This window comes from Mustela nivalis (assembly GCF_964662115.1).
Source record: "Mustela nivalis genome assembly, chromosome: 13".
NCBI lineage: Eukaryota > Metazoa > Chordata > Mammalia > Carnivora > Mustelidae > Mustela > Mustela nivalis.
Window position 1 is genome coordinate 57,396,911 of NC_139032.1, and position 61,580 is coordinate 57,458,490.

The 61,580-nt window shown below is 53.1% G+C and overlaps 3 protein-coding genes across 6 annotated transcripts in view; 1 reads left to right on the forward strand and 2 right to left on the reverse strand.

Annotated features, from left to right (window-relative positions):
* Positions 1–200, forward strand: part of DNAI1 (dynein axonemal intermediate chain 1) — a 58,781-nt gene extending 58,581 nt beyond the window's left edge. The window contains exon 20 of the mRNA XM_082694611.1: positions 1–200. This exon is cut by the window's left edge and continues 130 nt beyond it. The gene's annotated coding sequence lies outside the window, so the exon portion shown is untranslated.
* A 58-nt stretch (positions 201–258) lies between these two features.
* On the reverse strand, positions 259–2,479 carry ENHO (energy homeostasis associated). Of its 2 annotated transcripts, none has more exons than XM_082694641.1 (2): positions 2,053–2,479; positions 259–1,061 (listed from the first exon to the last, which is right to left on the reverse strand). In XM_082694641.1, the coding sequence occupies exons 1-2, from the start codon at positions 2,462–2,464 to the stop codon at positions 919–921; spliced, it is 555 nt and encodes a 184-aa protein (XP_082550767.1). In that variant the 5' UTR covers positions 2,465–2,479; the 3' UTR covers positions 259–918. The 2 variants fall into 2 exon arrangements, with proteins under 2 accessions (XP_082550767.1, XP_082550768.1); XM_082694642.1 differs by having other exon boundaries at positions 2,053–2,263.
* Positions 2,480–22,263: 19,784 nt separating this feature from the next.
* On the reverse strand, positions 22,264–60,666 carry CNTFR (ciliary neurotrophic factor receptor). 3 transcript variants are annotated; one of them, XM_082694621.1, is made up of 10 exons: positions 60,587–60,666; positions 52,094–52,203; positions 40,256–40,337; positions 35,825–36,058; positions 28,774–28,891; positions 28,433–28,599; positions 27,056–27,219; positions 23,588–23,768; positions 23,002–23,170; positions 22,264–22,909 (listed from the first exon to the last, which is right to left on the reverse strand). In XM_082694621.1, coding segments are annotated over exons 3-10 (1,116 nt in total). In that variant the 5' UTR covers positions 52,094–52,203; positions 60,587–60,666; the 3' UTR covers positions 22,264–22,908. The 3 variants fall into 3 exon arrangements, with proteins under 3 accessions (XP_082550747.1, XP_082550746.1, XP_082550748.1); XM_082694620.1 differs by lacking the exon at positions 60,587–60,666 and adding an exon at positions 60,172–60,364; XM_082694622.1 differs by lacking the exons at positions 52,094–52,203; positions 60,587–60,666 and adding an exon at positions 60,172–60,348.
* Positions 60,667–61,580: the final 914 nt, after the last annotated feature.

Genomic DNA, 61,580 nt, shown 5'->3' on the forward strand with positions numbered 1-61,580 from the left:
TGAACCTGTTACTTGTAACCCCTGACCCTGCACCCAAGCCCAGCCTTAGTACTCGGTATGTGACCCCACCCCTAACCAGGTCCCAGCATCTACCATCAGCACTCTACATTGGCCCTGATCCCAGCACCTCACCCCAGGACTTGGCCCTCAACCATTATCCTGTCCCACTTCGCACAAATAAACCTGTGTCTGGAAGCTCACCCTACACCTTTAATGTTGCTACCGCAGGGCCCTCAGGAAGAGGAGGAAATCTCAGGGTAGAGCCATAGTTCCATTTATTATCCAGCAAACAGTGGGAGGACCTGAGGAGGGGCCCAGCCTGGACACCCTCCCATTATTGCCATGGATTCCAGTTTGCTTCCCCAACCTCAAGGGCCTGGAGGCAATTGGCCTAGGGAGAGGTGGTCCCAGTCCCTGGCCCTCAGAATGGAGCACAGTCGAGATGGCCCTGGCCCTAGCACCAACTCAGGAATCCCCACCCCAGGCCTGTCTACCAAGGGCCACCAGAGCTCCTCGTGGAGCCAGACTGGCTCGACTCTGGGCTGCTAGGTCCAGCTCCAGACAGGCTGGACTCTGGGTTCTGGACCCCAGGCTGGCTAGACCCTGGGATTCCGATTCCAGGCTCTGGGTGGGGCAGACTTAGGCCCCAGACTCCAGGTGAGGTGAGGGGCCTTCAGGGCTGCAGCAGGTAGCTGCCTTCATGGCTGGGCTTCTGGGGCGGGGGTGCCTTCTCAGGACAGGGGCCAGGGCTGGAGTTGGGACTGGATTCGGAGAGAGAGTCGATGTCCGCAGAGCGGGAATGGCAGGCCCAGCAGAGAATGACCCAGAGCAGCAGCAGCAAGAAGCCTACGAGGCCGTTGCAGACGATGGCAATGAGGGCCCCCTGGGAGATGGCTGCCCCCATGACAGGCAGCACCCTCAGACCAGCATAGACCACGGGGCTGGCTTGATGGCAAGGCCCATGCCGAGGCAGAACTCCAGTACAGCTGGCCTTCCAAAGAGGCTGTCCTGTCCACACTCAGTGAATCCTGGGCAGTGGGTATCCACCTGCAGTCCTGAGCCTGTGGCAGGTAGAGAGCAGAGGAAAGGGTGGTGAGGAGGAAGGGGTAGGGTGAGGCCTAGGAAGGTCTAGAAGAGAGTCCTTTCCCACATCTCTGGCTTGCCCAGCAGAGGAATCTGGGTCCCAACAGATCTAAGTACTCCACAGAGCCAACACCCCCATCCTCAGGCCTGGTTCTGGGCACCTTGACAGGGGTGCAGCCACAGTGGCGAAGCTGGAGTGGACATCCTGTATCTCATTCTCCTGAGAACCGGTGGGCATGGCCTGGCCCTGCCCACCAAGCTTCCAGCTCTCAAAAGCACTGGATGAGTGGATGAGACCCAGGAAGCCCGAGGCCTTAGAGGATGGGGACTGTGACCAGCGCTGGTGTGGCCTGGGCACCTCCCCCTTCTCAGCACTCCAGCCAGCCAGCCCAGGAGACCTCCAGAGGTGCCAGCTCAGACAGAGGGAACTTTGTGGAGGCCCTGGCACGCATGTGTGGGTCTCTGTATCCAAGGCTGTGTACCTAGGTGTGCCTCTCTGTGAGACTGTCTCTCCAGGTCAGTTGTGTGTGTCTGTGTGTTTGGCTCTTCACCTTTCGGTTCCCTTGCCTAGATGTGTGCCTCTGCCTGGCATACCCACCTCTATGTTTGGGCAGCTGGCTTCTAAGTGCCTCTCTTTCTGTCTGTCTCTACGCGTCCCCATCTCTGAGTGTCTGAGTGTCTCTTCTTTCCCCGTCTATCTCTGTGTATCTCTGTATCGGTCTCTGTGTGTATGGGTCTCTTGTGTCTCTCGGTCTCTCTTTTCTGCCCTGCTGTATGTCACTCTGTCCCCATGGACGTGTGTCTCTCCCCTTCTCCGTGGGGTCTGTCTCTGTAGTTCTGGGAGTCTCGTGTGTCTCTTTGTGTCTCTTTCTCCCCGGCTATGCCTCTGTGTCCCCAGGTGGGTCTGGGTCTCTTTACCTCTGTCTCTGGTTCTCGGCCCCCGTGCCCATGGGGGGAGGGCCCCCTTACCTGAGTTGAGCCCGGTGCGCGCCCGCAGGGAGGGTCCGGGGCAGCGGGATGCTGGGCGCCGACTGAGACTCGGGAGCCTGCGGGCGCGGGGCGGGGGAGGGGGGGGCGGGAGGAGGCGGGCAGGGGCGATGTCCCCTCCCCCGGCCCTCCCCCTCGGCCGCGCAGCCTCCGCCGGCCGCTCCCGCCGCCGCGCGACCGGGCGGCCTCTGCCGCGGGCGGTCTGCGGCGAGCCGGCACCTCCTCCCCCTGGGGCGGTGCCTCCTCCGCGGCCGCGGCTGCTCGCTAGCTCGTTCGGCGGCGTTCGGGCGGCGGCTGCGGCCGGGGCGCGGTGTTCGGCTAGGCTCGGCTGCGCTCGGCTGCGCTCGGCTACGTTCGGCTGGGCTCGGCTGAGCTCGGCAGGCAGCAAAAACATCGGAGGACCTCGCTTCCCGGGAGGCCGGCGGCGGCCGGCGGCCAGTGGGCGGGTGGAGCCATCTCCGCGCCGCTGCCATCATTCAATTGGCTAGCTGCGCCAGCCTCTCGGGCGATTGGTCGCGCGCTGGGGTGGGACTGGATCGCCCCTGGTGCAGGCGTGGGGCGGGGGCGAGAGGAAGAGTCTAGGGGCTATGAGGTCTTGATCCCTCTGGGGGAAAGGGGTGGGAACAAGGCTCACCTACTCGCAGGGATTTCTTGCACCTTCAACACCTGGGAGAGCTGCACTTCCAACATTTGAGAAAGGCTTCTGGACCCTCATGCGTGAGGAGACTGCCCGTCCATATCTGCCTCTGCCCGCCTCACCCAAGGGGAAAGGCCTTGGGTCCCCACATCTAGGAGGAGACTGAACGTCCTCATCTTGGAAGCCCCCCTAGACTTCTGCACAGTTACTGCCGGTTTCCCCACTTTAGAGGGTCTATGGGTGGCTCTACATTCCCTGGCCCCAGGAAGTGTGAGCAGCTCTGCCAACACAAGTACTTCGGGCATATTTATTGAGTTCCTACTTGGTATTGGTCACGGGTTCGTGCTTTGCTGCGCTGTGGGGGAGCCTAGGATAGAGAGTACCGGGGTATTCAAGAGATCGGTCCGCCATGGCTGGGACAGGACAGGCACGACTCCTAGAAGCTCCTGACTCTCTCCAACCTAGAATCTCTCCTAAGAAGATGATCAGTTTGGGCAGAAGCTGTCAGGTAGGCCTTCCTGCCCTATTTCATAGGTCAGTGACTCCTAAGTGTTCTGAACGGGATCCTTTTCTCATCCTACTCTACATAGTCTCCATGGATGCGCACATCTCTGAAGCTATGTCATGAAGACCCTCTGTGCTTCCCAAATCCAGCCTTACTTTATCTCTGGAATTCTAACCATAGATCCAAATGTCTTCCAGAATCAGGGCGTGTGTTGATTCCTGGTTCTGCCATTTAACTAACTTTATGGCCTTGGGCAAATTACTCACCCTCTTTTAGCCTCAGCTTCTTCATCTGTAAAGTTGTTTAAGTAATAGCTACCGAAGGTACCTATTATTAGTAATAGTAATTAGTAATAGCTATTCAAGGTAGCTACAACCTCTCAAGGTTGTAATTCACCAATTCATTTATACCTAACCCATTGTGTCTCAGCACATGCCAACTGACACAACCCCAAGGACCATATGGCTAAGGGGTCCCTTCCCTCAGTGCCATGAAATTCACATGAAAGCCCGATAAATCCAAATGCTATCTTGAAAACAAGAAAGGGAAGGGTAAGATAATCTGAAAGACTGAGTCATACTTACAGGCTGTCTAAAATAAAATTTTGGACCCTACTGAGTTTACCAGATGGATTAATTTTAGTTCCCCTGCCCCTGTTACCCAGCAGGGGGGGGGCATTGTGAGCAAGATCAAACCAGTTCTAGGAAAGAGAAGAGACTTACATTGTTGCACATCTGAGTGTAATATGAGTGAATTTGTGACCCAGCTGCAGGAGTTCAGATTTTATCCTGGAAACAGTGGGGAGCCACTGAAGAATTTTGAGCATAAGAGTAAATAGGATCATATCCAGAAATTAGAGGGATGATTTGGGTGGAAGGGGAGGGAGATTGAAGGCATGTGAGTAATGACAAAGGACTGAAATGGTGTACGGGAAGAGGACTGGAGAGAACAAAAGAACACTGAGGATATTTGGGAATTACAATTGGCAGAACTTAGACACTTAGACCTACAGGATATGGGGAGTAAGAGGGAGGGAAAAGTCTGGGATAACTTCCAGGTTGGTGACTAGGGATACTGTGATTCCCTTTACTGAGTAAACAGGAGAGAAGGGGTGTTTCAGCAGGGGTCTGGGGTGGTGTGTGGGGGAGGTGGAGGATGATAAAATCCATTTTAGATATGCTAGATTTGACAACTCAAGTTGAGATGTCCCATAGACAGTTGGATAAGTATGTCTGAGATTCAGGCTGAAGACAACATTTCGTGAGTTATCGATAAATGAGTAATAGTCAAATCAGGAAAGTGGGTGAGCAGGTTGCCGTGTGGCTCAGTCAGTTGAGCTTCCAACTCTTGATTTTGTCTCAGGTCATGATCTAGGGTCATGAGATTGAGCCCCACATCAAGCCCCACATAGGGCTCTACGCTGGGTATGGAGCCTGCTTAAGATTCTCTCTTTCCCTCTCACTCTGCCCCATCCCACCACCCCTCTCCCTCTCTTAAAAAACAAAAACAACACGTAATCAGATATTGAAACCCAAAGACAGGGATGCTCCAAGAATAACAGGAACTAATAGACACAAAAGCTATTAGGACTCTATCTCTCGTCTCTGTTACTTCCTACCAGACTCCTTCATTTCCTTCCCCTGCCCTGCCCAGCCCCTACCATCCCCACCACGAGACCAGCTTCTAATATTTTTCTGGCCACAAGGTAAAAAGCATCACTTCAGACAATCACAAAGCTTAAAAATGTTGTCTAGGCATCCAACAAGACACTGGCTTCTCTTTCTTGCTTGCAGTTTGCAAGTTCCTCAGGAAGTGCTCTGATTGGGTCAGCTTAGGTAGATACTTAACTCTGGACCCCATCAACTGTGGCCAAGGGATGGATGAAGCTCAAATTGCCTGACATGGCTCACGTGAAAACCCCATGGACATTGCGGTTGGGCAGGGTGGTGGGGGCAGTGGATCCTAAGAGGAGAGAGTGCAGAATGGCAGGTGTTCGCTATAGACCACCCCTTGTTGCCCAACATACACACACATTATTTTCCTACATATGTAGGATCCCAAAAATGTCCTCACCTACATATTCCAACCATTCCACTAGACATATGCCAATAAATTCTCCTCCTGTCTGGTGGAGGGCAGCTCAATGACACATCTAGCTCCTGCTTCTGGGAATTATATCACAGGACTACTGTTCTTCATACAGAAGTTCTCTGGCTAATGTCCCTCTGTGCTCCACTCAGCTTTCTATAAGGTGTGAATATGGCTTCTAATAATATCATTACCTTTGTTTGAACTGCCTTTGAACTACCTTTAAACCACTACCCCCCTGCCCAGAAATAACCCCCAAACTCCTGGTATCTAGAGATGAAAGAAAGAAAGAACAAAATATAAAGAAGTCACTGTAGATTGGTCAGTAATCCCGAGCTTCATATATTTTTTGGCCATGAATGACAATGAAAATGGTGGGACTAGGAAATCTCAAGGCATCTGTTTGTTGATTCATTTCTTTGGCTACAGAGTTTCTCAGTAGCCAATCTGGCTGCCACAGGTTTTGCCCACAAGGATGTGATACTTTATCCAGTGTTCTGAGAGCATCATTGTGGAGGATTTGTCTGTGGAGCGTTGTACCCATTAGCACTACACTTTCTGGTGGTGTTTTGGGGATTATCCTGGGATTGAGCAATCACAGATCTCTGCATTTATGAGGATTGGGTGTGGTTTTATTTTCCTCCCAGATGATACAATTCTTTTAAAATCATAATCAGCTGTCAGTTTCATCTAGGGGAGAATTCCTTTTGCTAATAAGTTACTCATCCTAAAGCACTCCCCACCTCCCCAAGTTTAAACAACTCTAGGTGTGCCTGGGTGGCTCAGTCAGTTAAGTGTTCACCTTTGGTTCAGGTTATGATTCCAGGGTCCCGGGATCGAGCCCCGCATCCAGCCTGGGGAGCCTGCTTCTCCCTCTCCCTCTGCTGCTCCTCCTGGTTGTACTGCCTCTCTCTCTCTCTCTTTTTCTCTCTCTGGCAAATAAATAAGTAAAATCTTTAAAAAAATAAATAAGCAACTCTGAAATCAGAATACAGTCTTAAAATTAATGGCATGTGATAGTTTTTTAGCCTCTTTTCTCCTACTACTGTTGACCCTGCCTTGTACAATGCCGGGGCTAGGGGCACCAACACCTTGCACGGTAAAAAATGTATAACATTTTAAAAAACATTTTTAAGTTTTTTTTTTTTTTAAGATTTTATTTACTCATTTGACAGAGAGAGATACACCCAGAGAGAGAATGAGCAGAGGGCAAAGCAGGCTCCCCACTGAGCCAGGAGACTGACATGGGGCTCGATCCCAGGATCCCGGGATCATGACCTGAGCTGAAGGCAGACTTTAATCATCTGAACCACCCAGGTGCCCCTAGTTTATTTTTTATAGTAATCTCTACACCCAATGTGGAGCTTGAACTCACGACTCTGAGATCAAGAGTCACGTGCATTTCCCACTGAGCCAGCCAGACGTCTGCCATGTATAACTTTTGACTCCTCCAGAACTTAACTACTGACCAGAAGCCTTCCTGATGACATAAACAGTTGATTAACATATGTTTTGTACATGTATTAGATAATGTATTCTTATAATAAAGCTAGAGAAATAAAATGTTACTTAAAAAATCATAAGAGGAAATACATTTACAGTGCTATAAAAAAAACAACACACACACACACATATAAGGGGACCCATGCAGATCAAACCCGTGTTGAGGGTCAACTGTAGTTTATAAAATAACTTGCCTCTTGTAATTGATGGAACATGAGATTTACTAAATATAGTAATTTCATCAGAGTTCTTTTTCACAAATAATAGAATCCACCCTGGATAATTAAAGCATAAAAGGTATTTGTCAAAAAGATATTATTTAGCTCAGAAATGTTAGGAGGACTGGGGAAATGAATTTGAGGCTCAGTTTCTAGGAACAACACTCAAACCATACCACACAACCTGATGAGGAAACCACAGCCATTGCCTCTCCAAATACTAAGCACCAAGAGTTTAATTCAACTGCCAACTTTACAAGCTCTGCAGCACTTCTGCGGTGAGAACTCAATATTGCAACCACTGGGAAACCACCACTGTTGCCACTACCACCCCCCAAAAATGGACACTTCACACTACCAGTAAGAGCAGAAATTGAAGTCTTTTGTCCAACCTGCTTCCTTCCTGTATCAGTCAGAATTAGGCAGGTAACAATGGTTACAAACGACGCCCAGATCTTACAAAGATGTATTTCTTGCTCGTGCTGCAGTTCGGCATGAGTGAAGTAGGGAGGAGTCTGGTCACTGTGACCACCACTCAGTGATCTAGGCTGATGGAGGTTTAACCATCTTATGATGCCTTCCTTTATTTCTTTCCTTCCTTCCCCCCTCCTTTCTTTTTTCCTTTGTTCCTTTCTTTTTTAAGGATTTTTAAAAAGTAACCCCTATACCCCATATGTGGGGCTTGAACCTACAACCCCAAGATCAAGAGTCATGTGCTTTACAGACCAGGCACCCCTATGCCACTTTCTTTCTTTCTTTCTTTTTTAAGATTTTACTTATTTAGGGGCGCCTGGGTGGCTCAGTGGGTTAGGCCGCTGCCTTCGGCTCGGGTCATGATCTCAGGGTCCTGGGATCAAGGCCCGCATCAGGCTCTCTGCTCAGCAGAGAATAAAATCTTTAAATATTTTATTAAAGATTTTATTTATTTATTTGACAGAGAGAGATCACAAGTAGGCAGAGAGGCAGGCAGAGAGAGAGAGGAGGAAGCAGGCTCCCCGCTGAGCAGAGAGCCCGATGCGGGGCTTGATCCCAGGACCCTGGGATCTTGACCTGAACTGAAGGCAGAGGTTTAACCCACTGAGCCACCCAGGCACCCCCCCCCATGCCACTTTCTTGATAGGAACCTTCAGCATCTGTTGTGATAAAGGGAGGAAAAATGTGCAATGGCTTCTGCTCATATTGCATTGATCAAAACAAATCTCATGGCCAAACCTAACATCAAGAGACAAGAGAAGGGCAACCCTCCTGGTACTCAGAAGGAAAGGAGAACCAGAAATATTGAACTTTATTGATATTTACCTCACTCATATCATAGCTCACTTCCAGATCAAAGTCTCACACGGGAGCATGTAGCGTATGCCTATAAAGAAGCTGCATAGGATGCTGCAAATTTTAGTTCTGACTTTCACACAAAGAAGACTGGATTTTAAAATGTGAATTTTCCCATATAGGAAAACTAGTTAAAAGGTGAAGGACATGTGTGAATACAACATATTTTACTACCATAATCAATACTAGAAATTTGTAGAACCATGCTCTCTGAATCCTCTGGTTTGCCACAAAAATGCAAGAGCTGTGCAAGCACTTGGAGTGATTTCTTTTCTTTTCTTTCTTTTTTTTTTTTAGATTTTATTTATTTATTTGACAAAGAGAGAGAGATCACAAGCAGGCAGAGAGAGAGGGGGAAACAGGCAAACAGGCTCCCTGCCAAGCAGAGACCCCCCGCTGATGTGGGGCTCGATCCCAGGACCCCAACAGAGGCTCAACCCACTGAGCCACCCAGGAGCCCCAGAGTAATTTCTTTTTTAGCGCTATGTTTTTCAGAGTGCTAAAAGGGGCACTTTCAACCTCTCTAACTATGCCTTCTGGCGTCATGGGACATCCTAGGCTGGAGTGACAGGACGAGTAGCCTTTCTTCTTCAGCCTGCTCTGGAATGACACCCTTCCCTCACCGGCATTCCAGTCAACTTGCTTTACTATGAGAAGAACCATCATTTTGCCTGACAGGGTAGGAACATCTAAAACGGGTGGTCGGCAAGCAGTTAGGGGCCAGCAGAGGAAGTATTTTGCTTGGATAAGGAAGTGTGTTTCAGCCTTGACCCCTAACTGCCAGAAGCTAGATGGTCCTGAGTCTTGCTGAATTGTAGAAGCTGAGTTCTTGGCTATTCTCTAATGTTGATGAGGAAACTGAGAGGTTCTAGCAGTTGGGATGGTGGTCCACTGGGAGAATCTGAGAAACTGGGAAACCCTGCTTGTCCCCAACCTGTCTTCCCTCCTTTTTTCCCTCCAGACAAGCTTCCTGTGCTTCTCTAGCCCATATAATAATAAACCCAGCTTCTGACAATTCTCAGCTTTACTGCTTAAATCCAGGTATACCCAGCAAGATGTTGGCTCATCTATTTCAGTTCCAGCTTACCCTTCTCCGTTCCAGTTTCCAAATTCCTAGGGACTTGCTTTTATCAGCCCGGCTTTGGTCAGATGCCAGTCCCTGTATCAGTGATCGACGGCAGGGGAGGGAGGTCATAACACTCTGGCTCCCATGATAACCGTGAATGAAAGGCTGTTCCCACCAGAAGGGAGGGCCATCTGAACAAAACATAAAGGCATCCACAAGACTAACATTAATGGATTCAAGAGAAAAGATGAATCTGCAAAATAAATATGGAAGTAGCTGTCACAGAGGTAGAAAGAAAACCAGGAAGGAACACAGTGTCAGAGAAGCAAAGAAGGGACAGAGGTTTGAGAAAGCGGGAGGGGTCAGCAATCCAGAATGTCATAGGGAGGGGTCAGCAATCCAGAATGTCATAGTAGAGGTCTCGTAGTTATAGAAAAGGGAACCATTGGACTTAAAATAAAGGAGGTTGTTGATTATCTTGGCAAGAAGTTGTTCCAGTGGGCAGTGGACAGTGGGCAATGGAGGTGGGGGGTGTGGTGGCCCCCAGATCTGAGTGGTTTGATGAGTAAGAAGCTGATACAATAGAGGTGACTCAAGATGATTATTGTAAAAAATTGGGGAAGAAGAGACACACAAGGAATGGAACCAGAGGAACTTCATATTCTATTTCTAAAAATTTCTTTTTTAAAAAATATTTTATTTATTTATTTGTCAGAGAGAGAGAGAGCACAAGTAGGGGGAGCGGCAGGCAGAGGGAGAAGCAGGCTCCCATTGAGCAAGGAGCTGGATGCGGGACTCGATTCCAGAATCTCGGGATCAAGACCAGAGCCAAAGGTAGCTATTTAACCGACTAAGCCACCCAAGTGTCCCCTAAAAATCTCTTATGTGTTTCTTGCATGGGTGTGTTTAACTACTGGTGAGAAAGTACCTGGAGAAAGAATATAATTAATAGCTATTTTTATTAATGCTGTCCATCTCCCCTGGGCTGTGCAGATCCAGGCAGGCAGGAACAGGGATGGAAGAAGCAAAAACCTGGCAGAAGACATGAACCACTTCAACTTTTCTTAGGCCATACTAACAAGTAGGGCAGAGCTAGGAGGTGCCTGACCTCAGCACTAGGTGACCCAGGTTCGGCCCCAGGACACGCCCAGGGCCCTGGGATTGTGCTGTGGTCTGTGCTCAGACAGAGAAGCCTTGTGTGAAGAGGAAAGGATCCTAAGGCTGGAGCCAGTCCTCAGAGGGTGGGGGTAGGGAGAATGTGAAGCAGTCATACTCTGGGATAGGCAGCCTTGCCATGACTCTGCTCTGATTTCCTTATCTTGAAACCATGCCTATTGCTACCCCCTGCCCACCCACTCACTCCTCAGCATCCCTGCCAAGCTGTCACCTGCTTCCCCGCCTCCTGTCACTCCTCAGCTGCTGCCCCCACCTTCTGCTCTCATCATCCCTGGAGCTGGCTCGCCAAGGTCAGTTTCACCTCCTTGTCACATCCAGTGAATATTTTTTAGCCTTGTCTTTGTTGACTTCTTGGCAACAGTGAGGCTGTTGATTCCTTTTTGAAACGCCATCTTTCATTGTCTTCCATGAGGCTACCCTCTCTGGGACCATTTATTCCTCCTCTAAAACAATTATTGTATTGTTTGTTTAGTTTTTAGAGAGGGAGGGGGGAGCGGTGGGGCAGAGGGAAAGAGAGAATCTCAAGCAGGCTCCACACCCAGAGCAGAGCCCACATGAAGCTCCATGGATCTCACAGCCCAAGATCGTGACCTGAGGCCAAAGCAAGAGCCAGACCCTGAACCACCTGAGCTGCCCAAGTGCCCCAAAAATAACCACTGTCAATTAATCTGTCAGAGCTTTCCGTTCATCATAGCTATCCCTTGCCTGCGTACAAGACAGGCCCTTGGAACAGATGAAGGAACTGGGACTGAAGGGAATCAAGAGGTTTTCCTGAGGCCCCAGAGCAGCAGTGATAGCGTCTGGACTGAAACCCTGATTTGCATTCTGTCTGTCTCCCTTACCTGTCTGGCCCCTCCTCGGCATTGGGCTGTTGCTCTCTGCAGCCACTCTCTCCTCCTCTCAAGTGATAAGGTCCTCCTCAGCGTTATGGGTTCTGTGACCATTTTATGCTGACGATGCCTTAATGCTAATTCAGACCCCAGTCCCAAGGCCCAGACAGGTTTGTTGTTGCTGCTGCTGTTGTTATTAAGAACTAAGATTTATGGAGTGTTTACAACATGGCAGGCACTGTGCTAATTTCTTTATATACATCATCTCATTAAATCCTTACAAAGACCCTATGAAGTACAACCCTTTCCCATTTTCCACTTAAGGAAACTGAACTGTAGGGAGATTAACCACCTTGTCCAAGGTCAACAGGGGCCCAGGTTTGTCTGACCCGAATCCATTCTCTTATCTACTGACCTAAGACCTTCTACCAAGAAGTCCCAACTAGTGCCTTACACTTGACATGTCCAATTTGAGCCCACGCGTGCCTTACTTGCTGTGTGACCATAAGCAAGTGATTGAATGTGGGAGCCATGATTAATTCCAACTTCCCCAAAGCCTATCCGGCCTCTGTGCTAGCTAGTTCAGTATAACAGTGCTGCCGTCTCCCAGTTGACAGAATTGTGCAAAGCTCTTCCCCCTCCTTGCCTCTTCACTCACGTTCGTCAAGATTTGGTGACTCTGTGCTCTAAAAAGCACTGTTGTCTCTGACCTGGGCTGGGTCCTTCTCTTACCTGCTCTCTTACCTGCCACATCATTCATTCAGATCACCTCTCAGCTATGGCTGCTTTGTTCTCCTCCCTCCTTGCTCTCCTCTGCACGGCCTCCAGACTGGTCTTTCCCAAACACAAAGCTGACCAAGTCTTCCCAGCTCCCAGGGCCTTCTGACTCTCAGTTGAAGCCCCGGAAGCTCAGCCTCACTCCTCTGCAGCCCCCGCTCTCACCTGGCCCACCACTGACCATACAAGGCTCCTCACTATTCCTGCCCTTCCCTCTCATCCTTCCCCTGCCCTTCCCCCGAGGGATAAGGGGTATCCTCTGCCTCTTCATACTGCCCCCCACAACTGGACACTGAGCCCAGAGGTTGGGGTGTTCAGGTGTGTAAAATTGGTAATGTTTCTCTATTTTATAAAAATGAAATCTAGTCGGGTGTGTGGGTGGCTCAGTCGGTTAAGTATCTGCCTTTGGCTCAGGTCATGATCCCAGAGTCCTGGGATCAAGACCCACATTGGGCTCCCTGCTCAGCTGGGAACCTGTTTCTGCCTCTCCCTCTTCTGTTACCCCTGCTTGTGTTCTCTCTAATAAATACATAAAATCTTTGAAAAAAAAAATGAAATCTAGGGGTGCCTGGGTGGCTCAGTCGCTGAAGCATCTGTCTTTGGCTCAGGTCATGATCCTGGGGTCCCGGGACCAAGTCCCACGTCAGGCTTCTTGCTCAATGGGCAGCCTGCTTCTTCCTCTCCCTCTGCCCCACACTCTCACCTCTCTCAAATAAATAAATAAATAAATAAATAAATAAATAAATAGAATTTTAAAAAAATGCTATCTATGGTTGCACAACAATATATAACAGTATAATTAATACCTCGGGTGTCTGGGTAGCTCAGTTGGTTGAGGGTCTAACTCTTTATTTTGGCTCAGGTCACTATCTCGGGGTCCTGGAATTAAGCCCCACATTGGGCGCCACATATTAGGAGAGAGTCTCTCTCTCTCCCTCTCTCTTGGTTCCCCCTGCTTCTGCCCATTTGCATAGGTGTGCTCGCTCTCTGAAGTAAATGGATTGATCTTTTAAAAATATCTATACATAATTAATACCACAAAACTATACACTTATACATGGTTACAATGGTAAAACAAAGCAAAACTGAATGTAACTCCTTTCCCAGGTCTTTGCTCCTGGAGCTAGTAATAAGGTCATATTGGGAGAAACTCCTCACCCCTTCCTCCCCAACTGTGCAAAGGTCCTGAGTGTATTATGTTGTGATTCACATGGCCTCTGCTGAGATATCCAGTTTGGGAGATGTCCAGTTTGGGAGATAACATCCAGGGTCCTGCCTTCCCAAGTTCACCCTGCACTTGTAGGGCATTGTTAGGGAGTGTTTGAGGGTCCCACCTGCTCACGCAAACACAGATCCCCTCTTCATTTGGGAGTACTCTCTGAATACTTTACCCCCTTTCCTCAGCATAATCCCCTGAAGAAGTTTAGGCTTCCAGAAGGCTAGAATCATGAAGAAGTCTGAAGATGACTCAGCTTTGGGCCTACGATGCTCACCCCAAGAGACAGGGAGAAAAAAGACCCAGCCTTCTGCCTGAGATAAGAAAGGGAACAATGTACTGGAACAAAACTCCATTAACATCTCAGTAAGTTATCCCTGCACCCCAATTCCTGCCTCAGGCCATCAGATCATCCCTTGGGGACAGAGATCAGACACACTAATACACACACACACACCACCGACAAAGCAGAGGCACACATAACATACAAGCAAAGATGCACGGGTACAGAAATAACAAACCTGCCCAGGCCACAGGCGTGTGCACGAAAACACACCTCCATACAGAGTTATGCATGTCTTACCTTCACTATACACACACCACATATCCAGGAAATATACACAAAAGAGGTTCACAGGTCTCCATGACACACATGCATGACAGTAAACCTGCTGACAAACTCACAACAGGCATGTGTTTTAAACCAAGGACTAAAGAAGTTAGTCTGAGATAAAGACACAGGTTGGTTTGCTAGAGATTGAAAGAGTATGTGTAGGTGGGGGACAGGCTGGTGGGAGAGACAACCAGGTAGTAATGGGGAAGGGAGAGATCCTAACACCCAGGGAACAGAGTGGTGGTTAGTTATAAGGTATCAACCAATCACCTGGCCCTCATTTATGTATCTGTTAGTTTAATAGTTACCCATCTAGGTCCTCTGCTGGGCTCGGTGGGCACAGAGGGCTAAGCCCTGCTTTCTTGGCACCTATGCCCAGCCTGGGAGGGAGACCTACCCATGAGCAGCCGTAACCCAGAGTGGGGAGTACTGTGAGGGGAGAATGCCTATCCCGTCTCCAGGCAGCAGTGGAAGGTAGGCAAGGCCAGGGAGACTTGAGTTGAATATTGAACAAGTGGGAGCTGGGGGGATGAAAGAGATGGATGGGAAGACCAAGAGAACAGCACATAGGATGGTGTATTAGTTTCCTACAGCTGTTTTAATGAATTCCCATAAATTTAGTGGCTTTGAACAACATGGATTTATTCTCTTACAGTCAGGGTCAGAGGTCTGAAATCAGTTTCACTGAGCTTAAGTCAAGGTGTGGGCAGGGCCAGTTCCTCCTGGAGCTGTGAGAATCGATTGCCTTTTCATCTTCTAGGGGCTACCTGTATTTGTTGGCTTGTAGACCCCTCCTCCATTTTCCAACATCCCTTTCCCTCATCCTATCACCTCATTTCTGACTCTAACTCCTACCTCTTTTCTATTGGGATGGTTGTGATTACATCGGGACCACCTGATAATCCAGGATAATCTTCCCATCTCAAGAGCCTTAACTTAATCACAGCTACACAATCCCTCTGCCATATGAGCGCACTCTCGGGTTCTGGCAATTAGGGTGCAGAAGTATTTGGAGACCATTATTAAGCCCACCACATATTATTGCACACACTTCAAAACATCCCCTAATGGGAATCTTGTTGTCCCCAGATTGAAGATGAGGACTCTGAGGTTCAGAGAGGTTAAGTGATTTATCTAAAAACAAAAGAAATGGATAGATGGTCTTTAAAAAAAAATAGACTGAAAAAAGATACAGGTTTGTTATTTAAAAATTATACGACATACAAAAAAATACAAAGAAAAAGGCAACATCTTCCTGAAAGTCTCACCCCCAGAAACGGTCAGTATTAACACTTGGTGAGCATAACGCTTTGGGGTGGGGGGAAGGAAGTGAGGAGGAAGGTAATGTAAAAAGAGTTAGAGAAGTAGAAAAATTATACAAGAATGGGACATACTACAGAAGCTGTTTTTGTTGTGTGTGTGTGTTTTTTTTAAACACAACATACAAAATATACTTGAATTTAACTGAGGGAAAAGAAACACATGAAAATGAAAGAATGATGAACTGCAGCTAGGTATTTCTTCACCTCAAAAAATATTCACTCCTAAAAGACCCCTCTCAACAACAACAGTTCTGATTAAGAGGCTGGAGTAGGACTTGTATCATTATGTGTCAAGTTTTAGAAGCCATTAGTTGCTTGCAACTATGAAGGCAAATGCTGGGAGCACCTCTGCTCTCCTTCCCACCCCTTCTCTCCAGATCATGTTGCCAGTGTTGTTCTAACTTTATGAGTTTTTATTTACATTCTGTTCTGCATCTGAAATTCCCAGTTTAATCTTAAACTAGAGGGAATTGCCATTTACCAGAGGTCCTTTTACCAGGACTCTCCCTTCCTCAGCTCATTTTGACTAACTCTTGGCTGACTGAATTTTGTTACTGTGTAGTTTTGTTTGTTTGTTTTTTGTTTTTCCAGAAGAGCTCATGGGTTATCTATCCCCAGAGCAGTGACTGAGATCAGCCACTTTGTTGGTTATGCTTTGGGGTAATTCTTATTTACCCTCACAACTTCATAGATAACTGCTTCCTCACTTTGGCTTGTGGCATGTTATGTTGGAGAGCATCTAAGATCAGACTGAATATGACTTGCTCTTTCTGCCTTGGTTCCTGAAGTATTCTTGTTTTATCTTCCAACTTTAGTGACTAAATCAGTCTATCTTTATGCCCATTATTCTGTATCTGCTATTCTGGCATAGGTTGTTCACTTTCCATCTGGATATTTGGTTTTTCCTTATTTTCAGGGAAAGTTTTATTCTATGTAATACCTTAAGTGTCTTTTTCTGTTCCATTTTTGGAACCTCAACGTTAGGGCAGCCAACAATCATGCTTATGGTAGCTTGCCTTTGTTCAATTAACTTCACTCTAGTTGCTTTAATATATTTACCTTTTCTCATCATATTTACTCTCAGGATCTCAAAGCCTTTCCTACAAATTTCTTTGAATTTCAGCCATACCTATTCTGTGTTGTTACTGCTAGTCTGTCGTATCTGCAATGGTATTGTTTGCGTCCTTTGCTATTTTTCCTTAGTTCTGAAATCTCCCTTTTCGTTTCATTCTGTTGTCTTATCATTTTGTCTTTGAGTTCTTGTTTTCTGGGTTTCATACTATTATTAAGGCCTTTGATAACAGGAAGAACTTGCCAGGATTCTTTTATGCCTTTGGTTGTTTTCTTCTAGATTGGGTTCTTCCTTTATTTTTTGCTTCCTGTCTTCCTTGTTCCTTTCCCTTTCCTCCCTCCTTCTCCCCCTCCGGTTTCCCTTTTTACTTCCTTCCTACCTATATTGTGGCTGTGATCCAAATGCCTAAGGGCCATTGCCATTAGCTTTCCACTTAAAACTCTCTAGCATGGCTCACAGTTAGCATACCTCTCTTCACTCTGGAGTGTAGGTCCTTGAGCCCCTTCCCATCTGGACCAATTTATCTGCCCCTGGGAGCTGTGGTTTGAACTTGGATATTGCTTTCAAACTCACCCACCCCATTTCTGTGCCCTGGCGGTGGTTTGGCTGAGGCTATCTGCTGACTTTGATGGGGCCCCGAGGAGCTCTCCTCGGGAGTCCCCCGAGGAGTCTCTCCTCTGCGGCCCTCATAGATACCTTTTTCCAGCTGGGAGGTGGGGCATATCCCATCCTGTAGACTTTGGCTTGTTTCCCCAGCCTTACCCCCATGCTCTGGAGGCTGCCAAGCCATGGCAGCTCTTCTCGCCTCTCCTGAGGTCTCACGGAGGAACACAGGGTCTTCTATTTACAAAGGCTTTCCCCAAGACTTTTCCTAAGGCTACTTACTCACACAAAAATCCATTTTCCTCAGATTACAGGAGGTTAGTGCAAATGGCTGGTATTTTGACTCATCTTTTCTCAATGGTCCTTTTGGGCATGGGTTAGGAGACATACCACTCACTTGTTGCACCATTATCTTCTGTTACTTTCCTTGGCTATCACATTTTAAGGTTTATAAAAAGAATTTGCATGTTTAGTTGGACTTGAGTTTCTAGCAACATTTTTGTTTGGTTTGGGCTTTTTTCCTCTTGTTAGTGGTGGGAGGGGTACGAGGGAGTAAAGTGATTATGTGATACCTTCACTTTGCCTCCTAACCCAGAGATCCCACCCTTGCCTTGTCCATATGTCTCCCCTCAGATCCCTCCTTTGGGGAAGAACCTAGCAGCCCCTAGTACTTTCAGATCCCTGGAATGAAACAGGGGGGCAGTGGACTAGTACAAAGTGGGTGTTCAGTCCATGGCAGAGGAGTGAGCAGGAGGCAGCATCAGAGGGACCTCCAGTGCTTCTCAAGACAGCATCCAGGCAGTGCACAGCACGAATCGAGGCAGGGAAGTAGGACAGACAGGAACGATGACTGGGGAATGGGGGGGTTGGGGTGGGCAGGGGTGATATCCAGCTGGAGGAATGCCAGCTGAAGGGGGCAGGAGGAGAGAAGAGAGTATGGCAGGCAGGCCCTAGGAGTGCGTTCTGGTCTGGGGGCTGCACTGGGGTGTGACCAAAGCACTTAGACTCTTGGGGAATATTACAGAGAGCAACATTAGATACAAGTAGAAAAGCCTAGTTCCTGCCTCTTCTCATCTCAGCCTCTCCGGAGGAAGCGTCTCCGCCTTGTGTCCTTGTGTCCTGAGGGTGCTCTTGCTCCCTTCCCTACAGCCACAGGTAAGGCCTCAGCCACCACCACATGAGACGCCCTCTGCATCACAGGCTACACGCTAACATACCACAGATGTGCCCCTGGTCACCTAATCACACAAAACCACAACTCTGTGGTTGTATACCCTCACCACAAACTTGCAGGTGATGGCCCGTGACACACGATACTGAAGGTCTGAAGGTACACTTTGCGCTCAGCTCCGCACTGTCTGGCTCCCCTCTCTGGGGCCTTTGCCTTTGATTCTCCTGAGAGCTTGCTCTGCCCCCTGGTGGCCACTCCCCTAGCCACTGCTCTTCTGGAAGGATCCTAATTATCCACTCCCTTACAGGCCTGGTTCCTGGCCAAAGAAGCTTCTAGCCCTAGGGGCGCCTGGGTGGCTCAGTGGGTTGGACCTCTGCCTTCGGCTCAGGTCATGATCCCAGGGGCTTGGGATCGAGTCCCGCATGGGGCTCTCTGCTCAGCAGGAAGCCTGCTTCTCCTCATCTCTCTCTCTGTCTGTCTCTCTGCCTATTTTTGATCTCTCTCTCTGTCAAATAAATAAATAAAATCTTAAAAAAAAAAAAAAGAAGCTTCTAGCCCTAAACAGCCTCTCTCCACAGACTGGCACTGTCAAACCAGGCCCCCTCAGATCCACGCGCCCTCAGATCGACTTTCCCATCAGTCCAGCACTGTTAGGCAAGGCCTTCTCAAATAGGTGACCAACAGTCTCAGGATTTCCCAAGACTTGATATATTCAGTGCTAGAACTGAGAGAGTCCTAGGCAAACTAAGACTAGTTGGTGGTCCTGTTCTCAGACCTGTGTGCCTTCAGAGTGGTCTCTCCTCAGACAGGACTCTTTAGCAGCTCTCTTGATTAATCTACCCCCTAAGATTGGCCCTTCCAACAGAGATCTCTACAGCAGCATGTCCCAGACCAGCCTCCTCTCAGACTAATCCTGTCACCCTGGCCCACTTACCTTCAGGTTAGCCCTTCCCCATTGGAGTACCCCTGTCAGAAAAGTTCTCCTCCAGCCTCTCCCAATGCTGGCTCCATCAGACTTGCCTCCTCAGATCTCCTTCCTCTCTGCCCTCCTCTGAGAAGGGAAGGGTGTGAGGATTACACCCAAATCTTTTCTCATCCTTTCCGTGTAAGATGAACTTCTCCGGAGTCCCAGTCTAGGGAGTTAATGAGCTTACCCACTGGCTCTGGGGAGTTCCAGGCCTAGAGGCTGCCCCAGAGGAATTCCTGCCTACTGTCTCCCAACAACCCTCCTCTCCTGGCTGGCTGCCGGAAGGCAGAGGTGGGGTGTGTCAACGATCAGATTAGCCCGCGGGACCCAGAGCAGGAATGAAGGGCAGGCAGGTGGCCGAGAGGGGGCAGCAGAAGCCAGGACAGTCCCCAGCTCAGGCCAAAGAGGCACAGTGGCCACAGGCCGGGGTCTGGACCAGGGCAGGAGCACAAAGAGGGAGGCAAAGAGAGAGAAGGGGCTGACAGAGTCAGGGAAGAGGAACAGAGACACAGAAATGGGGTGGAGATCCATGCAGAGCCAGAGAGACACAAAGAGACTGAGCTGGGGAAAGACACACAGAGACAGAGGAAGACAGAAAAGGCAAGAGTAAGAGACAGGGAGGAGACAGAGACAGACAGGGTTGGAGACAGAGACAGGAGTTAGAGACATACACAGAGAAGGAGACAGGATAGAGATATAGAGAGAAATACAGGATAGGAACCAGGACAAAGACATGGTCGGAGATAGGAATGGGACAAACTGCTGGAAATGCGCAGTAAGAGGATGGGGGCAGCAACAAGTTAGCCTTGTAAGAATGGGGCATAGAGGCAGGTCCCCATCTCCAGTGCCCCTTGGGGGAGCAAAGAGAACTAATGAGCTGAAAAGCTGAGCCAATATACACATTGGGCCTGGGATCCAAGCCACCCCGGCAGCCCCCCTCAGCAGTTTTGTGAGATCTGATTTAGCTTTAAGAATTGATGTCTATACTTACCCCAGCTCCCCAGAACCACCATGGGAAATAATGACATGGAGAGACAATACTTGGAGGCAGCAGCAGACAGCACTCTTTAAGACCAGCCCTCAAAGCGAGCAGCCTCTGTGAGGTTGAGGGTTAAGACTCTCAAAGAGGAACGACCACCTCCCAGCCCAGGCCTGTCAGAGGCAATGACACTGACCCTCCAACCACCTTGGCACTTTGAACAAGGCTGGGTCTCTCTCTTGAGGTTGGGGGCAGGGAGATACCTCAGTCCTCTCTGTTGGCCTCTCAGGCACGAGCAGGCCCCCTTCCTTCTTTCCCCTCCCCAGACCCTACATAATTGCTTTCCCATGTTGCTAATAGAGGCCAGATTGCTGATGCCCAAGCCCTGGGTGGGCGGTGGGTGGGTCAGGGCTGACCAAGTCACTCAAGGCAGGAAGGCAGCACAGGCCGGAGACCTCTGAACTTTAGCTACACTACCATGAGGACAGGGAAGGGGTAGGCTCAGACACACCCCAGGAATACAATGTCTTTCGCAAGAGTTGGTGGCCCCTACTCCCAGGAACCTGGAATACAGGTTCAGGCTCAAGCTACATCTCCCAGAAACCAAATAAACAGGCAAATTAGGGGTGCAGGGCTCAGGGGTGGGTCCACAGCCACTTCTCAGTATGTCCATCCTGGGAGCCTCTTCCTGCAATTAGAGTCATGTATTCCCACAGCTGAGGCTATTCAGCCTGAAAAGCCACAGGCCCCTCTATCCTGACATCAGGCCTTTGTTTTCCACGAGATCTCCCACCTGGAACATACCATCTCCTCCTGTAGTGTCTGGCCTGGAAGAGAGCCAGCCACCTTCACTCTGAGCCCCTTCCCCAGCTCCAAGCCCTATCCAGGGGTAACTCGTCAGTGTGTGAGGCAACACGGATCCCTCCTCCTGGAAGCATGATCCCATGCAGGCCTATGAGACCAGCAAGCAAAGTCCATTTTCTGACCCTGGTCTGAAGTAAAGGGTTTGACTTGGGGTGTGTGTGTGTCTGTGTGTGTGTGCGCACGCGCATGTGTGTGGTCATGGGATGAGTGGCTTACTGCAGGTGTGGCACTCAGCACCTGCTGTGGGGACCGTGCACTGATGTCCGTGTATTCGTGCCTCTGATTCATCTCTCTCGTCCCAGACACCCAGAGCAAGGCCGAGCCTGGCTCCCCAGGTTGGGGCTCTGGTCTAAGCCTTTGCTCCCACCCCCAGGCCAGAGGTATCCACAGCTAAGGAGCTGCAGTGGCCCCCCACCATGGTAGAAGCTGCAGCAGCTTCTACAAGGGGCTGGACCTGAGCAGGAGCAGAAGGGGGCTGGCACAGAGCCACAGGCCCCTCCTCTGAGGAGAAACCGAAGGGGCTTTGGAATCCCATTTTGAGGACTAGAAGGGTGTGGGAAGGGTATAGAGCTAGACCTCAGACTGGGCACCCTGGAAAACCAAAGCCTGCTCCTCTCCCACTCACCTGGAGTCTCAACTGTTATCTAACCCTGGGGTCAATCTTGTATCCCACATTTCCAGTCCTGCAGCACAGGTCCAGTCCCTAGTCGCATTCCAAGTGGCCTTCTTCAGGCAGCCTCCCGCCCCACCCAGGCCCAGTATACTCTGCACCCCAAGCCTCATAGCCTAGCTGAGCCCTAGGCCTGACCTGCTAGAGCCCCTGACAAGTCTGAGCTGCATAACAGGGATGGCCACCCCCCGTACCCCAAGGATGAAGTCCAGCCTTCTCGCCTTCTTGTATCTCTGCCCCCATGGGTAAAGCCAAGGCTTTCTTGGAGGCCAGCTCCGGAGATGACCCTTGACGGGCCTTTTCCTGTCAGGATTCAGCAGCCTCCAGGACTGACTGGACATCCCCACGTGGGACCTGCCTCACTGGGACCCCTCATCCCCCACAACTCTGCCTCTGGCCTCCAGGAAACCCTATCCTCCAAAGCAGCAGAAAGCCCCCACCTCCAGAACACCTGTCTGAGGGCAATACTGCCTGTCCCCATCTCTGTGGAAAGAGTTGTCACTAAGCAGAATTTCTTCCCTCCTCCAGGCCTTAAGAGGGATCCTTGGAAGAAGGATACCCTCCCCAAATGGGTCTGGTTCAAGGACTCATGAAATGGTGACGTTTAATGAGAACCCCCCACCCTCCCACCCCTGTATATACATCTATAAAAAATTCAAATACAGCAAGTTACCATTGAGTCAGACTAGAAGGGACTGACAGGGCATTAAATACTGCGGGGTGGGAGCAGGGAAAGGGGAGGGTCATACAAAACGGGCACAGGTGGGGGAGTGAAAAGTGTGGGTGCTGGGGGGAGGGGGATGGCTGGGCCCCCCCAGCATCAGGAGCTTATAATCTGATGGTGGCAACAGAGACCCTGGGACAAACAGGAGGCTAGGGCAGGAGGAGAAATTATGGATATGAGGGGCTCCCCTCAGACCCCCCCAAGGGCTCCTGGGAGTCGCTGGCATTGGAGGGTCCAGCCCGAGGGGCCAGGGTTGGGGTGGGGGGTCTTTGGTGGGTGGGTTAGCTGCGGGGTCCTCCTCCCCTGAGGGACCAAGGAGGGCCAACATGGTGTGGCAGGGCTAGGGGGTGGCAGGCCCGGGCCTGCCGGGGTCTCTACAAATTATGTTTGAAGAGAATGCAGAAGGTCCTCCTGCCCGTGTGCAAAATAGAAACTGGAGTCTGCGGGCTCAGCTCCGGCCTCCTGCTCCTCTGCAGGTGCGCTGGCATGTCCTCACGGGATGCCGGGCTCTGGGGAGACAGGGCAGGGGGCTGTGAGGGATGAGGGTGGGATGGGGGGTCCCCTCAGGCTCCCCTCTACCACCCAGCCTCACCTGACTTACCAGATCAGAAGACTGTTGGCAGTGGCGGCAGCGGCAGCCAGGGCCAGAGTTACAGGGACACTGATCAAGAAGGGTGCTGAGGGTCCTCCGCCGCTGCCCAGCTCCCCAGGGTCACAAATCTTCGTGGTGGGTGGGGGTGCCAGTGAGCTGGTGGTGCTGGTCGTGGTCTCTGGGGAACATGGAGGGAACTCAGGGCCAGGCCGGGGCTACAGTCCAATCCCAGGTCTGGGGGATTCATGAAGCACACTGTTCCTGCTCCCTGTGTTAGGCAAGTACTGCCTCCCCCATCAGACAGCCCCTGCTTCCTCTCTCAGACGTGTCCTGCCTCACCCACCAGGCAGATCTTGCTTCCCCATGGCTCTCAGATGACCCTTCCACCTGATGGCCCCTACCAAGAATGACCAGACAGCAAGGACCAGGACCAGGGCCAGCTTCGGTAGGACAGACAGACAGGAGTGTGACAGCCCGCAGAGTGCCTGGGGCAGAGGCTCTCAGGCTCTAAGTCCTGGGAGGATTTGGAAGGTGGGAGATAAAGCCAGGCAATAGCACAGGCCCCCTGGGGGAATGAGGGCGAGGGGGTGCTTACCCGGGGCCTGGGCCTCAGTGGTGAGGTGTCGTGGCTCCTCAGTCCAGGGTGTGGCATGAGCGGCCACGCTCCAGTCACTCCATGTCCCAATCTCATTGTCCTTGGCCGCCACCTGGATGATGTACTCCTTCCCAGCATAGGCATCTGTGATGGTGTGCGTTGTGCCATCTGACAGCTCTACCTGCAGCCAGACCACAGGATGGGGGTGGGGAGCCCTGGGGGTCAGGAGAGTGAGGTACCCCCAGAGGAACTGAGAACACTTCTGGGGAGAAAAGAGTGAAAATCCCCCTACTGGAGGAAAAGAGAGCTGCCCCTGGAGGGAGAAAGAGGGTATCGAGAATATTCCCGAAGGCGGGTAAAGAAATCTTGGGGAGGAGACCCCGAGGGAAGGAAGAGGATCCTGAAGGAGAGTAAGAAAATCTTTTAGGAGACCAGGAGCACCCCCGGGGGAAGAGAAGCAGGACTTTGCTCAATGTCTCACCCTGCTGTCATCCCAGCTCCCTCCCAGTGCCCAGCCTGAGCCCTGATCTGTCTCTGCCTGGAGGTGACAAGAGTAACAGGGTAAGAGAGGAGCTGGTGATGTGCTTAGAAGAAAGGTTGTAAATACAGATGGGGAGCTAGGCTGCCTGAGTCCAGGTTTTAGCTCTGTCCCCTCTCAGCCAGGTGACCAAGTAAATTAAGCTCCCCATGCCTTGCTGGCCTGATCTATAAAATGGCATTCCTGACCTACCTCACAGGAGTAGGGTGAGGACTCAGGCGCATGGGAAGCACCTAACACACTTCGGCCAGCTCTGTCGTCATCATGGGTTCTAGCTTAGAGCCTGGCTTCCCAGATGCCCCATACGCCCACCAGCCTGGCCCCAACTAGGCTTCTCCCTCGGGAAGGCCACAGTACGGTAATCACCCTGTCTGAGGCAGAAGGGTGGGGGGGGCAGTTCCCAAGCTGCCGGACAGCAGGACAGCTGCTCCATTTCCTCCTAGAGGCATCACCACCCCACCCCCGCCTGGGCCAGCCCTGTTCTGCTGGTCTCCCCCACCCTTCGGGCTGGCCTGCCTATCCGGCGCCCCTCCCAGTCCCAGGCTGGGTTCTGGTTCATCTCAGCGGCACCCGCTGCCTCATTAAGCCTCCTCGTAAACAGGGGCAGCCGGCAGGGGCGGAGGAGGGGGCTGCTCTGGGCCACGTCTGGCTTCAGGGCTTTCTTGGTCCCTGTTCCAATCTCCCTTCCCGGAACACTGGGGTCTAGGCTACCCACCTGACAGGCTGAGAGTACAAGAATGCATGTGTGTGTGTGTGTGTGTGTATTCACGTGTGTGAAGATGGGTCTAAGGAAGCCCCTCCAATAACCTGACCCCTCCCGCTCCCATCTGTGGCCTAGAGGAGGAGACACTGGTAAAGGTCAGGGTCAGGGTGAAAGTCATTTAGGGCCCAGACCTGGGCTCAGTCAGTCCTACTCCCAGCTCTGGAAGATCGAGGGACCCCACAGACTCTCGCCACCCTGAAGTTGGGTCCCAGTTCTTCCTCTGGTTCCGTATACCATTTAGCCCTCCGAAGATCACCTCTGGCTGAGTAGACACAGAGAGAGCTATGGAGAACAGATCAAATTAGCACCTCATTGGTGGGCTTATGGTGGGCACCATACACTGCTAGAAACGTGGCCCAGGAGTCCAGTGCTTTCCTGGCAGCCATATCCCCTAGCCTCCAGCCCTTCTTGCTAGGTTGTCACTGATCCCTTAATCCACACCCTTAAGAGAATGGCTCCTCACTTGGCAGGAATTCTCTAGTAGCTGGCATCTGCCTCAGAGTCCTCCCTTCAGTCTGCTGTGGCACACGTCACACCCGCCCTCCAGCCTCCCTGCTGAGTCAGGCCAGAGCAGAAGATGCAGGGAACCCATGCTGGGTCCCAGTACTTGCCCCGCCTTGTCCATGCTGAGAAAGCCCCTGCCAGACCTCATGGTACCCATTCCTATTCATCCTGGCCTACAGCTCTCATTTCCCTCTGAAAATCCAGTGATGTTTTCCTCTGCTCTCCTCTCTATACACGCTCCTGATCATACACCTGCTTCTCTCCAACGTAAAGGATCCAGCAGAGTAGATTCTATTCAGAGTGAAAGTCAAGTTCAAAAGAGCCATAAATCGAGCCAACTGTAATGCCAACAAGCTATGGAACAGGGCAAGCACGCCAGCGGCCATACATGCTCTTACCACAGAGTCCTCATACTCTGCGCGGCTCACATCGGTATGGGGGGAAGTCCTTCAGTGTGTGCTCTTGGCATGTTAGTCACATACATGTATGGAGCATGGTTGCTGCTGGGAACCACGTGTACGTGTGCATGTTCCCGTGTGTGTGGTGGGCGGCACGCCAGGTCCACCGCGAGGCGTGTGCGCTGCGATGCGCGGGGCTGCTGCCTGTAGCTCGTTAGCAGGGGAGGGGGGCTTGTGAAACTAGACCCTGGTTATTAGCAATGCATTAGGCGCGGGCAGCTGGCCAGGCAGGAGGGACTCCGGACTCCGTCAGAGAACATGTGAGCAGCCTTTGTGGGGGCCAGGCCTACAACCCGGACAGGCACCCTGGAATCAAATTACGTACTTTAAAGGGTAGCTGGAAGGGGGGCGTGAGGAGATGGACTGGAGCCCAGTGGGTGGGTTGATCCCTGAGTACCAGCTCGGGTTAGCCTACAGAGCACCCTCATAGCCCCACTCCTAGCCAACAGACCTCACGGGCCAGAAAGAGAGCCTGCAGCACTATGGGCCTAGGGCTGCCAAGGAGAGGGAACGCTAAGTCGGCCCCAAATGCCTGGATGCTCCTCAGAACGACTATAGCTTGAGTAACATCCCAGACCACAGGCTGACCCCAGACCGGCCCTCAACCACTGCTCCATTCCTGGCCTGGGATACCTTCCGACCTATAAACTTGAGCGGACCCCTCAGTTACATCTGACTTTGGACCGTGACACTAGTCATGGCCTGAACCCATACCATGGAACAAGTTTGACACCACTGCCTGATTTTGACCCCCTGAACCCTTGAGCCTGTGAATCCTTGAGGACAGAGATGTAATGCCCTTTGTGTCCAGTAGAGGCCCACAGCCTGGGCCAGAGTCTAAGAGGGAGAGGCCTGATCAGGGCTGAGAGCCAGAATTAAGGAAAGGGAAATCCCACCTGTCCTGTCTGCCATCTCCCTTCTGGGATTTCTCCCCATTACCCTGGGAGCCACAAAAACAGATGTGTTCCCATCACACTCTTGGACATCACAGGGAACCCTTTAGGGCTTCAGATCAGGATACCTTCCTGAGTCCCATCCATCCTTCCAGGCCCATCTGTTCCCTTCTCCCCAAGGAAACAAAGTCTCTCTGGCTGCGCCCAGTCTTCACACTGGAACAGCAGCCTGCTGATACTGGTGTATGGACCCCTCCCGTGCCATGCGGCTCTGACTCAGGTGCTTGGGATGTGAGGAGGGCACACACTCACATGCTGCCACTGGTCCAGGATGAGGGGTCGGTAGCGCAGAAAGAACTTGAGAGGAAAGGACTCAGGGTCAGGCCAGGTCGAAGGGGTCTGCCAAGTCACCTCCAGCCGGCGAGGGTTGCTGGGTACTGGTCGGGCTACCACATTTTCTGGAGGGTCAGGCTTCACTGTTAAGGCAACACAGCTTCATTATCTCACTAATTGCTGGGAATTACCCCACTTTGTCAACTCCAGTCGCTATGTCCACCATCTTACATTGCCAACCACCGTCCTAGTTGTCACAGTGGCCACCTCTCTTCTCTGCTGTCAGTTCTGGCAACTACCATTAACAACCATCTCATTATTTCCACCTCTTACATGCCTGTCACCACCAAGGACTGTCACTACAGTCACTGTCACCAGCTCATGATAGCGATATCCCAAATTTCATCCCATCATCCCAACCCCATGCTAATAATGACCAGCATCCCAATTACTGAGTCTATAGGATGGCTCCACCATTACCAGCATTACCTCCATTGTCCCCTGGGTCACCCCCTCCTGCACCAGCATCATACACTCCTCTCAAGCTTGGCTTTTCACCTCAACTCTTCCAGTTCCAAACTGAGATACACTGTTCCCCGGGAAGAGCCTGGGCTCGAAACTGCTCTTGAAGCTGGTCAAGGTTAAGAGATACTCCACAATTGTGGCAGATATGGGTTGGAAGTAGGCTGAGAACATGATGGGAGTCTAAGGGCCCAGCTCATGTAGAAACAGACTGGGGGACCCAGCCATGAGGGTCTGGCTGGGATGGGGCAGCAGCAGGCAAGGGGTCTGGCTGGGATGGGGTAGGGGAAGGGGTCTGGCTGGGTGGGGGGGAGAGCAGGCAAGGGGTCTGGTGGGGATGGAGTAGGGGAAGGCTAGGGATCTGGCTGGGATGGGGCAGCAGCAGGCAAGGGGTCTGGCTGGGATGGGGTAAGAGCAGGCAAGGGGTCTGGTGGGGATGGGGGTGGGGTGAGGGCGGTATCTGTCCCAGTCCTGTCTCCTGTTCTGACACCTCATTCATCACAAGCCGTAAGGAAGCCATTAGCGTGGGGGGGGGGGGAGGCTGCAGCTGCACAAGGGTCTGGCCCAGCCTGCCCCCCTCCCCCTCCTATATGCTCTGGGAGCCAGAGAGATGATGGGAAGAGCTGCTGGAAAGGTCTCTTGGCCCATGCAGGTAAAGGACGTTCACGCCAATGTTCACAGGTCTATACATGCCATGAACATATGTCTGTGTGGGCCACACATACCATGCACACATGTGAACATCCCTCCCGGTGCTCACACACAACTCTGGCACACATCCACTTACACACTCCCACCGGAGTGTGCTTCAGGGACCAACCCCACCCCACGCACCAATGGTGAACTCGTCGAAGGTGATAGCTGTAGCATTGTGGCCCAGGGCATTGCTGACACTTATCGAGACCTTGTACTTGATGGTGGAGAACAGGTGCATGTAGCGGATGTGGCAGCGGTTCTTGAGGGCTGGGTCCTTCTCACAGACCATGATTTTGGAGCCGTGCCTGGGGAAGGGTGAGGCCCAGACACTGTTACCAACATCAGGGGTCAAGTGCAGCAGAGGTTGGGGGAAGGTCAAGCCCAAGGCTGGGCTAGGGTCTGGACTGAGGGCATGGTGGGTGGCTGGAGGAGAGGTGAGAGGTCAGGGGTGGAACAGGGTCACAGGCAAGTCTACTCACAGCACAGTCACATTGAAGGTGTTGGGGATGTAGGTAGGGGTGGGCAGATGCCAGCTGCAGTAGAAGCCCTTGGGGTAAGTGTTGGAACGGCAACTGAGCACGGGCTCCCGCGGCGGCACTGAGGGGTGAGCACAGCATGGTCAGGAACCCCTAGTCCCCTGCACTAGTGTGGGGACAGGTGGGCCCCAGAACTCCAGCTCTCCCCCCTTCAACCCATCAGCAATGCCAGAGGTTGGGGAGGGGTGGCTGTCAGCGAGGGCCTGAGGCTTCCCAGGCCGCAGAGAGCCAGATGTTTAATTAAAGAAAAACAAGGGTTATATGAAGAGGGAGCCCCCCCCACCTGCTCAATGGAGGCGGGAACTGCGGGGAACAGGGGGCTGCGGGCCTCAACTCATCAATCACAGGACGGAGGTGATGTCTGGGGGAATCGGCCCCAGCCCCACATCTCCTGACACGTTGTGTCCATTCACAAAGAAAAACTTTGCAACGGAGGCTGCAGGGTGGGGGGAGGGGGTGTCCTGACTGGGTCCTCTGGTTGCTAGAATAATCAGAGTGCACTCCCCGGAGAAGTCATCCCAGGCTTCCCCCAGTAGAGATTAAGAAGCATGAGGCCAAGCCCGGTGGTTCCCCAGGAACAGCCACATTGGGCGGCTAGGTGTCTACATGCGTGGGTGCATGTGTTACACGTGTCTCTGTGACATCAATAACCCATAACGGAATGTAGATACATACACAGGAGTATCTAGGGCACGGCTCAGACTGTGTGTCCATGTATGACTGACTGCACGTGTGTGCACATGCGTACTGAGAGGAAGCTATTGTTCCCTTGCTGCATACCTCACCCAAGCCCTAGCTCCCAGCTCCGCCATCACAGACCCCTTAGGAAGCCCCTTACTTGGTTAGCAGGGTAGCAGCAGCCTGCAATCTAGAGTGCGGAGTCCCAGAGAGAGATGGAGACCCGCCTGGAGTCACACAGCAAGCCAGGGCTGAGTCTCAACCCTAGGATGGGGCTACCTATCCACCTACATGACCACATGTACACACACTTGGGAAGTCCTTTCTGCTATCCAACCACATTTTTTGCTGCTGTGAGCACTCAGCCCAGCTGTCCCACACTCAGGCATTGGATAAGGCGTGAGGACAGGCGGCTCAGGTTCCTGGAAGGAGGCAGCTTCTGTGATCTGACCCAGGCAAGGAATGTCCGTCAGTGGCTCCAGGGACACTGACACCTCCCTCCTAGGTCCCCCTCCCCCGCCGCCCCACCCTCTGCCTGACAGGTGGACAGGAAATGGGAGGGGGGCAGTTCAATAAGCCAGGGACTGTGAAAGGGGGAGTACATGTCTATGCTTGTCGAGTGGCCATGGTGACACATGGGGAACTGTGGGCTTCCATCCACAGTGTACACGTGACTGTGACTCTGATTGCACGTACATGTCCAGTGTGTGGGAAGTGTATGTGTATCGGGGCTGAACCCCCAGGGCCCAATCTGGCTTTGCAGCAGGAGAGATGAGAGGGTCAGAGAGGCATCCGGGAAGCTTGGGTGTATGTAGCAGCTAGAGTGGGCTACGCTGTGGGCAAAGGTGTGGCTCTATGCCCCAGGCCTGCAGGGATTGCTAGAGCCCAGCTGAGACCCCCACAAGGGGCAACCTGCATTCTATCCATTGCTGTCTGCCTCCCCTGGGGAGCCTTCCTGGCTCTGTGTCCATCTTGTGTCTGTTCCATGTTCATCCTGTGTGCCTCTCATATCCCTTCCCTAACTGCCCAGGGACACAGAGGCATGAGGGTGGGGTGGGGGATGGTCAAGGACACAGGAAGTGCCTTGTGGGGGCCTGCAGGCCAGGCCAGAGTTGGCAGCCACCCCAGGAGAAAAGGACATTCTGAGGTCGGCTGAGAAGCCTCCACTCCCCCTCCTGCCACCACCCCCCCTTACCCCCAGCTTCAAAGGAGAAGGGTGCTGGGGGTGGGGTGGGTACTAAAGGCTGCAGAGTCAGCTCCTTGCTGCCTGGGACTCTCTGCAGGGCAGAGCGGGCCAAGGCACTGGACTCACAGGCCCGCCCCCTCCACCAGCCAGCCTCCCACTGACCAGTCCCCTCCATTCCCCCATGACCATCCTCTCCCATAAGACCAGCTTCCCCCTCAAACCAATTCCTCTCTCTGACTGGGCAGGTCATGGGGGACTAGGGGGCCAGGCAGGGCTCTGTCTCTCATCTGGCTACTCCTGCCTGGCCTTGGGCCCTGAGTAGGGAAGGGCTTGGGTTTCCTGACAGGGACCAGGTTTCTCAGAGGGAAAAGGAGGAAAGAAAAACAAAGAAAGGAAGAAAAGGAGTGACTTGCTGCAGCTGGAGCCCAGCTGAGGGGCCGGGTGGGCGGAGGTAGGGGTGCTGTGAGAGACCAAGTGTGAGGTTGTGGGACAGTGTGCGATCAGGCCTGTTATGAGTGGGCTGCAAGATGGGGAAGAAGCTGCTTTTAAGACATGGCAATTGTGAGGGTGTCTGGTAACTCTGAGAGGCTTCATGCATGTGACTAAAATCCTGGGCAAGCGTGTAACCGTGCGATTGGCTGTGTGTGACTGCAGACTGCATTTGTGTGGGACTCTGGGCGGGCTGTTTGATCTCAGGACCGCCTGGATGGGTCCGGCCGAGGGGCTGAGGCATTCTGAGAATATGTGTAAGTACGCCATCATGTCTGAACACAGGGAACAGCACGACTCCATACCTGAAACACTGTATGTGAGATGAAGCTGAAGCCTGAACATATTTTTCAAACTGTGGGTGTGGGAAAGTGCCTGGAATTCCAAGTGTGTCCACACGTATGAACTGACCACCACATGAGAACATGTTAGAGGCTGTGTGTGAGCAAAAACTCCTACGCATGTCAGGTCATTCTCTGGGCATAGAGACATATTCCTGGATGCCCAGGCATCCCAAGCTGCCCCTTCTGGGGGCTCCTGAAATGCCCAAGTGACTGTGGCAGCCTATGGCAGGACATCCTTGGGTCCCACACGGGGCCATGTGTGCGTGTGTGCGTGTGCCCCCGCTGGCCCAGGGTTTGTTTGTTTTCCTCCTAATTGGCTTGTTTTTCCATGTCCATCCCACCAAACCGCATGTTTTTCCTCTCATCTCGCCAGCCCGCCTGGGCTGGAGCCCCCAGCACGCACAAGGCCTGCCCAGCGGCCCCGAGAGAAGGAGGGGCAGGCTGCCCACACCCCTGGCCAGGCCAGCTCAGGCTGGGTGGGGCAGGGTGACCCTTCCAGCTCCAGCCCTGCCTGGGCCCCACCCACACTCCTCCTGTCTGGCATCAAAGCCTTATACCATGACATCTCTTAAGGCACCCCAACTCCTGGCTTCCCAGATGCCCCTCTCCTGTCTCCCACCTGTCTTTTTTCCCCCAGACATCTTCATCCACAAGCTGCTCTTTCCTTCTCAGCAAACAGGGCTGAGGGGGAAGCAGCGCTGCACCAGGGTTTCTGAAGTTCCTGTCCTGACCAGTCAAATGCAAATATGTAAAAACTGGACAAGGAACTGTCCATGTCAAATCAGTAAATCACTCTGATTTGTTTTAGCTTAAAACCAGAAAGACACTGAATCAGCAGTGTCTAGTAAACCGAAGGATGCTACTAAAGGAAAGCAGGTGATCCTGTTTCCTGATGTGGGCACTCCTCTCACCATCCTGTCTGAGCAGCCACCAGGGGGTGGGAAGGTGGACTGGGAGAAAGCAGTTCAGGGATCAGTCTGGTTAAGGGGACTTTCAATAGGATATTTTTATGATCAGTTTCCCCTGGAAATAGAAACATGAAAATCTTAAATGTTTCAGATAAATATTAAATAATTTGGCTTCAAATAATTTGACTCACAAATCAGGGGTAACTCTGTCCTATTCTCTGAGTGCTGGCTAGAAGAATAATTTGATATTGAATGTTGCCAAACCCAGTCTCTTGTTACTAATATAAAGTGACTGAGACAATCATGATTAACGTCCCTTGTTCCTCTGACCAGCTCTTTAGAAGGAAATAAGGTAATGAGAGATAAGTACCTGTTACTAATGCTACAGCCAATTCATGGCCAGCTCTCCTCTGACGGGCAGAGCCCTGGGAGTGGTCAGCACTGTAAAAGGTCTGGGCTCTGGTCACAACGGGGCAGCTGTGGGCATGTCCTGTGGGTACAGACCACAGACATCACTTCTAGACCCAATTTCCCTACAACGACCTTTCAAAAATCAAGTCATTAGGAATACGGCCTAGGGTCACCAAGCTCTAGCCATTATGGCCAGCCTTGTCCATCCTAAGGACTTCTAGGACTCAAATCGAGAAAAGAGGGGTGTCAAATTGGTCTCATGCTTTTTCCATGGCACTTTTCTGTGTGTAAGGACATGGGGCTAGGCTGAGTGTTCCACTTCCAACAGACGTCGTGGTGGGCCCGGGAGAACTCAGGTAGGTTGGTCCCGTATTTCTCAAGCTGGCCGACAGGGGTCATTCCACCCCTGGCTTGCAACTAAGACACTTGGCTATGATTGCTATCTTTCTAGTTTAAACACAGGAAAGCTCTTCTGTGTGAAAAGGAATATCCCCATTAAAACGTATTTTCAGGGCCCCTGGGTGGCTCAGTTGTTAAGCCTCTGCCTTCAGCTCAGGTCATGGTCTCAGGGTCATGGTCTCAGGGTCGTGGGATCGAGCCCCACATCGGGCTCTCTGCTCAGCAGGGAGCCTGCTTTCCTTCCTCTCTCTCTCTGCCTGCCTCTCTGCCTACTTGTGATCTCTGTCTGTCAAATAAATAAAATCTTTAAAAAAAAAAACAAACTATTTTCACACCTCCTCCAGTGGGTAAGTGTTTTGGGGATGACCATGAGCAGTCCTTCAGTCTAACATTTCTCATGCTGTCCATGCCAGTCTCCTGACAACAGGGAAAGGGCCTGCTCCCAGGTTGCTCATGTATCTCCTTCCCTCAGCAGCTCCCAGGGAATAAGGAAACCACCCTCAGAAAGTGGGGTGCATCCCCCATATGGGGTGAGGCCAGAGAAACATGAATCTTTGGCTCAAGGAAAAAAGAAATGGAACTTTTTTCAGAATATTCTGTTGGTGGGTCCTGTCCAGCTAACCCTCAGCAACACTGAGAAGCTCCTCATTCCAACTTCTCCAAACCTTTCTTCTGAATCACATTCACTCACTTTTCCTTCTATCTTCCTGTTGGCTCCTTCTTATCTCTTTTTGTGGCTCATCTCTCTCCATCAACCCTTTATAAAGTGATGATCTTCAGGGCCCAGATCTGGGTCCTCTTTTCTTCTCATCCCAGAGTTCTTACTCTTGGCCATCTTACTCCCTCCATGTCCTTTCTCATCTCATCCTCAGCCCAGGCCCCAGATCCTCAGATCCACTGACTACAGCCATCAACTCCCACTGCCCCCCGAGGACCCCAACCCAACATATCTACAGCAAATGTTGGCGATGCCCTAGCAGATCCCTGGCCCATACCTACCGCCCTCTTCTGCATTTATGTGCCTAAGAGCTTTCATTGGTCACTAAAATCTGCATTGCCTGCTGAGGCATCAAGCCAAAAGTGTAGGGGAATTAAAGCATCCCCACCCCCACCCCAGGATACTCCTTCAACCAAGGATGAGCAGGAGTTACATGAGCAGTATGTAAACTTCTGATCTCCCTCACTGCTCAGGGGGGAGACCTCCCAGGTCCATGTCCTGCCTGGGCCCTCAGAGTCCCTGCAGGGCAAAGCTGCAGTTGCCCAGAAGATAAATGGATAACTCCATCTTTATTGGTCCCCTTAACTTCCTTTTTCAAGCACTTTCTCATTTCCTTATGGTATTTCTGCCACCTGAAAAATAAACTACTTGCATACACACTCTTCATCTTAGGATCTGATTCTAGGGAAATCCGAAATAAGATGACTTGCATACTACTGTCCAAACAGAACACACTATCTTTTTTTTTTTTTTTTTTTTTAAGTAGACTCCACATCCAATGCAGAGCCCAACACAGGGCCTGAACTCAGGACCCTGAGAGCAAGACCTGAGCTGAGCTGAAAGCAAAGTCAGACGCTTAACTGACTGAGCCACCCAGGTGCCCCCAGAATACACCATCTTTTCCTCCACAGACCCTTCCACCTTTCCTCTGTTGCAGTGATTGGTAGCACCAGCTGTCTTGTTTCCCCTGCTCTCTACGCTCCTGCCCTCTCTACCTCCAACGTACCACCAACTTCTGGCGGTCCAACCAGCCCCTCTCAACTGCCCCGACTCCACGCCCTGGTGCCCAATCCTCATCATCTCCCCTGCATCCAGCAACAGCTTCCTTCCTGCCCTCGCACAGCCACCATCCAACCTGTCTCTCTTCACCACCATGAGAAGGATCTCTTAAGGACATGATGACCCTGCTCGTATCACTCCCTAGCTTCTAGGCTCCTGATTTTCCCCACCCTCTCCTTTAGATACCTTCCACCACCAGTACAAGTGGCCCTTCCATGCCCTCCCAGCCTCTGAGGCCTACAGCTGCACTTAGGTCTCTGTCAGAGGTGTGTCTGTCAGAGGTGACTTTGTCAATGTATCCTCCAAATCTCCCAATCTCCATGCGCCTCCCACTCCAGGAAGTGTTCTTTCTTCCCTGGAGCCTCCCAGAGTACCTGTTCCTCTACCTGCATAGCCAGCCCCTGTAAGAGCGCACAACAGAGTAGGGTCTCTCCAGCTGGGAGCTGTGACCCTACAATTCCTCCTTCCCAGGCCCCAGAAGGATCCGGCCCTGCTAGCCCTCCTCTGCCCATCTTGTCAGAGGGAACAGGATTTCTGGATCTCACAGATCACTGGGGGGTGGTGGGGGAGATACACGTGCAAAATGCCCGGGGGTCTGGATTCTGTGGGCAACAGTGGGCTCAGAGGTCAGAAGAGGTTAGGAAAGGATCAGAGGGCAAGGGTCAGGGTGCTGCAGTATCCCCAGCCCCAAAGGAAGAGGACTGGATCTGGGCCAAGGGTCTAAGCCTCACTGACAAACCTCTTTAGTGTGGGGCGGGGGTGAGGGGAGGCGGTCAGATGAGGGGTTGGGAGCAACACTTACAGCCCACATGTAGGAGGACTTGGTGGCGCAGGTGCCAAGAATCACGGTGGAAGCAGGCATAGAGGCCGCTGTGGCCCAGTTCCAAGCCATGAAGAACAAGCTGAGAGCCGTTGAGCAGGTCGGGGGCCAGGTCTGTCCCATTTACCCTCCAAGTCACTGCTGCATCCCAGTTTGCTGTCCCACATGGCAGAGTCACATCTGAACCTAGGCGCTCGTACTGCACGTGGGGTACTTCTGTTGGGGGCAGGGAGAGCATAGGGCAAGAGTCACAGGTCACAGCCTGGCCCAGCACCACCAAGTGAATGTGAGCAGATGAGAGCCTATGATGAGAAGTCTAGGCCAAGAGGCTTTGTGTCTGATGAGGTGGGTGTCAGGAGATGAGGAGTGTGTAAAATTTCTCCATGGTTGTGAGGGTCTCCAAATTGTGTGTGTGTGTGTGTGCACGCACGCACGCGTGCACGTACGCACATGTCTGGGTATTTTGTGTGTGAAGGGGTGTGATCTTCTGTGTGTAGGTGTGTGGGAGAAAGTGTGTATTGAATGCTGGGAGGGGTTAAATCTCAGTGAAGACCCAGTTCACCTCCAGTCACTAGGTCCTTTAGAAAGTTTTCTTGACCCCCATGACCCTAACCTCTCGCCACCTACAGACCCAGCCCCAATCACTGACATCTGCTACCCAGGCAAGCTGGAGCTGAGGGGCCCTGCTTCTGGACTCCTTTCTCTGTCTCTTGTCCTCATCTTTGTCTCCTGTCCTGCCTCTCTCCCTCCCACTCTGGACCCTCTGACAAGCTGCCCCTAACCTGCCCACTTCAGCCATCCAGGGCTTGGGCAGCAGCAGCAGGGAGATCCAGGGCCAGAGAACTCCTAGCAGCTATCAACTTTGTGAGACAGGAACTGCTGGGGTTGGGAGGGGTGCGGGGGAGTGCTGGGGCCAGAGAGCTCTCTGACCATTCCTCTCCTGCCCCCAGGAGGGGCCTGTCAGAGCCAAAAGCAAACCCCAGCCCTGGCCTCCGCAACCCAGGCGTGATGGACTGAACCCAGGAGACTGGAGTGGAAGGGTGGGAGGGAGCACCTGTCGAGAGGCAGCCCTAGGTGGGGGAGGTGAATATGACACAGAAAATCGGAGACACTGATCTACAGACAACGCAGGAGAGGCAGGCATGCAGAGCCGGGCGATGGGAATCTAATCTCCTCATTCCTCATCCTGCCCCCCAAGCCTGGAAGGACAGATGCTTCCCTGGTCTTGGCCAGATCTGTGGAGTGAGGATGGGAGGGGAAGAGCGAAGTGGGAGGGGGACAGCTGGGGGGTGCTGCGGGATCCCTCGTTAACACTTGCTTACATCTCCCCTCCGGAGAGCCACCCCGCTGAGTTGGGGGATTTTCAGAGGCAATTCCTGTTAACGAGCCAATTAACTTGGGCCAGTGGCCTCTTAATTAGACTTGTTAACACCACCAGGACTGCAGGAGGTAGGGATCCCCCTATGTCACCAGCCGACCCCCTCCCTCCATCAGGGCCCCCTCCCCAGTACTGCTTTTCTCTGTGCTGGAACATCTGTCCCTGTCTGCTACCTCTGTCACCCTTCCTGAGCCAGGATCTCTCTGTGTCAGGTTTCTCCCCCGCTGCCTGCCTCCAGTCTTGCCCCTCTCTGAGCCTCTCGGTCCCTGTCCCCTGTCAGAGGAGAGGGAAGCAGGAATCCCAGCCAGCCTTGACCACTCATCTGTGGGGCCTGGGACCAGCCAAACAAAGGATGAACGGCGGAAGGGCGGTGGCTGGGGGCCTTGGAGGCCACAGCTGTGAGGCTGGACCAGAGACTGAAAGGGGGCCTCCTCCTGACCAGAGGCCCAGTGTCCAAGGCTCAAGCCATAGAGCTCCCCCAATCCACCAGCCCTAGCCATTGAGACCCCCCCAACTTCCCCTGTCAAAACCTGGAGCTTCCAGGAAACATGCCAAGCCCCTCTCTGAACCGCCCCCCCCCCCCACTAGAACAAACTCTGCATCCAGCTGCCTGAGGAGGAGGCTGAAAACTGACCGAAGGGGAGGGGGTGTGGCCACCACGGTCCCAGCGGCAACATGTCAACACTGACCAGCAGCAGCTCGGAACTGACTTGGACCCGATGTGGTTCTTTATACTCTGGGGCAGGTACAGCCACAAGATGAGGAAACAGCCACCCAACAACACAACAAATGAGCTAACCCTCCCAAGTCACCCTGTCTGCCTCACCAAGCAAACAGAAACACAACACAACAACAAAGACAAACCAACAATGTGAGGGCAGGGCAGGAAGGACAACATGACAACGCAATGACAGAAGGCAACTACAGGCCACAGTGCAGAGACAGAGGGAGCAACGTGACATGACAATCACATAAGACACACACTGTCACAAATGCTGCAACAACACAACAACAGCAATATACACAGTCACGAAATAGCTCCAGAGATGGCAATGATTTAATCCTTTGTCTTTGGACAGCTTTCCTCCCGCCCTGTGGGTGCCCCTACTGATGTGCTGTCCATTTCAGAAATTAAATCAAGCGGCAGGGGGAGGATGGGGTTCTTGGCCTTGACGCGGTGACAAATGCTCCAAAGGAATCAGCTGTGAAAAGGTTGTTAGAAGCCAGGATGAGAGACAGAGACAGGATGAGGTCATGGACATGGAGAACACAGAAGGACAGAGCTGATGGCTCCCTCACACCTGTGTACACAGGCTCACATGAGGACCACATGCCGGAAACAGTCCCCCGGGAGTCCTAAGCAACTTCACATCACCACACACATAGGATGAAGACAGTCACCACAAGGAGAACACACACAGAACAACTGTCCACAAGGTCACAGCCACACAAGGACCCAGTCCCAGTTCAGGGATGGTTAACACCTAGTACAAGACGATCACACACATGCACAGGGAGGACATGTCCCCCAGAGGCAAACTGACACATAAAGGCACAGTCTCCCATAAGGGAGACAACTGAACAGGGACACAAACATGCAAAGAGACAGAAACAGGGAAAAACTATCAAACTGTCATACAGGGTACAGTCTCAACCACAAAGACAAAGCCCCATGAAGAGCACAGTCACACATGAACAGACAATGTCACACGCAGGGCACAGCCCCCAAGAATACAATCCGAGAAATGCATTCGAACAGGAACATGGTCTCACCCACACAAGAACACAGCTTAATGCACTGGGACAGTTATCCAGTCTCAGAGAGGCAGACTCACTGCTCAAGCCCCTGGGCACCTGTGGCTCTGCCTTTACCCAGAGTACAGAGCAGGGCCCAGGCCAGGGGGAGTGGCCCCCAGAGGTCCAAGCAAGTTAGATCAGCACACAAGCTGAAGACAGATTGACTGCAGGTGGGGGTTAATGGGCTGGCCTAGCAATCCTTTCACTCCCTGCCCACTGGGGAGCAGCCCAGGGGGATGGAGGCTAGGCTTTTTCTGGGTCTCAGTGTCAGTCTCACAAGGAAGAAGGCACAGGAGCCTTGACTCATTGCCCTCCTCTAACCCACAGTCTTGAGGGTGGCAGCGTGTGCTCTGCGCCTGGGCCCCAGAAGTGCCCCAACCTTCTCTGCCTCTATCCAATCCAGCCAAGGGTGGTGGAGGGCAGGACACATCCAAGGGGAGAGCTCCATATAGCTCAGCACTTGTCTGAGGAGTTTCAAGGTCAGACCTTATGCTGATGGAGCCATGTGAGGTGTTGCCTCAAATGCAGTTTGAGCTCTGGTGGTCAAGTTAAGAGGGCACCTGTTTCCCAGCAGGGGGCAGCTTCTTGCTTTGTGGGCTGTGGGGAGAACTGAGCCCTCCCTGGACAAATGGTGGGGGGCCAGTGGCCCCACCGGAGCAATCCCTGCCCCCTCCCACCATTCCAGATGACAGACCTGTCCTTTCCTCAGGATGCCAGCCCTCCCCCACTGGTCGCCCTGCCCATCCCCACATCTTGTTCTCAGTCTGCCACCTCTGTCTCCACCTTCCCTCTGGGATAAGGGAGAAGTCTTGGCCTCTGTCTCTCTCAGTGCCTTCCACTGCACCCCCACAAACCCCATTTCAAATGAAATCCCATTTCAATGATACTATACAGGGCCCTACCCCTCGCAGCCCCCAACTCCCATCCCACCTGCCTGTACCCTCTACCCGCACCCACTCCAGTAGGAAGAGGAACAGCTCATCAAGCCAGAGACACCATCAGCATGGGACCGTGTGGAGTGACTGGAGGACTGTGAGTATAAGACAACATCAGTGGGTCACCAGCATATCAGTGTCATAGGACTCATGGGTGTTCACATGTGACAAGCCAGAACGTGCCAGGATATGGTCTTGGGTGGATGCATACAGCTGTGACGCAGAGGGCTCATGCTTGGCTTTGGGTGGGGGTGAGCAGGGAGCACCACCCCACCCCTCAGAATCCTCTCCTCCAGCACTCACCCTGAGGACTGTGTCTCTGTGCGTAGACGACGGCAGTGGCAGCGAGCACAGCACAGCAGGCCCACGGGACAGGAGCAGCCATCTGCTGGGAGAAATGGGGGTGAGGGGGTGTGGGGGGAAAGGAAGGGGCAGCATCAGCCCAGGCAGGAACCTCCTGGGGAGCCCTCCTTGTTCTCAGGCAAGACTGGGTGATTCCAGCCCTAGGGCTAGGTATCTTAACCCCAAATGCCCTTCTTAATGGGGCTCAGGATTCTTTTTCAAGCAACAGAAAGCAACATTATTGGCATCTGGAGCCAAAGGTTTGCTAAGATGGTAGGAGGCAACCTATAGCGGTTTGTTGTTCGATAAGGCTGCTGGCTGTAGGATGTCATCAACCACAGATGAGTTATAGAACACGGGTAATGCTATAGCCATTTTAAAAACAAAAAACAACAACAATAAAAACTTTACTGGTGAGGTTGGCTAATTAGCTCTAAGCACTGCAAACCAAAAGAGTGATGTTTGAACTTAACAGAAGGTCTATACTTCTCCAAATTGCCTTGAATGGAAGGTCCTCTGCTGTGCCCCTGGGAGAAGGCCTGAAACCCTGATGCTCTAAAGCCCCTCATATCTGCACCCCCAGCCCTCTGTGAGCCTTGCCACTGGGCTCTGGGATGTTCACAGCAGCAGGGTACCAAGGTCAGATATTGCTTTCGCTTCAGTGTACAGTGACCATGAGAGAAGGAGAGCATGTCACATGTAACTCCTTGTCGGGGCCCCAGCCCATCCTTCACCCTAGACACATGCCTCAGGAGCCTGAGACCCGCAGCCCAGATGTGCACTGTGTCTACACACACCTCTGCAGGTACACAAAGCAGTCAGGATATCCCCAGAAGCCAGGCTGGATCCAGGGGTCCCCTCATCTGTGGCCCTGCTTCGTGGGGTAGCTCCAACTGCTTGCCCCCCACTCTACCCCAATACATGATCACACCCGAGGGCAGAGAAGTAACAATTTCCTGCAGAAAAAAAGCCTCAAACAGGACTCTCCTACCCCAGTGTGAAGACAGAGGGGGCCGTCAACCAGACAGAAAGAGAGATCCAGAGTGGAATACTGCCAGACACTCAAGCAGAGTAAGTGGTACTATTAGGGATACAGCCTGACGTACAGCCAAGACACTGTCTAAAACAACCAGACAAAGTCCCAGAGAAAGAGCTGCATGCACAGCTGGAGATACAATAGAGATACTGCGTGAGGCACTGTCAGGTAAAGCCAGATAAGCAGGTAGCTAGGACCTGAGAAGCAGGCAGAGGCTTGGTCAGAGAAAGACTGACACACAACCAAAGGGTCCACCAGTAAATACTTTAAAAGGCTCGGCCAGATGCAAGCAGACCTACCCCCAGAGAAAGAGCAAGAAACCCAGGCACAGAAACCAGCATCGACATAGCAAGGGAGCTAGAGACACTGTTGGAAACCACACCGGAGAAACTGCCTGACACACAAGCAGAGAAATACCAAAGAAACTGACAGACACAAACAGGCATCCACCCAAAAACACAGCTAGAAGGAGAGCCAGAGCCAGAGCCAGATGCTCAGTCAGGAAGTCTCTGCACCACTAAGAACACTGCCAGGGACACTCAGACACACAGACACACTGCCAGACACAGCCAGAGACACTGTCAGAAACACTGCCAGACAAACAGCCAGACATACAGCCAGAGAACTGCCAGAGAAACTGCAAACAGAGCTACAGCAGGGAGGAGACAGATGTGGGTGTCAGCCTGTAGCAGTGAGTGTGAGAGCTGGGAAGAATCTGACTTCCGGGGGCTCCTTTATGGGACGGGGCTCCTGCCTGCCCGTGACTGCACTGAGCCCTCACCAGGCAAGCCCTCCCCATCTGCACCTGGCTTTCTCTAGCCCCAGCAGCAGGTGCGCCGACCGCCCCTCCCTGGCACAGCTTGTCTCCCTAGGCCCAGGTGGCTTTGGCTGTTCCTCCTCCCACATCAGTGACTCCCAGGGCCTCAGCTACCACTTGGCCTGGCTCCTGCTGACCCTCAGCCACTCCCCTATCTTCAACTACTCTTCAGGCCTAGAAGGTTAAGACAATGGCCAACGTCATAGTTCATAGTCTGAGAGCAGTGGGGCCAGGAAATGAACCCAGGGACTGAATTCAGAGGGAGGGAAGGAGGAAGGAGAGGGAGAGAGAGAGGCAGGCAAGAGGCTACAGACCTACCTGGTTCCCCACCTCAACCCCTGCAAGCAGCTCTCAGATGCTGCCCCACCACCTCTGCTATCTGTCCATGCCTTTGTCCTTACAGCTAGGAAGATACACTACCTCAGTGCCAGGACCCACTGCCTACCACAGGGGGCAGGAACCAGGGCCAGCAGAAGCAGAAGGGACCAAGGTTAGATCTAGGACCCAAGAGGGACAGGGTGGCCCTCTGCTCCCAGCTCCTTCCTGGTCCCAGTTGGGGGTGCAGGGGCAAAAAGACAGCCTGGCATGAGTGTGCACACACACACACACACACACACACACTCAGGCCCCCTCAGGGGGAGGGGTGGCTTCTTCATCAAAGTCGCCTCCATCAGCCCGATGAGTTACTGTAAGGGCCGGGCCCTGGGCCAACGGGGCTGCAGCCATGGGAGACGGGCGCTGCCGAGAGCAGAGCGAGAGCGAGTGCTGCAGAGAGTGGGGGATGGGGTACCGAAACAGACACCGCATGGCTGGGGGCACCCAGCAAAGGCAGAGACCCAGTCAGGGGGGAGCGGAGAGGCAGAGAGGGAAAGCCATGAGCCAAAACCCAGGAGACAAGTAGAGACCAAGATTGGGAGAAATGGGAGAGGAGACCCAGAAAGAGAAATGGGAACCACAGGGGATGGGCAAAGATCCAAGGGCAGAGGAAGGGACAGATCCAGAGAGGGTCTCTGTGCCCATCCTAGAGCATCTCTCTAAGCCCACCTACCTCCCCCAGTGCAGAGGGAGGATGCTGTCGGTGCAGCCTTCCTGGAGGCTACAAGGCTTCTCCCTGGAGACGGAGAAGTGCAGCACCCAGGGGATAAGGGAAGACTAAAACCCTACCCTACCCCACCCCATCTCTGCCCCTGCAGATCCAGAAAGCCCCAAGCCAATTTCACTCTTCCCTTCCTTCAGAGTCCCAGCTGGTTCCACTCCCAGGTAGGGAAGCTGAGGCCAGAGGCATCCAGGCTCTACCTCCACCCTGCCCTAGCTCATCTCAGGCCACCCATCCCAGGGCAAAGAGCATCTTCCCCAAGAATTTTCCAAGTCCACACCCCATGGCTCTGGGATAGATCAGGAGGATAAATCCCATGGCCTCAGATAGGGGCCATGAAAACTGGCTGAAGCTCTCTGTAGACCCCTGCATGGGCCAGCCTTGCCACTAGCCCCAGCCGCACGATGAGGCAACAGAAGACACTCTACCAACAAGGAAGGGGGCCAGTACCTAGCAGCCCACACTCCTGTTAGCACAAGGAGCCCAGCACCTCTCCTGACACAGAACCTCACAGTGCCATCATTACACACATACACAGGTGATGCATCAAGAGACAAATCCTGGGCCCCCAATTTCCTGTCACTGTCCCACTGTGACACAAAGACACCACTACACAGTGAGAACAACACCCAGTGAAAATGACATGGGTATAGTTGACAATGGCACACAGGGGTGCTAACAGTCATTACAGTGAAATGACAAATAATGACACCAACAAATGGGACAATGATACCTGTTGACACAGACAGTCACAGTGACAATTACCCCAGAATCAAAAACGCAATGAGACTGACAGTCACATAGAGTAACAACGAAGGTGCATCCTCAGTAACACAGAGATGCTGACAGTCAGACTTAGTAACACGGACAGTCACACAGAATAACAGCAGCCCACAGTAATACTGGCACCACAGAGGCTGGCAATCACTAGCAGGAACGCTGGCAGACACAGTGACAGGCTCCAGCTTAGGGACCTCAATTACTCAGTTTCTAAGTCTGGCTTAAGATCTAGGGCCCAAGACTCTTCTATCTAGTCCCAGCAAGGTCCCTGATGCCCTGTGTCCCCAACCCTCAGCCCTTGACCAGCTGAAGGTGCAACCTGGGGGGGGATGTGTGAGTTTGGAGAGCTCCTATGTATCCCTGCAGAAGGTTACACAGGCCCAACCCTCAGGAATCCCTGCCACATCCAGAGTCAGAGTGGGGGGTTCTAAGCACCCCTGGCTGGGGCCCAGCTCTAACCAAAGTCACTGGCCTGCACTACCCACCCAGGGTCTTGGACCTGGGTGAGGTCAGGAACATTTGGATCTGCGGGAGGGCACCTAATCTATGGCATGGCCACAGCTTCTAGTATGCCTAGGTAATGGACTCCAGAATCCCTCAGTGTGAGGGAAAAGACACTTTGTCCTAGGGCCTCGCCCCCTTCCCTCTCCCCACATCAGCTGTAGAGGACCCATCCTGAGAAAAGGCAAGGACACAGGACAGGAGATAGCATGGACTAAAGGACTCAAAAGTGGGGGAACTCTAGAGGCCTCAGACCTGCAGAGGAATTAGGGTGGAATAAGGGAAAGAGACACCTTCACTTGGAGGTGGAAAGAGAAAATGAGAGAGCAGAGGCAGAGACAGAGACAAGGATGTGGTGGGCAAGGAGGAGCAGCACTGGCTGAGGGAGTGCCTGGAGAGACAGTCAGGGCTGGCTGGAAGCTCCAGGAGGGGGAGGAGAGGCTGAGACCAAGAGGCCCCCAGATCCCACCAGGCCCAGGCAGCCTGGACAGCGTGGGCGGTGGGGGCGGGGGCAGAGGCCTAAGCAGTCCAGAGGGGGTGTGTGTTGGGGGGGGGGGTGTAATTCGCTGAGGAGGGAGGCCTGGCCCCTGGCAGCTGGCCCGGCAGACCCCCACTGGGGAGGGGGTGGGCCTGGGTCAGGGGCCAGCTCCTGGGGCTGGGGCTGGCTGGCCACTGGGCAGGCTCCCATTCCCTGTGGTGTCTCTACCTCCTATCTCTCAGTTTCTTGTCTCTGGCTCATTCTCTCTGAATCCACAGCTGGTCCTTCTCTCAGCTATTGATGCCCCCACCCCGAGGGGCATAGGAGTGCCTGGGTTTAGGATTCAAGCCTTATCTCCTCCTGGGCTACCACACATTCACCCACTCCAGGGTCAAGCCCCAGTGTTCAGGGGAAAGGACCCCACCCAAATGTATGCCCCGTCTCTTCCCATAGAAGGGGGCAGGAGAAGCTCAGCACCAGTGGGAGGGGGGCCAGGAGGAAGGCAGGGGGAGCAGTCCCCCAGCTCTAGCCGCTGGCTGAGGTTGTGGAAAAGGAGGCGGCTCAGTGTGAGTGAGTTGGGGGGGGGCGGGTATCCGCACCTGCTAATGTGACCTCCACAGCCGGAGATGGGGGCCTGGGGGGGACAAGATTCCAGTGGATTTTGGCAGCAGCCCGGATTCTGAGTGCTCAAACCCCCAACCCCCAGCCTCTTGCACTGCAGGGACCCTGAGATCAGCATGTGCGTGCCCTTCTGCACGTGTGTGCAGGCGTGTTGTGGAGGAGCTGGGGGCCTTCCCACGATGGGCCTGGGTGGGCCGTGGGGAGATGCCTGGGGGAGGCAACAGTCTGAATCCCACAGCCCATGCCCCTGATGTGCAGCCCTACCGAGGGCCCTGCATGCTGCCTGGTGGCCTGGCATGGGCTTGTATACACACATATATGCAGGCCTGGGCTTAAGCAACTCTCTAGGTGCAAAAGGCCTGGGCTTTCTCCCTCAAAAGTCATCTGGACCAGCCCCCCGCCCTTCAAATGGGGAAGAGGAAGAAGCAGATAAGTGCATATCTTCCCTTTGGGCACATGGGCTCTGCACAACTTCACAGAAACTGGCGTGCAAGCACCAAATCCCCTACCCCCAGTCCGGGGTCTCCTCTGGCTTCTAGAAGAATTGGGAGGACACCTCTACCTAGAAAAAGGCCATGTACCAGTCAGGTTAAGTTTGCAGGGAGTGGGGGCTGCTCCTCTTGGATGAAAAGACCACTGCAGCAGGAGGTTAGACATCTGGAGGAACTCCCTTTCAGTGGTAGGGGATGGGCAGAGCAATAGGGTTGAATAAGACTTCCCTTAGCTGGTGGGGTGGGGGGACATCCCACAGGAACAGGGCTCCCAGCCGATGAGGCAGGGCCAGAAGGAGGCTGCAGGCCCTCCATGAAGAGAGAAGGATGGACAGAATAGCTTTCAAGACTTGGGGGCTGGGACAAAGACCTATTTGCCCAGGATCTCTCACTAAACCCCACCACCCCACCCCTGGCCCCATCACTGCTATGGGGCTGACACACCCTCAAAGGCCTATGCTTGCAAGCTTGTGTGTACACACACACACACACACACACACACACACGCGCGCGCATGCAAGCGTGAGAGGTTGGGGGCTGGGGTGGGTGGGGCGGGGGCAGCATTTCATAGGAAGCATTGGTTTTCAACAAAAAGAACTGAAAATGGGCTTTCTGACAGCTCAAGTTGAGTGGAGGGAACAGAAACTTTGCCTGTCTTCATGTAACAGTGTCCTGTTCTCCCTGCCCCCCTACCCTGCACTCACACTGCACACACTACTTCTGAGGAAGCTTCTGGTCTGCTGGGCAAAAGCAAGCCATCCTTCCTCCCCCTTCCTCCCTCCTCCCAGTGGGGAAGCCAGAGCAATCTGTTCCTGATGGGTAAACACAGGCATGAGTACGTGCACACACAGGCTCACACACTCCCCAGCAATTCAGGGTCACACAGCACCCAGGGCTCACCTCTCCCCAAGACGTAGCCCACACGTGGATTTTCACTACCACCTGGCAGCACTCTCCGAAACCCTCCCCACCTACACACACACACACACACACACACACAGCCAGAGCTTCACAGACACAGGCCGGTGGCCTCTCACAGTCACTGGCACTCAGAGTTCACCACCGTGACCGCACATCTTGGCCTCCCACGTGGACACCCACTGCCGCAGCTTCACACACACTGTGCACACACATGTACTGCAGTCACAGTCACATACACAGACTCTCACACGTGCTCGCTCACAACAGTCACGGGCTCACATATGGATGCCATCACACACTCAGAGCAGTCTGTCTTCCACACAGATACCATTGCACCTTCAGAAACCCAGAGTCCCCCAGTCACCCTCAGCCTCTTGTGCTCCCACATCCGGCAGTGGGAAATACAAAGATACACACTCACAACAGTCATTCCATGCTGGGACCTCGGATGGCCCAAGCTGCACTTGGTGGGTGGAGGTTAAAGCTCAGGGTGGCTAAAGAAAGGAAGGAAAAGGGAAGGACAAAATTTCTTGGGCCCTAAAAAGCAAGTAAATAGGATAATTTCCTAGATGGCTCTTCCTCCCCTTCCCCTTCTTTCCCAGCATTTGGGAATAAGCAGACAGAGACCCAGGCCAGATTGGGCAGCGGGGGAGGGTAGTGGGGGGGATGGGGGGGTGGGGGGATGTTGGTGGTGAGAAGCCCCTGGGTGAAGAGATGGTGGCACTGATAATAGCAGGAGCCAGAAAACCCCCCAAACCAGCCCACTCCCCAGGCACCTCCTGCTTCCCCTCAGCAACTCCTCTTCTCCAAGATGAGAATCAGCAGCAGCTCTCAGCCTACCCACCTGCTGTGTGATCCCGAACCTCTTCAAAACCTCTCTGTGCCCACAACTATCTAGAGTGCACCTGCCTGTCAGGCCTGGCTGCAAGAGGCAAGGTAAGGAGAAGGAGATGTGGCTCAGACCTTGACCCCCAGCCCTTGCCAAGGCCCTGTCATCACTGTTAGGCCCAAAGAGAGATGGGGACAGCATTGGCCAAGCCAGTGCTCCTCTAACCACTGAAGACAAGAATCCTAAAGGTCTTTGGACCCTGTAGCCCTGCACCCCCAACCATCACAAGAAAGGAATCTGTGTCGCTGTCCAGGCAGAATGGAATTCAAGCTGTGCTGGTCAGGCCCCAACCCGGGAACAAATGGCAATGCTGATGACATCCTTAGCACTTACTGCTCCAGGTGTAGTTGGGGCCCTGATGCCCTATCTAAAGGGAGCATGAGAGGCTCCAAGGAAGCCAGGCAGGGAAGCAAACACCAGACAGCAGGCACCACAGGACATAAGGAAACCAAGTAGGGCAATCCTACCAAGCCAGGTGATAGGGACTTCAGTTGGCTGACAGTGCCAACAAAAGAAATCAGGCAGCAGTGTCTAGGGAAACCAGGTGACATGGCCCAAAAGAACACAAGCTGTGGGGACCAAATGAAACTAGGCAGTGGGGACTAAAGTTTGCTAGGAGGTGGGGACAAATGAAGCCAGGCAAGAGGCCCACAGGATGTGAGAAAAGAAAGATATCAAGAGCTCATCCCCCTCTGTGTAGATGTCACCCCCACACCCTGGGCCTCTCTCTCGGTAGCCCTCTTCCCACCCAGGTGGTGGTCCCCTCCCCCAGGCCAATGGACACAGCCAGAGCCCCCTCCTCTCTCTGAGGCCTGGGCCGATTGCAGCCAATGGGCCCTAGCCCCATCCCTGGGACCTCAGGAAGTCCCAGTCCCTCCCACTGGCTGCAGAGGCAGGGGGGCTGCGGGGGGGGGGGTGGGGGGAGAAAGAAGAGAGACAGCTTGGCAGGGGGAGCGCGCCGAGCAGCCGCGGGGGGCGGGGGCCGAGAAAGGAGCGGGAAGCTTCGAGGCGGGCTGGTGGGCGGGCGCGGGCGGGGGCGTCTCAGCGGCGGAGGTGGGGGTGACAAGTTCTCCGGCCCCGCGGCCGTGCGGCCACTGACCTGGGTCCCCGCGCAGGCGCCCAGTCGGTGCCTCCGGCGCCCCGTGGGTCCGCCCGGCAGCCTTCGGGCATCGGGCCCCCAGGGCACAGGGCTTGGGCCCAGGAGGCCCGGGCTGGCCTGGTGGGGGGCTATAGGAGCCCCCCGCAACAACAGCCAGAGTCCGGGCGGGCGGGCTAGGGGCCGGGCTGATCTGTGAGCAAGCGAGCGAGGCGGCGAGCGGGCCGGGAGGAGGGGAGGAAGGAGCGCGCCGCGAGCGAGCGAGCGAGGCGAGCTAGCAGAGGGAGCGAGTGAGGGACGGCAGGCAGTGAGGTCATCCTTTGAATCTAATTGTCTGAGTCAGGAGGAGATGTGGCACTTGATGCTGGGGGAGGAGAGGGAGGAAGGGGCCCTCGGCTCGGAGCCGGGCCCCTCCTCACGCCCAGGGCGGCCCGGGCCTCCCTTTCCCCCCTCCCGGCGCCCAGGGCAAAGTTGCCTCAGGCCAGCTCCGACGGACCCCTTCCTGTCGCAGGATTGACTGACCTCTGCAGCCAGGGGGGGATCAATATGCCATTAGATGTGGGACCCAGTTCCCCATCACCCCAATGAGTGGCCCTCTTCCCACTCTAGGCGGTGATGGCCCAGGTCAGGCCCCTAAATTTCTGAGGTTAATGGAAAGTCCTCTACCCACCTCCAGGTCTTACTCCTACCCTTTGAGGATAAAGGGAGAACTTCAGCCAGCCTTTCAAGTTACCTTTGTGCACTTTAGGAGCATGGAGTCCCCAATTCTATTCCCCAAGTTACTTCCTGCTCTGGGAATTTGGCGGAATCTGGACATTGGACCCCAGTTCACCTTCCTGCCCTGTGAGAATGATAGTGCTGGGCCACCCAGTCTTCCAGTTACTACACTTTGGGGGGCCTGAGGACCCCCAAATGACCCCAGAGGTCTCCGTATTCTATATGCCCAACTCTTCAGGAAGGGCAAGACCCAGGTCAGATTCCAGGGCTCCTCTATGGTGGGGGTGAAGGGAGACAGGATGGGCCCTGGGCCTGTTAGGTATGCACACCCATGCACGCACGTATAAGCTCATGTGCACATGTGTAAACACACTGGGGGGAGCACCAGGCAGCTGGGGATGCTCACACCAAGGACCACACACCCCTCCCCTCACCCCATGGGGGAGGGGTGATAAATATTTAAGGGGCTTTTAGCTCAGAAGGGGTTGAAGCTGGAGGAGGGAGGGGGGGACCCACGATGCCTGATGCCTGATTAATGGGGTTACGGGCTTGGATCAATCCATCTGCCTGCTGCTCCCTGCTCCCTGCTCCCTCCTTCTCTATCCTCCTCCCTCTCCCTCCCTCTCCCCGGCCTAATGCGCTTTATCAGGAGACGCTTTTCTGACTTGGCAGCATCGGGTGTTTTAAATAGACCCATTTAGAACAGGGGTTGGGGGAGAAGGGGGGGAGGGAGACAGAGATTGAGACAGGCTGGGAGACAGAGACGATTCAGGAGAGAGACAAGCCCTGGAAGAGAGACCCGGAGGAGAGGAGAGACAAAAGGAGATGCAGAGACACAGAGATAAGAGACTGAGGATGAGACTCCCAGGGAGGCTGATATGGGAGATGGGTAGGGGGAAGCCAAGGGGAAACTAGAAGGCCATGGAGCAGAAACAAAAAAAAGAAATAAAGAAAGAAAGAGAGAGAGAGAGAGAGAGGGAGGAAAGGAGCCACCAGCAGCAGGGAGAAACCGGGAGAGAGTTTCTCTACAAGGGCTGAGTGCTAGCCTAGGAGACAGCAGATATCTTTTATTTCCAAAAACAGTTTTTCATCCACTTTGTTAAATTAAAAAGCTGTTTTTAAAGTGGTGCTGGAGGTGCTGCAGAGGGAGGGTGGACAGAACTGCCAAGTCTTGCCTCCCAGCCTCCTCTTGAGTGGGTGGTGGGGGCCCACAGAAGCTGTCTAACTCTTAACCCCTGGGGGTGTTCTCTACCTCCCCGGCTCTCTGCGATCCTCTGGGATCCCCAGAGATATGGGTCAGGGCATCAGAGCTACTGTTCTTGGGGAGGAAGACTTTTCTGCTGTCTGGCCTCAGTCCCTCCTGCTGCAGGGAGCCCAGCCTCTTGCCTGACCACTACTAGCCTTCTCTTCTCTGGCACCCTTCCAAGTAGATAAGGTGTTCCCAATTGTGGGGGAGGACTGTTTACCCTCACAGCCAGAGCTCACTTTACTAACAAGCCTTGAGACTCCTCCCAGTTGTGCCCCCTATAAATATTTATTATCTGTTGCTGCATAAATCAGAACTTCTATCAGATACCCTACCCTATGTCCTTGGGTCCTCAGGGAACAGTGAGATTGCAAGCTTAACTCTCTATAGCCCCTCTGGAGCCTCCCTTCCTCCTCTTCAGAACCCCAGCTCCATTTTAAGTTTCTTTTATAGCCATGTGTCAGGCTGGGATACCCCACCCCACCTAACAACACCCCAGTCCTCTTTCTGAAGGGTCAGTCAGGCCCCCATTCCTGGGCCGGGAAAATGGCCAGTCTGTTTGGGAGCTGAGATGAAAAGCCGGCTGGCCTTTGTGGGCCTCTGGCGGGTTTTGGACAATAGGCCCTTCCGTTCCGCTCCAGCGCCTCGATTCCTTGGACGCCCCCCACCCAGGGCTGCCAATCGGGGGCCTTGGCTGGCCTTAATGAAAGGCAGGGAGAGTCAAGCCCAGCCCCAAGGCTGGCCCCAGAAGATTTTGGAATTTCTGACCCCCATCCCATCTATTGCAAGCCCAGCTGCTCCCCCAGTCACGCCAGACAGATGCTTTGGGGGTAGAAAAGGAAACAGACAATGAAACAGAACATACTCCCACATCCAGGATTCAGCCCTCTCATTGCAGACCTGGCTTTGCCCTTGCCTGTGTGACTGCAGGTAAGTCCCTTCCACTTTATGGACCTATCAGAGGGGCATGAAAAGCCTCAGGAGGAGGAACAGAGGAAGAGAAGGAAGGGATCTCAAGCCCTTCTTCACTCACATCCTCGAACCTGTAGCTCCACTGCACCAGCCTAGTGCCAAGAGATGGACCTGCCTCATTAGGTCCCCAGCACATACCTCTTCACCACTGGCTGCAAACTGAGCACATCAATGTCCTCCTCCTCCAGACCGACTGTTTCCAGGACTTCCAAAACCAAGGGGGCAGGATGATGTGACAAGGCTGGATTCTAGGAGGGCAAAGGGCACAAATCAGAGGTCACAGAGGAGCCACAGGCCTAAGTCCAAAAAAGAACTCATTCCATACAACCTCACTGAGAGAAGGGGAGACTGAGGCAGGCAGCAGATAAGTGTCTCCAAGAGGGAAAGTTGGAAATAGTCCAGACTCCCTCGAGCACTCCCTTTGCTAACTTCAGGTTCAAAGCCACAGGGAGAAAAAGAAGGCCAGAAGTGGCCTAACACCATATATGCATACATACTCATACACCCCCAGACAATCCAAAGTCCCCACACAACCAATTCACAGGTACAAGTACCTGAACATCACATGCTTTCTTACATGGCCACTGGCAGGGCAAAAACACCCACCATTATACTCTCCTCTTCCCTCTGCTTTGTCAACGCGATGATTTATTGAGCATCTGTTATGTACCAGGAACTGTGTCAAGCACTTCATATGCATTATCTCATTTAATCCTCATGACCTCTCCATGAAGTGGGGTCTATAATTATTCTCCATTTGACAGTTGAAAAAACTGAGATTCAGGGAGGTTAAGTAACTTGCCTAACACCACATAGATGATTAGTTCCAGAGCACAGATTTGAGTCCGAGCCTAGCTCTGAAGCCTGTGTGCTATACCAATTTACCTCTGCAGTTCTCTCTTGCCTGCACAGTGCCTTTTCCAGTAATAACTGTAACAGCTAACACTTGTTCAGAGTTTGTAATAAGTCAGATATCATGGTAGGTACTTAACATACATTTTGTACAGAATCATCAAAGCAACCTTTGGAGGTAATCCTGTTTCCATTTTACAGATGAGGAAACTGAGGCTCAGAGAACAAGAGCACCTTGTCCAAAGTCATACAACTAGTAGTTGATAAAGGAGCTAGTATTGTACCCAGGGCTGTCTTGAAAGCCACAATTGCTTTTATGGGCTCCAGTCACTTAACAGAGCCCTCACTTTCTACAAGACCCTAAGAGATCCTCAGGGTCCAACTTCCTCTCTTCCCCTTAAAAAAACAGGTCCCAGATGTGTCTGACAGAGGCATGATCAGGTACCTAAACACCCATGAGAAAGGGCCTCCACATCATCTAATTTGGCACAAAAATGCAACCAGAGAGACATGGCCACAACTAAAATAAGGTGTCAGAGACTGGCTGGCTGGTGGTGATAGATACAGACACACCAAGAGACAGGTCCTAAGACAGGGAGACAGAGAGGACATTAGAGACAGAGACACACATCAGGCCAAAAAATAGTCGGGAAAGGAGACAATAGAGGGACAGGAGGGTACAGGCTGACATGAAAAGACACAGATATACACCAACATAAACAGACACAGACACACATAAAGAGCTCTCCAGAGGTGCCTGGCTGGCTCAGTCAGTACAGCATGTGTCTCTTGATCTTGTGGTTTTGAGTTCGAGCCCCATGTTGGGTATAGCAATCACTTAAAAAAAAAAAAAAAAAGCCCTCTAGCCTTCACAAGAAAAGAATTGTGTAAGCAAACAAGGCTCAGACTGCGCATGGCTCGTGTGTGTGTGTGTGTGTGTGTGTGTGTGTGTGTGCATGTGTTGGAGGGGCATGCAGAGTCTGTATCGCTACGCACATTACACCAGCTGCTTCCAGCAATTTCATCTGATTAATAATAAATGCCCCATAATTACAGCTGCTCCCCCAGCCCTTCTTCCTGTTTTTTGTCAGATGCCGCCAGGCCAGCCGCTGTGGGCCCCCATGGCCCTCTGCTCCTCACCTACTGCCTTCTAGGAGGCTGAGGGGACACAGGCTGATGGAGGAGGCCTGGCTCCCAATCTGAGAGGGAATACCCATCTCTCTATTTGGGATTAATGCCCTCTGCCTCCAAGCAAAAGATCATCTCCCTCAGGTCTCATTTAGCTCTCTCCCCTAACCTGGGTATAACCTGAGACCCCTAACATGGCCTAGAAGCCCAAGTCTGGGAAGCAGAGAAATGAGCTTTGAACTCCCCTTGCCCACTCTTTATAACTTGTTGCTTGAAAAAAGTCTTCATTCTTAAACTTTCCCTAGCCTTGGAACCCCACAGGCTCAAAGGAGGAAGGGACTAGTTCAGCAGCCCCACCCCATCATTCCAACCCAGGCAGCCCCAGAATCTCTGCCTACTTGTGCACCCTCATATTTTGGACACTTGGTGGCTCCACCTCCATTCCTGAGCCCCCCACCAGGTCTACCTCCTTCCAGGCCTCCCACCCTAGCTCTCCAAGGCAGCTCTATCAGAATCAGCTGCGGGTTTGTGCTGATCTGTTTCTAATCGCTGGGGCCTGGTTCACGCTTGCCCCCCCCCCCCAATATTGATTCCATTATTTGGAGAGTCATTGACGTCAGGGACCTGGATGAGTGCCAAAACCGCCTTTTCTCCGGGCCTGGGCCAGGGCCCAACCCCCCCATCCTGCGATTTCACAGAGGGGCCCAGAAAGGTCAGCTTACAAGCCAAGGTCACACGGCATCTGCCCTCAGAGGCTGGGATCTTCTTACCTTTTTTGGGACCACTGTGCAACATCCATCTTCTGGGAAGAGGAGATACACAGAGGCCTCAGGGTCAGATGTGAGGTCGGGGGGCCGATGAAAGGGGGGGTGCAGGAACTCCACTGGCACTCAGGCTGTGGGGAAGGGCTCCAGGAGGTAGATTTGGGGGCAGTGGCTCAGAAAAGGCTACCTGGGGAAGGTTTTTTTTTTTTTTTTTGTCACATACTTATTTTGGAACATCCCGAAGCTGGACTTGAAATGGTTACTACTGACTATTTAATTTTTATGTCCGATTTCAGACGTATCTTCAAACTTTCCAAGAAGGAAATTTTCTACAGCGTAAGACAATAGATTACTCTACGTGTTGCCACAATTTGAAGAACTGACACCACTAATTTTATAAATCTTTGTTCCAAATAAAACAGAGACTCTGTCTCTTGTGCATCTCCGGCCCATGCTGCCTCAGTTTCCCCATACTCTCTAGTGTCTCCCAGCATCTATCTTATCAGGCTGCACTACTGCTATACCAGCCCACACCAACAACTCCTAGGCTCTGGCTGGATAGGGTATTTTTAGGATCAGAACCCCGTGTTCTCAGACAAACATTAATAACTAATACAATTTGTGGTGTCTACAGCAGCTAAACAACCTCAGAGCCTAGCCTCAGTGGCTCAGAGGTGGGGTCCATTGTCTTGGCTAGAGTCCAAGAAACCCTGACCTAGAGAGACCAAGGGACACATTCCATCACATGAGGAGAAAAGGGCTTTCCCATCTTCTGAAAAATCCTGAAGCTGGGAGAGGACAGAAGTGACCTCCAACCCCTGCCACAGAATCAGGGTCATCACCCTGTCCCAGTCTCCCTTAGTCCTGACCTTTTCAAGGAAGAAGCTGCCTATCCTCCACACTCCTTCCCTGACTGCAGGCAAGTCCTTCCTTAGTGTAGACTGCAAATCATTCAGCGTTTCTTTGAGCCAAATAGGGGTAATACAACAGAGTGTGTTGGATCTCAAGTCACAAACTCCAGAGAATCCCCTCTCGCTATGGTTTGTCCCACTCAAGGATTCATTCCTCAACATTTTAAAAAAGATTTTTACTTATTTGAGATAGAGAGCACAGGAGGGGGGTTTGGGGGGAAGGCGGGAGTGGGGGGAGGGTGAGGAGGGGAGAGGGGGAAGGGCAGAAAGAGGGAGAAGCAGGACCCTGGGATCGTGACCTGAGCTGAAGGCAGATGCTTAACCAACTGAAGCTACCCAGGCGTCCCCCCACATTTTTTTTTAACATTTTATTTATTTATCATTCCTCAACATTTATTGAGCACCTAATCCCTGTCAGGTACTGTGCTGGGAGTTGAGAATATGGTTCTGCCCACATGCAGCACTCAGTTGGATGGGAGAGGAAAAGATGCATTTTTTACTCCACATGGTCTTCCTACTGGTGACAAAGTCTGTGCTGGGGCAGTGTACACCAATGAGCAAAGCAGACCCAGTCCCCCCTCCCACAGAGCTCACAGGCAATTACTATGTAACCCTGATGTGTTCTGTGAGGAGAAAGTATAGGTTCTGCCTGGTGGGGCATACTGACCCTTCCAGGTCTGGAAAAACTCCAACAGGATTGAGGATTCCTCAGTACCTTCCTCAAGTCTGACCAGAAGTCACCATCATAGTCTGGCTTCCATTCCTTCCACTGCAGCTGTAGTCCCAGGTTCCAGGACTTGGTTCTGCAAGCAGTTGGGTCTAATTCTGCCTCACATCTGCCCCAGCTCCCTCTTCTACCCCTTGGCCCCCAGAGCTCCTGGCTGTGGTGACCTCTCCCCCTCCCCAGCATGGCTCTGGGCTCTGGGGGCTCTCTCTGCCCTCTGAAGACTGAGATAAAGGAGGGTAATGACCTCAACACTCTCAGCCCACAGGGACCTCTTGTTTCCCCACCCCCTCCCCACAGGAAGCTGGAGCCTGGGTGGATGTGGTCACCGAGGGCCACAGTTTACACAGCTGAGGTCTCCCCAATTCCCTTCACCTCATGGTGGGTCTGGAGGAGGGGTCAGCTCTCTTCTCAGCCTCCTAGTTCTCTGGGACCCCCCCCCCCACCAAACCAGGCACACATGGTCCCCCCAACCCATCTGCATTTCAAAGAAAATCTGCTCCATATGTTTTGATTCATTTACACTTCAACTCACCATGGGGGGGCAGAGAGCAGGCCGCCTTGCCTTCAAGCCCCCCACCCTCATAGGGGGGCTGGGGAGCATGTGTCCCCTCCAGGGACAGGGAGTTGATACAGCCCAGCCATCTGAGCCTAAGGGCCAGATTCCTACTGCCCTCGAGGTGCCCATGGGGTGACTGTGTACTTCAGGAAGCCCTAACTTGCTGGCCTCCATAACAGGGAGGGCGTGTAAGCCCAGCAGCATCTCTAAGGCAGGTGGAGTCCTAAGATAGGTTACAACCTAGCCGAACTCTCCCCCATAGGGCTACTGTTCTCTGCTCTAGGGAGAAGAGATACCACAGAGATAGGATAAGAGCATAACAGACATTCCAGGAGACATTGAGACATCGTGAGACACAATATAACACTCTGCCCTTACCCTTCCTCTCCAGGCAGGGCAGAGGAGGGAAGGTGGGTTTCAGTCCAGTCTCCTCCTTCAGCTACCTTCTCACCACAGATCTGGCTACCATCTCCCTTCCAATCAGGGATCCCACGCTCTGGAATGTTCAAAGGAGCCAGAGGTCTACCCTCTTATCAAGTCAGCCTTCATACTCCTTCCATACTAAGGATGACTGGGGTGGAAAAAATTTCTTGGGAGGACAGGAGTCTTGCCCCACACTCACTTGTGATTCTCTTACCACAAAAGGGGTACCCAAAACTATTTAAGGGGGATGTGATGTACATGGCACATGGGAGACTCACATGTATATATCATATATATCAGTGATATATACAGGAGTATATATCACTTCTGTACCAAAAAGCCACTCAGACATTTCTGCCAATATAGTCTAGTCTCCATGTGGAAAGAAAGACAGAAATGTTCAACCCTAACTGGGTCAGGGTTTCCCCACCACCCTCTCCATCAGCCCACAGCCCAAGTGAGTGACATGCCTAAAGATGTATCCCCTCTCCTCCCTACCTCTGGAGGGGACAGGTCTTGTCACAGTCTCTGCTCCTTACCCAACTACCCTCATAACACCATAAACCAAAGAAAATATGGGTGTATTTGACTATGAGTTCCAAGTTTCACTGGGAGTGTAAACACCACAACCCTACTTTGGATTTGAATGTGAGCCTCAGGATGGAGCCATTACTAGGTGTGATTCCAAGTGTGAACTCCAGGGCCCTCATGGGGAATATAAAAGTCTTACGATGGAAGCATAAGTCTGAGTTTGAGCACTAGAGCTTTAGTGAGTCTAAGCCCCAGGATGGAAGTGAGTTTAATGTAATCACCAGGAATATAAGTCTGAGTGTGACCACCGGGTCTCTAAGTAAACCCAGGATGGAAGTGATCATCTTGCTAGTGTGAATCTGAGAGTGAGCTCTAAGATGGAAACATGAGTTCATGAACTTCAGTGTCCTGTGTGAGTCCTTGAGTTCAAATGTGAGCCCCAGTTTCCCCTGGGAGTCTGAGTGTGAGCCCTTGGTCTTAAAGTGACTCTGAGTATGAGCCCCAGCATGTAAGTGTGAATCTGAAATGAGGACCAAGTATGAACTTTAGAACCCTGTGAGATTCTGAGCATGGGCTCCAGGTCTCAATGTAAAGCTATGAGCCTCAGGACAGAAATGTGAATCTAAGTGTAAGCCTGGAGTCCCAGTGTGGGTCAGACTGTAAACCCTAGGACTGGAGTGTAGAGCTGGATATAAGCCCCCAAATTTAAGTATGAATGTGAGTGTGAGTCCCATTGTTCTGAGAATTCTAAATGTGAGTCCATATGCATTTACATGTCCCAGTGTGAATCTGGGTATGAATTCTGAAGCTCCAAGAAGCCTTGAATTTGAATTTTAAACTCCTAGTCTTTGTATAAGGTCAGGATCTGCTGGAGTTATTAGCCCTGATGGAGTGTGAACCTTAACTCCCTGTCACCAATCCTGACCAGGAACCCCAAGAACCAATTCAGAGGATTTGTGTGGGTTTTGACAGTGGAGACAGAGAGGCATAGTTTATTGAGAAACACAGGCCCCTCCACCCCTCAAGCCCTGGCTAGCCCTGCAGCCATAGGAATATTCAATTGTTCCAGTCCCATCCCCACACAAGCAATGATAGACCTATCACACCCAGAGTTAGACACACAAAAATACAGTTTCAGACCCCCTGGACATACAGCAATTGTAAAGGCACAAATACACCCAGCATTTCAAAGTCCCACCTCCGTGATTACAGCCACATGAACACTCCCAGTGACACAGACACAAATATACCAAGTGTTACAAGCAAAACAACTAGAGTTACAGACACACTCCCCCAGTGGCATGCAGACATACACCTAGTTTTGCAGACAAGCTGCCAGCCACAAAGACACACACAGAGGCTTCTCAAAAAGAGAGACTAGACGGAAAGGGAAAGAAAATCCTGAATTTTCAACAAGGCGTGAAATAGTCCTGCCCGCCTGAAGCTACTGAAGGGGGGAGGGGACGAAGGGAGCGAGCGAGTTCGAGAGCTAGATGCAGGAGGAGAGGCTCGGGAGAGGAGAGGAACCGAGGAGCAGAGCTGTCCGTCTGGTGACCTCCCCGCGGCCCAGCCCCCACGTACGGGGAGGTACACTCCTTGGAGCAACACAGGGACACCCAAGCCGTCTCACACAGTGCCGCACCAGGGGAAACACACACGGGCAGGCTCACAAAGAGATGGGGATACCCCACAAGCGGACTCACACAAACACACAACACAGGAGGTCTTACAAAGAGACCCTGAAGGAAACCCACCACATGGAGGTGCATACAGGCGGACTCACGAGGAAACCACAGGCAGGATCTCTCTCACACACACACACACACACACACACACATACACGCGCGCGCGCGCGCGCGGATTCACAGACGCTGGCAAACGCGCAGCCGTCCGTTCACACCCCTGGGCGCTTTGAAGTCTAGATTTCTGCGGGAGAAGGAAGCCGCCTCCGGGCGCGAGGGGGTCACTACGACCCCCCAGTTCCGGAATTTTCCCAGACCCCGCGCGCGCTGCTGAGGGGTGAGAGAGAATAGGGACGCTAGGACAATCCGCCCCGGCCACCTCCCCCCAGCCGATTGTCCGCCCCCACCATCACCACGCCCAACCCCCCGACGCGCCCGGACGCGGGGGGCGGCTTCTCACGCGCCCCCGCCCCCGAGTTTGCGGGCAAAGTTTCCCTTGAACTTTCCCGTTTCCCTCTCCCCCCGGGTCGCGGGCCCACGCGTGTCCTCTCCCTCTTCCCGCGCGCACGAGGGCCGCGGGTCTGTCGGTCAGCCAGAGGTTCTGAGGGTCCGGCCGCGCGCGGTCCGCCGCGGGGTACTCACCGCGCCCTCGGGCCACCGGGACTCCGCGCCTCGCCCTTCGACCACCCCCGGGAGGGAGCGAGGCACGGAGCGCGGAGCTAGCACTGCTGCCGAATCCCGCTGCCGAGCCCCGCGCCGCGCGGGCTGGAGCCGCCGCCTCCTCCGCCGCCGCCGCCGCCCGCTCTGCACCGGCTCCTCGGCGCTCGGCGGCTTTAACCCCCCCATCCTCCTCCCTCCCTCGCGCGCTCCCTCCCTCCTTCCCTCGCCCATGTGACCGCGGGCGCCCACTCGGCCGCGCGCGCCCTCGCTCCCCTCCCCCTCCCGCCTTGTCTCCCCGCGCCTCCGCGGCCGCGCGCCACGACCCCCTCCCGGCCACTGCCCCCGCGCGCCCCCGCCTTGGCACGCTCCCGCGCCTGGCACGCGCGGACACACTCACTCTGCTCAGGCCTGTGAGCCCCCACTCCCACTCGACTCGCGCTCGCACGCACCCTCCCCCCGCTGGCACACTCGCCCGCACTGGCACGCGTGGCCCGCTCACATTCGCCCTTTCCTGGGAACGCCCTCCAGACGGCTGTGGCCCCTGTGCTTCTTGCGCAGGGCCGACCGCGGGTCTCAAAAACGCGCGTGCACACGTACCCGCACCCACTCAGCCGGATCCCCTAGGGACGCTGGGCGCGCCCCCCCTTCCCCCTCTTCCCAGGTCGCTCATTCACGCTCCCTCTCTCACTCAGCCTTGGCCAGGTCTCTACTGCTGAACGCTCCCGCTTGTTCAGGCCCTGAGTGCCTCGTACCGACACCCTGGCACACCCTGGGCCCATTCTGAGGGTCCTGCCGCCGGCATCTCTGTGAGAGGAGCATAGCCAGAGCCCCCAGACCCCAATCTGGGTACTGGAGGCCAGCAGTCTCTGCCCCTCCCCTATTCCTGCTGCTCCCAGCAAAGACTATCCTCACAGTCACAAACACACACTCCCCGCGCGGAGGAAAGGGGGCTTTACGCCCCCCTGACCAGGATGGACCAGGCTGGGAGCCCAGGCCCTCATCTCCCACCAAGTCTCCGGTGACCACAACCACCTTGGCCTTCTTCGCCCCACGGGACCCATGGCCTGGGGAGAAACCTCCGCTGGGATAAACCGGGTAGGGAGGGTGCCCTCTCTACGCCTGGATGGGCAGTTCCAGAATGCTGAGCACGCGCGAGTTTGGCGCTGGAGGTTCACCCCTCGAGTTTTCCTTTTGCAGCCTGGGCCTCTAAGCGTCCAGTGCGCTCACTTCACTTGCCCCCAGGCCTCCAGTCCGGCTACAGCATGCGGGATTAAGGTTAGACAACCCGACCAATTTCTGAAGCCAAGCGAGAGCGGAACAGAAAGGTTGAATGCCAGAAGCGGAGAACGAGTGACCCACCCCCGTCTCCACCCCATGGATTTTTCACCTGA

Excerpts from the sequence above, each read along its gene's own strand:
- ENHO (XM_082694641.1), bottom strand. The coding sequence starts at position 2,464 with ATGTTTTTGCTGCCTGCCGAGCTCAGCCGAGCCCAGCCGAACGTAGCC. Across the intron at positions 1,062-2,052 it reads GCGCACCGGGCTCAACTCAG|GCTCAGGACTGCAGGTGGAT; the intron begins GTAAGGGGGCCC and ends TACCTGCCACAG.
- CNTFR (XM_082694621.1), bottom strand. The coding sequence starts at position 40,337 with ATGGCTGCTCCTGTCCCGTGGGCCTGCTGTGCTGTGCTCGCTGCCACT. Across the intron at positions 28,600-28,773 it reads ACCTTCAATGTGACTGTGCT|GCACGGCTCCAAAATCATGG; the intron begins GTGAGTAGACTT and ends ACCCTTCCCCAG. Across the intron at positions 23,171-23,587 it reads CACTGAGGCCCAGGCCCCGG|AGACCACGACCAGCACCACC; the intron begins GTAAGCACCCCC and ends CATGTTCCCCAG.